A 65,676-nucleotide genomic window follows, 5' to 3' on the forward strand; every position below is an offset into this window, starting at 1 on the left:
TCAGAATGCTCTCCTCTCTCCCCCATACCAGACAGTGACGCAGCCTGTCAGAATGCTCTCCACCCACCCCCCCACATCAGACAGTGATGCAGCCTGTGCAGTAGTCCGTCCCCCCCCCATACCAGACAGTTACATGATCCCCATGTTACATCTATAGAAGTTTTTGAGTACCCGCTGGAACTCAGAGGAATGAGGGCAGATCTTATAGAAACATGTAAAATTATGAAAGGGATAGATAAGATAGAGGCAGGAAAGTTGTTTCCACGGTAGGTGAGACTAGAACTAGAGGACATAGCTTCAAGATTCAGGGGAGTAAATTTAGGATGGAGATGAGGAGGAACTTCCCCAAAGAGCGGCAAAATCTGTGGAATTCTCTGCCAAATGCAGTGGAGGCTACCTCAGTAGATATATTTAAGACAAAGTTGGATGGATTTTTGCATAGTAGGAGAGTTAAGGGTTATGGTAGGTAGGTGGAGATGAGTCCATGGGCAGATCAGCCATGATCTTATTGAGTGGCAGAGCAGGCTCGATAGGCCAGATGGTTGACTCCTGCCCCTATTTCTTATGTTCTTATGAATGTTTTAGGTAACAAACCAAATCTCCCCAAACTCCAAAGGAAATATAGCTGCTGTCTTGCCTTCTTTATAGCTGCATCAATATGTTGGGTCCAGGTTAGTTCCTCAGAGATATTGATACCCAGGAACTTGAAACTGCTCATCCTCTCCACTTCTGATCCCTCTATGAGGATTGGTTCATGTTCCCTTATCTTACCCTTCCTGATGTCCACATTCAGATCTTTTCTTACTTCATTAAGTGCAAGGTTGGTGCTGCGACACCACTCAGCCAGCTGGTATATCTCACTCCTGTACGCCCTCTCATTACCATTGGAGATTCTACCAACAATGGTTGTATCATCAGCAAATTTATAGATAGTATTTGAGCTATGCCTAGCCACACAGTCATGGGTATAGAGAGAGTAGATATAACCACCTCCTCATATGAGCATGCAGACATGGTCAAGAAGTTCAGTTGTTGATCAGACCAAACATCAGAATGTCGAAGTAATGTGATCTAAATGTTTTTGACTGTGGAATGATGGTTGGTGCCAGACAGGGTGGTTTGAGTATCTCAGAAACTGCTGATCTCCTGGGATTTTCACACACAGCAGTCTCTCAAATTTATAGAGACTGGTGTGAAAAACAAGAACCATCCATTGAATAAAAACACAAAATGCTGGCAGAACTCAGCAGGCCAGACAGCATCTATGGGAGGAGGTAGTGAAGGGTTTCAGCCCGAAATGTCGTCACTACCTCCTCCCATAGATGCTGTCTGGCCTGCTGAGTTCTGCCAGCATTTTGTGTTTTTATTTATTTCCAGAATCTGCAGATTCACTCGTGGTGCCTTTGAAAACATCCATTGAACAGTAGTTTAAATGGTTCAATTTTATATCAGAGAATGTATACAGTATACAACCTGAAATTCTTACTCTTCACAGACATCCACGAAACAAGAAACCCCAAAGAATGGCTGATGGTAACATCAGAACCCCATGGCTGAGAACGCCTTGTTAATGAGAGAGGTCAGAGGAGAATGGCCAGACTGGTTCAAGCTGACAGGAAGGTGACAACAGTGGTGTGCAGAAGGGCATCTCTGAACGCACAACACATTGAATCTTGAAGTGGATGTGCTCCAGCCCCAGAAGACCACGAACATTCACTCAGTGACCTCTGAGGAGGTACCGAATTTAGTGGCCACTGAGTTGGACGATAAATTTACTTTGAACTTTAAAAAAAAACACAGTACATGTTAGTGCAAAGTGATGAAAGTGGTAATAGTGTTGCTAAATGTACTGTTTAGTGTTGGGTGGTCAAAGAACTGAATCGTTGAGAGGAAGTAGCAGTTCCTGAAATCAGTGGTGTGTACTTCAGGCTTCCTGCATGGTTGGGGTCTTTGATAATAGATACTGTTAGGAGCGTTGTGCCTGTGAAGTATTGGGCCACGTCCACGATTCCCAGCAGCGTTTTATGTCGCTGTGCATTCCAGTTGCCGTACAAGACTCTGATACAACCAGTCAGGATACCTTCAACAGTACATCTGTAGAAGTTTGCTAGAGGTGTCCAATGACAAGGGAAGCCTCCTTAATCTCATAAAGAAAGTAAAATGCACCTTCCTTGTGATTGTCTCTGTCTGCTGGGTCCAGGACATAGATTTCTCCCCTAACCTGTTCTAAGAATCAGAATCATGATCCTAATGGAGGTTCTCAGCCCGAAAAGCAGACTGTTTATTCCCTGCCTGACCTGCTGAGTTCCTCCAGCATCTTGTATGCTGATCAAAGTCAGAATCACCGTGTGTTTGGCAGCCGCGGCAGTGCAGGGTGATACATAAAACAGAAGTTACAAGCAGAAATACAAGTCGATGAGTAAGGCGTGCAAAAAGAGAGCAAAAGTAGTGAGGTGGTGTTCATGGACTGTTGAGAAATCTGATGGTGAGAGAGAGAATCTGTTCCTAGAACGCTGAGTGCGCACCTCCTCCCCGATGGTAGCAATGAGAAGAGGACATGTCCTGGGTGCTGCTTTCTTGAGGCATCTCCTTTTGAAGATGTCCTGGATGGTGGGAGGCTGGTGCAGGCTGGGTTTACAACCCTCTGCAGCTTTTTTCGATCCTGTGCAGTGGCCCCTCCGTCCCAGACGGTGATGGAGCCATTCAGAATGCTCTCCAACTGTAGAAATTTCTGAGAGTGATGTCGTGTTCAAACTCCTAATGAAATATTGCCAACTGGCATGACTGATTTGAGCCAGGAACTTGAAAATGTTCTCCTTGTCCTCAGTGAGAACTGGTGTGTGTTCGCTTGGCTTCCCCTTCCTGAGGTCCCCAGATAATTTCTTGACTCAAAGCATTTCTCTCCACAGCTGCTGCCTGTCCCTTTGAGTCTCTGACCAAGTCCTCCTTATGCTACACGCCTGGAGGGAAATGAAATGTCCCCCAATGCAGGGGGCGGCGAGGTGTGACCCTTGAGGCAAATAACGTTGGGTTGGGAGGGGCCTCTTACTTGAGAAGCTTTCAATTTTCCGATTGGTTGGTGCAGGCGAAAGTTTCGTTTCCTGAAGTCGACGAGCAGAGAGAGAGAGAGAGCAGACTCACGGTTCTCTCATTTGGTTGTCGAGTACACGCAGTGAGATCTCCACCCTCAGCGGAAAATGTCTCTCTGCGTCCTCTCCCTGCTAATCGCCTCTGTCTCCCTGGGTGAGTTTGTAGCTCGAATAACCAAATCGGGTCCTCTTCGGGGAAGAGTGTATTTCAACAATCTGTGCCTAAACCTTGCACGCTACTCTGTGCAGGTTGTAGTGGCAACTCGAGTTTCCTGGTCCCGGAGAGGGGTCGCGGGGTGGGGCTTGCGGCTGGTTCAGCCGATTCATTGTTTGGAACCGAATGGATTGAGAATAAACTGCTGGGAAAGGTCAGCGGGCAGGCGGGGACTGGGGGAGGGGGTTGGTGGGGGGTTCGTCAGACAGAGAGAGGGTGTGTCAAGTTACAGAGGGCGGAGGGTGGGGGAAGGGGAGACAGAGGTAGATAGGGGAGGGGAGAGGGAGAGACAGGAGGAAGGGTGGGTGGGGGGTGTTGGCTGGTTAGGGGGAATGTGTAGGGGGTGTCAGTCCTGAGGGGGAGGTTTTTGGAGAGGACAGTGGGGTGTCTGCAAGAGAGGGAGGTGGAGAAGGATGGGGTGGTGGTGGGGAACGATAGACACAGTGCTGAGCAAAGTTACAGTTTCAATTATTTAAATACTTTTATCTAAGCCTTGGAGTTTCTGAACCACATTTACTGCTTCTCAATTCAGGAGGTAACCACTTGGCCTTATGGAGCCTGTGTGCATAAAGTCTGTAATGTCCACTGTCTCCCATTAGACCCTTGCGGTATCCTCATTATGTCAGGATGTGCAAACGTTAGGGATGGTGCGGATGAAAAATCAAAATCAGAATCAGGTTTAACGTTACTGGCATATGTCATGAGATTTGTTGTTTGCTGGTCGTCTTATGAGGAAGCATTGAGTGAGCTAGTGTTCTCTAGAGTGGAGGAAGATGAGAGGGGTACAAGATGATAAACTACGGTAGATTAAATGTATAAAGGCGTTCTTCTAGGTCAAATGGCTAACATGAGGGGGGCATAATTTTAAGGTAAGTGGAGTAAAGTATCGGGGCTAGGAGTTGTGTGGAACACCTTCCATTGGGGGAGATATGTTAGGGATTTGAAGAAACTCTTCAATTGGCACATAGATATGGAAAAATTGAGGCTACGTAGGAGAGAAGAGAGATTGACCTTGGAGTAGGTTAAAGGTCAGCACAATATAATGGGCTGAAAGGCCACACTTTAATGTTCTGGGTTCTATGTAACTCTGACCTGGGGGGGGGGGGGGGTTGCAGACAGGCAGGTCAGAGTGAGAATGGGGTGAAGAACAGGATGTTCCAGGCTTCACCACAAAATGGTCACCCTGGTTTCCTCACAGTACACAGCATGAAGGTGTTAAAGGCAATGCACAGAACCACATCCTCTTAGTACTGACAGCACCACCCCCCTGACTCTGAGTGTCTTGACAGGATCACCGCTGTATCTACCTCAGTCACCCTTTGCTTAACAGTTTCTAAACCATCCTGTGGACCTAGTGTTGCCAGCTGCCTGAGACATAGTGGAACACTCCCCAGTGTGAAGATGACTGTGTTCAGTGATTGCACTTGCTCTTGATAGAACATAAAACAGTACAGGCCCTTTGGCCCATAATACTGTGCCAAAATTGAATACCTGCTTCAAGGTCAATCTAACCCTTCCCTTCCACACAACCCTCCATTTTTCTATCATCCATGTACTCTAAGAGTCCCTTAAATGTCTTTAATCCTCTACCACCCGCCCTGGCACCACTCTGTGTGTGAAACACCTCGCTCTGACACTTTCCTCCAATCACCTTCAAATTATGCTCCCTGGTGTTGACCATTTCTGCCCTGGGGAAAACCCTTTGGCAAGCCACTCCATCTACCATCATGCACATTTCTTGTTTACAAGATTAGTTTTAGCTTTATTTGTCATGAATACATGGTATGTAAAGTGAAATGGTGATCTCGAGCAAACACGAGGAAATCTGCAGATGCTGGAAATTCAAACAACACACACAAAATGCTGGTGGAACACAGCAGGCCAGGCAGCATCTATAAGGAGAAGCGCTGTCGACGTTTCGGGCCAAGACCCTTCATCAGGACTAACTGAAAGGAGAGATACTAAGAGATTTGAAAGTAGTGGGGGGAGGGGGAATTGTGAAATGATAGGAGTAGACCGGAGGGGGTGGGATGAAGCTAAGAGCTGGAAAGGTGATTGTGAAAGTGATACAGAGGCGGAGAAGGGAAAGGATCATGGGATGAGAGGCCTCGGGAGAAAGAAAGGGGGAGGGGGAAAGCACCAGAGGGAGATGGAGAACCGGCAGAGTGATGGGCAGAGAGAGAGAAAAAAACAAACAACTAAATATATCAGGGATGGGGTAAGAAGGGGAGGAGGGGCATTAACGGAAGTTAGAGAAGTCAATGTTCATGCCATCAGTTTGGAGGCTACCCAGCCGGTATATAAGGTGTTGTTACCCCAACCTGAGTGTGGCTTCATCTTGACAGTAGAGGAGGCCATGGATAGACAAATCAGAATGGGAATGGGACGTGGAATTAAAATGTGTGGCCACTGGGAGATTAATTCCACGTCCCATTCCCATTCTGATATGTCTATCCATGGCCTCCTCTACTGTCAAGATGAAGCCACACTCAGGTTGGAGGAACAACACCTTATATACCGCCTGGGTAGCCTCCAACCTGATGGCATGAACATTGACTTCTCTAACTTCCGTTAATGCCCCTCCTCCCCTTCTTACCCCATCCCTGATATATTTAGTTGTTTGTTTTTTTCTCTCTCTCTGTCCATCACCCCACCTGTTCTCCATCTCCCTCTGGTGCTCCCCCCACTTTCTTTCTCCCGAGGCCTCTCGTCCCATGATACTTTCCCTTCTCCAACTCTGTATCACTTTAGCTAATCACCTTTCCAGCTCTTAGCTTCATCCCACCCCCTCCGGTCTTCTATCATTTCGCATTTCCCCCTCCCCCCACTACTTTCAAATCTCTTAGTATCTTTCCTTTCAGTTAGTCCTGAGGAAGGGTCTTGGCCCGAAACGTCGACAGTGCTTCTCCTTATAGATGCTGCCTGGCCTGCTGCGTTCCACCAGCATTTTGTGTGTGATGGTGATCTTGAGTTTGTATTAATAACCAACACAGTCGGAGGGTTGTGCTGGGCGCAGCTCACAGGTGTCGTTATAAATCATAGTTCACTTCCCACCGCTCTCTCCGTGACTGCAGGGTTCCCTCCCACAGTCTGGTCAGTCACTGTAAATCGTCCTATGGGTTAAACAGGGGGATTGCAGGGTGACATGGCTGGAAGGGCTGGTAGGGTCTATACCGCACTGTATCTAAATAAATAAATAATCCTAACCATATATCTTTGGGCTGTGGGAGGAAATTGGAGCACCCAGAGGAAACCCACATGGTTACGGAAAAAAACGTCCAAACTCCTTACAGACAGCAGCAGGAAATGAATCTCAATAATCTGGTCATTAGCGCTGACTGCTGTGCTACTATGCCGCACACGCATGTGACAGGGGCACTAACTGCTTGGTCTTGGCCATGTGACCCGACCAGGCCCAACTCCGATACTCTAAATGGCTCCCAAATTACAAACAACAGAGCCCGTGAACTTGCACTTCACACATCCCGCTCAGAACACTGCAGCCAATGATGTGCTGAACCACTCTTGCAATGTGGGAAACACCACACTGCTTGCTTTTTGCAAAGTGAGATCCCATCATTGCACCTTAGAAAAGGTGGTAAACATCGTCTGGGGCACTGGGGCGAGCTATTGCTCTTTTCTGAATAGAGCTGGAGAAGGTACTGTCGTGGCAGCATTGCCCCTCTGCATTCTCCTTCGGTGTCAGTGAGCCTGGACTAGTCCTGAAACAAAAGCCCTTTGAGACATGGTTCACAGTCGATGCAGGGGCAAACACGCTATGTGAAATTGTGAGATTAAATTGGTTCACTCAGTAACTTGTGGGCTGCATATCAGAATCAGGGTTATTATCACTAACCAATGTTGTGAAATTTGTTTTGCAACAGAAATACAGTGCAATACATTTTTTTAAATCCTGTAAGTTAAGAAAATAAATATTTTTAACAAGTATTGCAAAAAGAGAGCAGAAATAGTGAGGTAGTGTCCATGGACCATTCAGAAATCTGATGGTGGAAGGGTAGAAATGTTCCTAAAACATTGAGCATGCGTCTCCAGCCTCCGGTACTTCCTTTGATGGCAGTAATGAGAAAAGGGCATTGTCTGGTGGTGAGGGCCCTTGATGATTGCACTTGAGAAAGAGCAGAAGAGATTAATTGGGAGATTCATAAATAGGGTCCATGTCCATAGATCTGTCAACATTGCCACACGTTGTTGGTCTTCATTAGTCAGGAGCTTGAGTCAAGAGCTGTAGGGTAATGTTGCATCTCTATAAAACTCCGCTTAAACCGCACTTGGAATATTGTGTTCAGCTCTGGTCGCCTCATTATAGGAAGGATGTGGAAGCTTTAGAGAGGGTGCAGAGGAGATTCACAGCGTCTTGTTGGGAATGGAGAGCATGGCTTATGAGGATAGGTTGAGTGAGCTAGGGCAAAGGAGGATGTTCAAGATGCTAAGAGGCTATGTAGGGAAGCGTTAGATTGATTTTAGAGTACGTTAAAATGTCGACATGATATTGTGTGCCAAAGGGCCTGTACTATTCTATATTTTCTGTTTGAACAGCCCTCTTGACTGACACCCAGTCCACTCTCTCCCTCCACCACCAAAGCATATGGCCACAGCATGCACTATCTACGGACACTCCGCGGTTACTCCCAACAGCCCCTCCACAGGTGATGAATGTTGTCCCTGGCTGTGAGAACTGATTGCCTCTGCCAATCCTCCTTAGCATCTCCCCCACACCCTGTAGACATCCCACCCTCTCCCTGACTGTGCTTGCAACACGCTCAGAGCTCAGCACTATTACCTTCCACTCACTCTGGCCCATTTCCACTCCCTTTGGCTGATCTACTGGAGTTCTTCGAGGATGCATTCAACAGAATAGACAAGGGGGCCCCTTTACTGGGTTTTTCTTTGGACATTGTGTCACAGAGGATGCTGGAGGTGAGAAACTGGTAAATGTTTGGGAGTAATTCAGGCTGTGACTGATCGTTAACTCCTAGAACCCAGGACATGGCCTATTCTCATGGCATCAGCACTGGACTTCGGGGCGAGAGGTCCTGAGTTCGATTCTGGCCGGCTCCCTTGCACGCTCTCCATCTGTGCCTGGGTTGAGTGTCGAGCTAGCAACTCAACCTCGTGAATAAAAACCTGGAGAGGGATGGACTCCGCCAGGTTTCAGATGCCCAAGACACACCATACGATGAGCAATCTCCAAAAAGATTGGTGCAAAAAGCTTGTTATGACGGTGCCCTGACGACCGACTCCACCAGGAGTTAAGGGCAGGCGCACGCACGCACGCATGCTTGCACACATGCACACACGCGCACACACACACACACACTTACACTTCTTATTGTAATTTTTTAAATATGTGTTGGACTGTAATAGTGTTGCCAAACAACATGCATATGTTGTTTAGTGATAGTAAACCTGGTTCTGATCCTAACACAACCTGTATGGATTATATTTTCCATAATCGATGAATACAGATCCAATTGTCAACTTTATTCACCATGTACACTCAGTGAGAACTCGATCAGGTACACCTACTCTTTAATGCAAATATCTTAACAGCCAGTCATGTGGCTGCAACTCGGTGCATGAAAGCATGCAGATATACTGGTCAGTTCTTGTTCAGACCAAACACCAGAATGGGGAAGGAATGTGATGTAAGTGACTTTGGCCATGGAACGATTGTTGGTGCCAGACAGGGTGGTTTGAGTATCTCAGAAACTGCTGCTCCTCTGGGATTTTCACACACAACAGTCTCTGGAGCTTACAGAGAACGGTGTGAGAAACGAAGACAATCCAGTGAGTGACGGTGAAAATGAGAGAGGTCAGAGGAGAATGGCCAGACTGATATTTTATTGTACAAGAGGTGGGTCGAAGCTGTCCTTGAACCTGATGGTGTTTAATTTCAGTCTTTTGTATCTTCTGCCCAATGGGAGGGGAGAACAGAGAATATCTGGGGTGGTGGAGTCTGGTTTACTAAAGGGGCAAGATGTGTAAACAAGAGTCCACGGAGGGGAGGCTGGTTTCTGAGCTGTGTCCACAACTCTGCAGTTTCCTGTGGTCCCAGGCAGAGCAGTTGCCGTACCAAGCTGTGATGTGTTCAGATAGGATGCATCAATAAACACTGGATAGGGTCAAAGAGGACAGACCAAATTTTTCTAGCATAGTGAGGAAGTTGGTGAACTAACAAAGACAGTTATGTACAAGGTGCAATAAAAAGTGAACAAATCTACTTTGAAACCCTCAACAGAGTCCTGATTAAGGATGTTGGCCTGAAACGTCGACTGTTTACTCTTTTCCATCGATGCTGCCTGGCCTGCTGAACTCCTGCAGCATTTTGCGTGATTAGCAAAGTCAGTTTTTAAGGTGGTCACAGACTTAGTACTGTTAATGTTGGAAAGAAGGTGGGTGTATTTGAAAGAGAGAGACAGGCAGATAAAGAGAAAGAGAGGCGGAAAGGAAAAGGGAGGCAGTGGAGAGAGAACAGGGGTATGGAGAAGAGAGTTGTGGGGACAGACACCGGGGTAGAAAAAACAGAGGGGGAGTGGATAGGAGAGAATAATTGAGTGGGAGGGAAGAGAAACAGTGAGAGAGGGAGGATTTTGGAAGAGAGAGAGGGAATGAACAGGAGAGGATTGGACTAGATGGACATGGAAAACCTATTACCTCCGAGGACCAGAAGGGATTAGAGCGAAGGCCGGTCAGGGGCTGAGGAAAGATTTCTTTCCTCAAAGAAAGGTGATGCCTTGGAATCCTCCTCCCTGAGGGCTGTGAGGTCACAAAGTTTACTTGAATTGGATGGATGGATTACTGAGCATTCAGTGAATAGGAGGGATATGGGGGTGAGTGGAAGCACAGTGGGTCATGGTGAATGTGGGTAGGCTAAAGGCCTAGTCCTCAGCTACCCCCAACCCCTCTCCCTCTCCACTTCCACTACCCTCCAACTCCAATTCCCATCCTACCCCTCCCTCCCTCTCCCTCTCTACTCCTCTCCAACTCCCTCCCCCACTCACCCCTTCCCTCTCCACCTCCCCTCCCTCCATCTCCCTCTCCACATCCCTCCCCTTCCCTCATTTGTTGCCCCTCTCTATCCTCTCTACCCATTCTCCCCTCTGTGTCCTTCTTCTGCCTCTTACTCCACCTCTTTATCCCATCTACCTCCCTCCTCTCTCTCTCTCCATCTCCCTCCTCTCTCTCTCCATCTCCCTCCTCTCTCTCTCCATCTCCCTCCACTCTCTCTCCATCTCCCTCCTCTCTCACTCCATCTCCCTCCCTCCTCTCTCTCCATCTTCCTCTCTATCTACCTCCTCTCTCTCTCTCCATCTCCCTCCTCTCTCGCCATCTCCCTCCTCTCTCTCTCTCTCTCTCGCCATCTCCCTCCTCTCTCTCTCTCTCTCGCCATCTCCCTTCTCTCTCGCCATCTCCGCCCTGTCTCGCCATCTCCCTCCTGTCTCGCCATCTCCCTCCTGTCTCGCCATCTCCCTCCTGTCTCGCCATCTCCCTCCTGTCTCGCCATCTCCCTGCTCGCTCTCGCCATCTCCCTCCTCTCTCTCTCCATCTTCCTCTCTATCTCCTCTCTCTCTCCATCCTCCTCTCTCTCTCTCCATCTCCCTCCTCTCTCTCCATCTCCCTCCTCTCTCTCCATCTCCCTCCTCTCTCTCCATCTCCCTCCTCTCTCTCTCTCCATCTCCCTCCTCTCTCTCTCGCCATCTCCTCTCTCGCCATCTCCCTCCTCTCTCTCCATCTTCCTCTCTATCTCCCTCCTCTCTCTCTCCATCTCCCCCCTCTCTCTCCATCTCCCCCCTCTCTCTCCATCTCCCCCCTCTCACCATCTCCCTCCTCTCTCACCATCTCCCTCCTCTCTCACCATCTCCCTCCTCTCTCACCATCTCCCTCCTCTCTCACCATCTCCCTCTCTCTCTCCCCCTCCTCTCTCTCTCCATCTCCCTCCTCTCTCTCTCCATCTTCCTCTCTATCTCCCTCCTCTCTCTCCATCTCCCTCCTCTCTCTCTCCATCTCCCTCCTCTCTATCTCCCTCCTCTCTCTCTCCATCTCCCTCCTCTCTCTTTCCATCTCCCTCCTCTCTCTCTCCATCTTCCTCTCTATCTCCCTCCTCTCTCTCTCCATCTTCCTTTCTATCTCCCTCCTCTCTCTCTCCATCTCCCTCCTCTCTCTCTCCATCTTCCTCTCTATCTCCCTCCTCTCTCACCATCTCCCTCCTCTCTCTCTCCATCTCCCTCCTCTCTCTCTCCATCTTCCTCTCTATCTCCCTCCTCTCTCTCTCCATCTCCCTCCTCTCTCTCTCCATCTCCCTCCTCTCTCTCTCCATCTTCCTCTCTATCTCCCTCCTCTCTCTCCATCTCCCTCCTCTCTCGCTCCATCTCCCTCCTCTCTCGCTCCATCTCCCTCCTCTCTCGCTCCATCTCCCTCCTCTCTCGCTCCATCTCCCTCCTCTCTCGCTCCATCTCACTCCTCTCTCGCCATCTCCCTCCTCTCTCGCCATCTCCCTCCTCTCTCTCTCTCTCTCGCCATCTCCCTCATCTCTCGCCATCTCCGCCCTGTCTCGCCATCTCCCTCCTCTCTCGCCATCTCCCTCCTCTCTCACCATCTCCCTCTCTCTCGCCATCTCCCTCTCTCTCGCCATCTCCCTCCTCTCTCACCATCTCCCTCCTCTCTCGCCATCTCCCTCCTCTCTCGCCATCTCCCTCCTCTCTCACTCCATCTCCCTCCTCTCTCGCCATCTCCCTCTCTCTCTCTCTCTCCATCTCCCTCCTCTCTCGCCATCTCCTCTTTCTCTCTCTCTCTCGCCATCTCCCTCCTCTCTCGCCATCTCCGCCCTGTCTCGCCATCTCCCTCCTCTCTCGCCATCTCCCTCCTCTCTCGCCATCTCCCTCTCTCTCGCCATCTCCCTCCTCTCTTGCCATCTCCCTCCTCTCTCGCCATCTCCCTCCTCTCTCGCCATCTCCCTCCTCTCTCGCCATCTCCCTCTCTCTCGCCATCTCCCTCCTCTCTCGCCATCTCCCTCTCTCTCTCTCTCGCCATCTCCCTCCTCTCTCGCCATCTCTGCCCTCTCTCGCCATCTCCCTCCTCTCTCGCCATCTCCCTCCTCTCTCGCCATCTCCCTCCTCTCTCGCTCCATCTCCCTCCTCTCTCGCCATCTCCCTCTCTCTCTCTCTCTCCATCTCCCTCCTCTCTCTCTCTCTCTCGCCATCTCCGCCCTCTCTCGCCATCTCCCTCCTGTCTCGCCATCTCCCTCCTGTCTCGCCATCTCCCTCCTGTCTCGCCATCTCCCTCCTCTCTCTCTCCACCATCCTCTCTATCTCCCTCCTCTCTCTCTCTCCATCTCCATCTCTCTCGCCATCTCCTTCTCTCTCGCCATCTCCTTCCCTCTCGCCATCTCCTTCCCTCTCGCCATCTCCTTCCATCTCGCCATCTCCCTCCTCTCTCGCCATCTCCCTCCTCTCTCGCCATCTCCCTCCTCTCTCTCTCTCTCTCTCGCCATCTCCCTCCTCTCTCTCTCTCTCTCTCGCCATCTCCCTCCTCTCTCGCCATCTCCGCCCTGTCTCGCCATCTCCCTCCTCTCTCGCCATCTCCCTCCTCTCTCGCCATCTCCCTCCTCTCTCGCCATCTCCCTCTCTCTCGCCATCTCCCTCTCTCTCGCCATCTCCCTCTCTCTCGCCATCTCCCTCTCTCTCGCCATCTCCCTCCTCTCTCGCCATCTCCCTCCTCTCTCGCCATCTCCCTCCTCTCTCGCCATCTCTCTCCTCTCTCGCCATCTCTCTCCTCTCTCGCCATCTCTGCCCTGTCTCGCCATCTCCCTCCTCTCTCGCCATCTCCCTCCTCTCTCGCCATCTCCCTCCTCTCTCGCCATCTCCCTGCTCTCTCGCCATCTCCCTCTCTCGCCATCTCCCTCTCTCGCCATCTCCCTCCTCTCTCGCCATCTCCCTCTCTCGCCATCTCCCTCCTCTCTCGCCATCTCCCTCCTCTCTCGCCATCTCCCTCCTCTCTCGCCATCTCCCTCCTCTCGCCATCTCCCTCCTCTCGCCATCTCCCTCTCTCTCGCCATCTCCCTCCTCTCTCGCCATCTCCCTCCTCTCTCGCCATCTCCCTCTCTCTCTCTCCATCTCCCTCTCTCTCTCTCCATCTCCCTCCTCTCTCGCCATCTCCCTCCTCTCTCTCTCTCTCTCTCGCCATCTCCCTCCTCTCTCGCCATCTCCGCCCTGTCTCGCCATCTCCCTCCTCTCTCGCCATCTCCCTCCTCTCTCGCCATCTCCCTCCTCTCTGGCTCCATCTCCCTCCTCTCTCACCATCTCCCTCCTCTCTCGCCATCTCCCTCTCTCTCTGTCTCCATCTCCCTCCTCTCTCGCCATCTCCCTCCTCTCTCTCTCTCTCTCGCCATCTCCCTCCTCTCTCGCCATCTCCCTCCTCTCTCGCCATCTCCCTCCTCTCTCGCCATCTCCCTCTCTCTCGCCATCTCCCTCCTCTCTCGCCATCTCCCTCCTCTCTCGCTCCATCTCCCTCCTCTCTCGCCATCTCCCTCTCACTCTCTCCATCTCCCTCCTCTCTCGCCATCTCCCTCCTCTCTCTCTCTCTATCTCCCTCCTCTCTCGCCATATCCGCCCTGTCTCGCCATCTCCCTCCTCTCTCGCCATCTCCCTCCTCTCTCGCCATCTCCCTCCTCTCTCGCCATCTCCCTCTCTCTCTCTCTCTCCATCTCCCTCCTCTCTCGCCATCTCCCTCCTCTCTCTCTCTCTCTCGCCATCTCCCTCCTCTCTCGCCATCTCCGCCCTGTCTCGCCATCTCCCTCCTGTCTCGCCATCTCCCTCCTCTCTCTCTCTCGCCATCTCCGCCCTCTCTCGCAATCTCCGCCCTGTCTCGCCATCTCCCTCCTGTCTCGCCATCTCCCTCCTGTCTCGCCATCTCCCTCCTGTCTCGCCATCTCCCTCCTCTCTCTCTCCACCATCCTCTCTATCTCCCTCCTCTCTCTCTCCACCATCCTCTCTATCTCCCTCCTCTCTCTCTCTCCATCTCCATCTCTCTCGCCATCTCCTTCTCTCTCGCCATCTCCTTCCCTCTCGCCATCTCCTTCCCTCTCGCCATCTCCTTCCCTCTCGCCATCTCCCTCCTCTCTCGCCATCTCCCTCCTCTCTCGCCATCTCCCTCCTCTCTCGCCATCTCCCTCCTCTCTCGCCATCTCCCTCTCTCTCGCCATCTCCCTACTCTCTCGCCATCTCCCTACTCTCTCGCCATCTCCCTCCTCTCTCTCTCGCCATCTCCCTCCTCTCTCTCTCGCCATCTCCCTCCTCTCTCTCTCGCCATCTCCCTCCTCTCTCTCTCGCCATCTCCCACTCTCTCGCCATCTCCCTCCCTCTCGCCATCTCCTTCCCTCTCGCCATCTCCCTCCTCTCTCGCCATCTCCCTCCTCTCTCGCCATCTCCCTCCTCTCTCGCCATCTCCCTCTCTCTCGCCATCTCCCACCTCTCTCGCCATCTCCCTCTCTCTCGCCATCTCCCTCCTCTCTCGCCATCTCCCTCCTCTCTCGCTCCATCTCCCTCCTCTCTCGCTCCATCTCCCTCCTCTCTCGCTCCATCTCCCTCCTCTCTCGCCATCTCCCTCCTCTCTCTCTCTCTCGCCATCTCCGCCCTGTCTCGCCATCTCCGCCCTGTCTCGCCATCTCCCTCCTGTCTCGCCATCTCCCTCCTCTCTCGCCATCTCCCTCCTCTCTCGCCATCTCCCTCCTCTCTCGCCATCTCCCTCCTCTCTCTCGCCATCTCCCTCCTCTCTCGCCATCTCCCTCCTCTCTCGCCATCTCCCTCCTCTCTCGCCATCTCCCTCCTCTCTCGCCATCTCCCTCCTCTCTCTTGCCATCTCCTCTCTCTATCCACCATCCTCTCTATCTCCCTCCTCTCTCTCTCTCCATCTCCCTCCTCTCTCTCCATCTCCCTCTCTCTCGCCATCTCCCTCTCTCTCGCCATCTCCCTCCTCTCTCGCCATCTCCCTCCTCTCTCTGTCCACCATCCTCTCTATCTCCCTCCTCTCTCTCTCTCCATCTCCCTCCTCTCTCGCCATCTCCCTCCTCTCTCGCCATCTCCCTCTCTCTCGCCATCGCCCTCTCTCTCGCCATCTCCCTCTCTCTCGCCATCTCCCTCCTCTCTCGCCATCTCCGCCCTGTCTCGCCATCTCCCTCCTCTCTCGCCATCTCCCTCCTCTCTCGCCATCTCCCTCCTCTCTCTCGCCATCTCCCTCCTCTCTCTCTCCACCATCCTCTCTATCTCCCTCCTCTCTCTCTCCATCTCCCTCCTCTCTCGCCATCTCCCTCCTCTCTCGCCATCTCCCTCCTCTCTCGCCATCTCCCTCCTCTCTCGCCCCGTCTCCCTCCTCTCTCGCCCCGTCTCCCTCCTCTCTCGCCCCGTCTCCCTCCTCTCTCGCCCCGTCTCCCTCCTCTCTCGCGCCGTCTCCCTCCTCTCTCGCCCCGTCTCCCTCCTCTCTCGCCCCGTCTCCCTCCTCTCTCGCCCCGTCTCCCTCCTCTCTCGCTCCGTCTCCCTCCTCTCTCGCTCCGTCTCCCTCCTCTCTCGCCATCTCCCTCTCTCTCTCTATCTCTCCATCTCCCTCCTCTCTCGCCATCTCCCTCCTCTCTCTCTCTCTCTCACCAACTCCCTCCTCTCTCGCCATCTCCGCCCTGTCTCGCCATCTCCGCCCTGTCTCGCCATCTCCCCCTCTCTCGCCATCTCCCCCCTCTCTCGCCATCTCCCTCCTGTCTCGCCATCTCCCTCCTGTCTCGCCATCTCCGTCCTGTCTCGCAATCTCCCTCCTGTCTCGCCATCTCCCTCCTGTCTCGCCATCTCCGTCCTGTCTCGCCATCTCCGTCCTGTCTCGCCATCTCCCTCCTGTCTCGCCATCTCCCTCCTGTCTCGCCATCTCCCTCCTGTCTCGCCATCTCCGTCCTCTCTCGCCATCTCCGTCCTGTCTCGCCATCTCCGTCCTGTCTCGCCATCTCCGTCCTGTCTCGCCATCTCCGTCCTGTCACGCCATCTCCCTCTCTCTCGCCATCTCCCTCCCTCTCGCCATCTCCCTCCCTCTCGCCATCTCCCTCCTGTCTCGCCATCTCCCTCCTGTCTCGCCATCTCACTCCTGTCTCGCCATCTCCCTCTCTCTCGCCATCTCCCTCTCTCTCGCCATCTCCCTCTCTCGCCATCTGCCTCCTCTCTCGCCATCTCCCTCCTCTCTCGCCATCTCCCTCCTCTCTCGCCATCTCCCTCCTCTCTCGCCATCTCCGTCCTGTCTCGCCATCTCCCACTCTCTCGCCATCTCCCACTCTCTCGCCATCTCCCTCCTCTCTCGCCATCTCCCTCCTCTCTCGCCATCTCCCTCCTCTCTCGCCATCTCCCTCCTGTCTCGCCATCTCCGCCCTGTCTCGCCATCTCCCTCCCTCCTCTCTTTCGCCATCTCCCTCTCTCTCTCCATCTGCCTCCCTCCTCTCTCTCTCCATCTCCCTCCTCTCTCTCTCCATCTCCTTCTCTCTCTCTCCATCTTCCCTCCTCTCTCTCCCTCCCTCCTCTCTCTCTCCCTCCCTCCTCTCTCCATCTCCATCTCCCTCCCTCCTCTCTCTCCCTCCCTCCTCTCTCTCCCTCCCTCCTCTCTCTCTCTCCCTCCCTCCCCTCTCTCTCCCTCCCTCCTCTCTCTCTCCCTCCCTCCTCTCTCTCTCCCTCCCTCCTCTCTCTCTCCCTCCCTCCTCTCTCTCTCCCTCCCTCCTCTCTCTCTCCCTCCTCTCTCCCTCCTCTCTCTCTCCCTCCCTCCTCTCTCTCCCTCCTCTCTCTCTCCCTTCCTCCTCTCTCTCCCTCCTCTCTCCATCTCCCTCCCTCCTCTCTCTCTCCATCTCCCTCCCTCCTCTCTCTCTCCATCTCCCTCCCTCCTCTCTCTCTCCATCTCCCTCCTCTCTCTCTCCATCTCCCTCCTCTCTCTCTCCATCTCCCTCTCTCTCTCTCCATCTCCCTCTCTCTCTCTCCATCTCCCTCTCTCTCTCTCCATCTCCCTCTCTCTCTCTCCATCTCCCTCTCTCTCTCTCCATCTCCTTCCCTCCTCTCTCTCCATCTCCTTCCCTCCTCTCTCTCCATCTCCTTCCCTCCTCTCTCTCCATCTCCTTCCCTCCTCTCTCACTCCATCTCTCTCTCCATCTCCCTCCCTCCTCTCTCTCCATCCTCCCTCCTCTCTCTCTCCATCTCCCTCCCTCCTCTCTCTCTCCATCTCCCTCCCTCCTCTCTCTCCATCTCCCTCCCTCCTCTCTCTCTCCATCTCCCTCCCTCCTCTCTCTCTCTCCATCTCCCTCCCTCCTCTCTCTCTCTCCAGCTCCCTCCCTCCTCTCTCTCCATCTCTTTCCCTCCTCTCTCTCCCTCCCTCCTAACTCCATCTCCCTCCCGCCTCTCTCTCTCCATCTCCTTCCCTCCTCTCTCTCTCCCTCCCTCCTCTCTCCATCTCCCTCCCTCTCTCTCTACTCCCTCCCTCCTCTCTCTCTCCATCTCCCTCCCTCCTCTCTCTCTCCATCTCCCTCCCTCCTCTCTCTCTCCATCTCCCTCCCTCCTCTCTCTCTCCATCTCCCTCCTCTCTCGCCATCTCCCTCCTCTCTCGCTCCATCTCCGCCCTGTCTCGCCATCTCCCTCCTGTCTCGCCATCTCCGTCCTGTCTCGCCATCTCCGTCCTGTCTCGCCATCTCCCTCCTGTCTCGCCATCTCCCTCCTGTCTCGCCATCTCCGTCCTCTCTCGCCATCTCCGTCCTCTCTCGCCATCTCCCTCCTGTCTCGCCATCTCCCTCCTGTCTCGCCATCTCCCTCCTGTCTCGCCATCTCCCTCCTCTCTCGCCATCTCCCTCTCTCTCGCCATCTCCCTCCTCTCTCGCCATCTCCCTCCTCTCTCGCCATCTCCCTCCTCTCTCGCCATCTCCCTCCTCTCTCGGCATCTCCATCCTGTCTCGCCATCTCCCTCCTGTCTCGCCATCTCCCTCTCTCTCGCCATCTCCCTCTCTCTCGCCATCTCCCTCTCTCTCGCCATCTCCCTCCTGTCTCGCCATCTCCCTCTCTCTCGCCATCTCCCTCTCTCTCGCCATCTCCCTCTCTCTCGCCATCTCCCTCCTGTCTCGCCATCTCCCTCTCTCTCGCCATCTCCCTCCTGTCTCGCCATCTCCCTCCTCTCTCGCTCCATCTCCCTCCTCTCTCGCTCCATCTCCCTCCTCTCTCGCTCCATCTCCCTCCTCTCTCGCTCCATCTCCCTCCTCTCTCGCCATCTCCCTCCTCTCTCGCCATCTCCGTCCTGTCTCGCCATCTCCGTCCTGTCTCGCCATCTCCCTCCTCTCTCGCCATCTCCCTCCATCTCCCTCTCTCTCTCCATCTCCTTCCCTCCTCTCTCTCTCCATCACCTTCCCTCCTCTCTCTCCATCTCCCTCCCTCCTCTCTCTCTCCATCTCCCTCCTCTCTCTCTCCATCTCCCTCCCTCCTCTCTCTCTCCATCTCCCTCCCACCTCTCTCTCTCTCCATCTCCCTCCCTCCTCTCTCTCTCCATCTCCCTCCCTCCTCTCTCTCTCCATCTCCCTCCCTCCTCTCTCTCTCTCCATCTCCCTCCCTCTCTCTCTCCATCCTCCCTCTCTCTCTCCATCTCCCTCCTCTCTCCATCTCCCTCCCTCCTCTCTCTCTCCATCTCCTTCCCTCCTCTCTCTCCATCTCCTTCCCTCCTCTCTCTCTCCCTCCCTCCTCTCTCCCTCCCTCCTCTCTCCCTCCCTCCTCTCTCCATCTCCCTCCCTCCTCTCTCTCTCCATCTCCCTCCCTCCTCTCTCTCTCCATCTCCCTCCCTCCTCTCTCTCTACATCTCCCTCCCTCCTCTCTCTCTCCATCTCCCTCCCTCCTCTCTCTCTCCATCTCCCTCCTCTCTCGCCATCTCCCTCCTCTCTCGCCATCTCCCTCCTCTCTCGCTCCATCTCCGCCCTGTCTCGCCATCTCCCTCCTGTCTCGCCATCTCCGTCCTGTCTCGCCATCTCCGTCCTGTCTCGCCATCTCCGTCCTGTCTCGCCATCTCCCTCCTGTCTCGCCATCTCCCTCCTGTCTCGCCATCTCCCTCCTGTCTCGCCATCTCCCTCCTGTCTCGCCATCTCCCTCCTGTCTCGCCATCTCCGTCCTCTCTCGCCATCTCCCGCTCTCTCGCCATCTCCCTCCTCTCTCGCCATCTCCGTCCTGTCTCGCCATCTCCGTCCTGTCTCTCCATCTCCCTCCTGTCTCGCCATCTCCGTCCTGTCTCGCCATCTCCGTCCTGTCTCGCCATCTCCGTCCTGTCTCGCCATCTCCGTCCTGTCTCGCCATCTTCCTCTCTCTCGCCATCTCCCTCCTCTCTCGCCATCTCCCTCCTCTCTCGCCATCTCCCTCCTCTCTCGCCATCTCCTCTCTCGCCATCTCCTCTCTCGCCATCTCCCTCCTCTCTCGCCATCTCCCTCCTCTCTCGCCATCTCCCTCCTGTCTCGCCATCTCCCTCCTGTCTCGCCATCTTCCTCCTGTCTCGCCATCTCCCTCTCTCTCGCCATCTCCCTCTCTCTCGCCATCTCCCTCCTGTCTCGCCATCTCCCTCCTGTCTCGCCATCTCCCTCCTGTCTCGCCATCTCCCTCCTGTCTCGCCATCTCCCTCTCTCTCGCCATCTCCCTTCTGTCTCGCCATCTCCCTCCTCTCTCGCCCTCTCCGTCCTGTCTCGCCATCTCCGTCCTGTCTCGCCATCTCCGTCCTGTCTCGCCATCTCCGTCCTGTCTCGCCATCTCCCTCTCTCTCGCCATCTCCCTCCTCTCTCGCCATCTCCCTCCTCTCTCGCCATCTCCCTCCTCTCTCGCTCCATCTCCCTCCTCTCTCGCCATCTCCCTCCTCTCTCGCCATCTCCGTCATGTCGCCATCTCCCTCCTCTCTCGCCATCTCCCTCCATCTCCCTCTGTCTCTCCATCTCCTTCCCTCCTCTCTCTCTCCATCTTCCCTCCTCTCTCTCTCCATCTCCCTCCCTCCTCTCTCTCTCCATCTCCCTCCCTCCTCTCTCTCTCCATCTCCCTCCCTCCTCTCTCTCTCCATCTCCCTCCCACCTCTCTCTCTCTCCATCTCCCTCCCTCCTCTCTCTCTCCATCTCCCTCCCTCCTCTCTCTCTCCATCTCCCTCCCTCCTCTCTCTCTCTCCATCTCCCTCCCTCTCTCTCTCCATCTCCCTCCCTCTCTCTCTCCATCTCCCTCCTCTCTCCATCTCCCTCCCTCCTCTCTCTCTCCATTTCCTTCCCTCCTCTCTCTCCCTCCTTCCCTCCTCTCTCTCTCCCTCCCTCCTCTCTCCATCTCCCTCCCTCCTCTCTCTCTCCATCTCCCTCCCTCCTCTCTCTCTCCATCTCCCTCCTCTCTCTCTCCATCTCCCTCCTCTCTCTCTCCATCTCCCTCCTCTCTCTCTCCATCTCCCTCCTCTCTCTCCTCTCTCTCCCCCTCCCTCCCTCCTCTCTCCATCTCCCTCCCTCCTCTCTCTCTCCATCTCCCTCCCTCCTCTCTCTCTCCATCTCCCTCCCTCCTCTCTCTCTCCATCTCCCTCCCTCCTCTCTCTCTCCATCTCCCTCCCTCCTCTCTCTCTCCATCTCCCTCCTCTCTCTCTCCATCTCCCTCCTCTCTCTCTCCATCTCCCTCCCTCCTCTCTCTCTCCCTGCCTCCCTCCTCTCTCTCTCCATCTCCCTCACTCCTCTCTCTCTCTCCATCTTCCCCCTCCCCTCTCTCCATTTCCCCCCTCCCCTCTGTCTCTCCATCTCCCCCCTCCTCTCTCTCTATCTCCCTCCCTCCTCTCTCTCCATCTCCCTACCTGCTCTTTCTCTCCATCTACTCCCACCTTTCATTCATACCCTCCCTCGCTCTGTCCCTCTTTCTCTCCCACATCTATTTTATTGTTCCTGCCTGCTTATCTCACCGCTTTGCTGCCTCTCCCTCGTTGTCCTTTACCACTGCTGCTCCTCCCCTTTCCCTGACTCCGCAAGTTTTGCACTCTCCTCCTCCGAGGGAGCAAACACTTCCCTCCTGGCTGCCCAGAGATGAAAGGAGAAGTGGCCCAGGCGAGCAGCAGCCGAAACTCAACTGCTGACAGCAAAATACTCTGCAGTTTTACAGCCTCCTCTGCTGAACTCTGGAACCCTCCCATCTTCCTGATCTGAAGGATTTCCTGGTGGAGTAAGAGGGCAGAGAGCGAAAGAGAGAGAGAGGAGAGAGAAGGGAGAGAGGGAGAATCAGATATTTGAGTGCACTGGGTCTCAGTGAACTGCATAGGGTATGAGGACATTCCTTACATCAGTACTGTACACAGTGCACCCAGAACTACTCTCCTCCTCCTCTACAGTCTCTCTCATCTCCACCATTGTGCCTTTTCAATGAAACACATGTGCAACTGTCTGCAAACTACTCTCCACCTCTGCCCTCCACCTCCCCTCTCCCTCCTCTGTCTTCCACCTCCCCACCCCCCTCCTCTGTCTTCCACCTCCCCACCCCCCTCTGTCCTCCACTTCCCCTCTTCCTCCTGTCCTCCTCCTCTCCCCCTTCTCTGCACCTCCCCCTCCCCTGCCCCCCTACCTCCCCTCTTCCTCCTCTGCACCCCATCTCCCCCTCCCCTGAACACTCTAGTATCAGGCTGTGAAGTAAGTTCTGGTTACCCGTCTTTTTTACTGCAGTCCTGCTGAATGGTTTCGGCCCGAAACATCGACTGTACTCTTCCACAGATGTTGCCTGCCCTGCTGAGTTCCTCCAGCATTTTGTGTGTGTTGCGAGGTTTATAAAATGATTAGAGGCATAGATAGGCTGGACAGTCAAAATTGTTCACAAAGGGTGAAAAAGGCAAATACTAGAGATCATGAATTTGAGACAAGGAGGAAGATGAAAGGAATGTGGTCGACAAGTTTTCAGTAGAATGGTGGGTGCCTGGGGCAGGCTGCCAGAGGAGATGGTCATATACGGTCATGCACCTTGGTAGAAGGAATGTAGAGCAGTTTGTAAATGGGCATGGTTCCCTAAAGGTTACCTTGCAGCTTGAAAGCAAATGCAATGTTAGCATGCATTTTGAGAGGACGAGCACTGGGGCTTAACAAGGTGTTGGCCAGACCACATCTGGAACATTGTGAGCAATTTGGGACCCACATCTGAGAAAGGATATGCTGGCATTGGAGAGGGTCCAGAGGAGGTTCACGAAAATGATTCCAGGAATGAGGACTTATTGAAATTTTTTTTGTGTGTGCTTGCTGGAGATGAGAAGAATGAGGGAGATCTCATTGAAACCTAATGAATATTGAAACACCTAGGTAGAGTGAATGTGGAGAGGATGTTTCCTGTTTTGTAGAGTCTAGAATCAGAGGAAACAGTCTCAGAATAGAAGGATGTCCCTTTAGAACAGAGGTGAGGAGGAATTACTTTAGCCTGAGGGTGGTGAATCTAGATTTGTTGCCACAGATGGCTAAAGAGGCTAAGTCATTGGGTATATTAATGCAGTAGTGGGTAGACGCTTGATAAGGTTATGGAGGAAAGGCAGGAGGTTGGGGTTGAGAGGGATATCAGCCATGTTGCAGGTGGAGCAGGCTTGATGGGCCTATGTCTTATGGTCTAATGGAGATGGAAGCAGATAGACGGTGGCATTCAAAGGCTCTGTCAGGTAGACAGGAAATTGCTGGCAGTAGAAGGTTAGACTTCAGGCACAGCCCAGATGAGATTTAGAATCAGCAATATAGTGCAATTCATAGAAAGTACTATAAGCTACAAAAAGGGAAACATTAAAGAAGTGTAGGTAGTGCAAAAAGAGAGCAAAAAGGCGAGTAAGTGTTCATGGATTCATGGACCGTTCAGAAAACTGATGGCTAAGGGGACCAAGCTTTTGCCGAAACATTTGAGTGTGTGTCTTCAGGCTCCAGTACCTCCTCCCTGATGGTAGTAATAAGAAGAGGACACGTCCTGAGTGGTGAGGGTCCCTCATGACGGATGCCTCACTCGTGAGGCATTGTCTTTTGAAGATGTTCTGGATGTTGTAGAGGCTTGAGCCCATGATGGAGCTGGCTGAGTTTACAACCTTCTGAAGCTTTTTCCAAGCCTGAGAATTAGCCCCTCCATACCAGACAGTGAGGATGTTCTCCACGGTACATCTGCTAGAGTTTGATGACATACCAAATCTCCTTAAACTCACTCAATGTGAGCAGGAACCCTGACGATGATCCAAAAACATCTCCTCCCCCCAGATAGAATGACACATTTGGTCAGTTCACTCTGCGTCTCTGCTGCCACACACTGCAGAGCCACCCTGACCTCAGCTTCTTTCAGAACTCTGACTAACGGTCTCTGAAGGTGAGAACCACAATGGATGATGTTACTCCAGATCTCATCTGATTGAGGAAAACTTCTGTTCTAGAAACTCAACTCTCCCAGAGCTGGATCAGCAAGGTCAGACACAGAGTGAAGCTCCCTCCCCACCGTCCCATCACACACTCCCGGGATCAGACACAGAGTGAAGCTCCCTCCCCACCGTCCCATCACACACTCCCGGGATCAGACACAGAGTGAAGCTCCCTCCATACTGTCCCATCACACACTCCCGGGATCAGACACAGAGTGCATCTCCCTCCACACCGTCCCATCACACACTCCCGGGGTCAGACACAGAGTGAAGCTCCCTCCCCACCGTCCCATCACACACTCCCGGGATCAGACACAGAGTGAAGCTCCCTCCATACTGTCCCATCACACACTCCCGGGATCAGACACAGAGTGCATCTCCCTCCACACCGTCCCATCACACACTCCCGGGATCAGACACAGAGTGCATCTCCCTCCACACCGTCCCATCACACACTCCCGGGATCAGACACAGAGTGAAGCTCCCTCCCCACCGTCCCATCACACACTCCCGGGATCAGACACAGAGTGAAGCTCCCTCCATACTGTCCCATCACACACTCCCGGGATCAGACACAGAGTGCATCTCCCTCCACACCGTCCCATCACACACTCCCGGGGTCAGACACAGAGTGAAGCTCCCTCCACACTGTCCCATCACACACTCCCGGGATCAGACACAGAGTGCATCTCCCTCCACACCGTCCCATCACACACTCCCGGGGTCAGACACAGAGTGAAGCTCCCTCCACACTGTCCCATCACACATTTCCCGGGTCAGACACAGAGTGAATCTCCCTCCATACCGTCCCATCACACACTCCCGGGGTCAGACTCAGAGTGAAGCTCCCTCCACACTGTCCCATCACACATTTCCCGGGTCAGACACAGAGTGAATCTCCCTCCATACCGTCCCATCACACACTCCCGGGGTCAGACACAGAGTGAAGCTCCCTCCATACCGTCCCATCACACACTCCCGGGGTCAGACACAGAGTGAAGCTCCCTCCACACCGTCCCATCACACACTCCCGGGGTCAGACACAGAGTGAAGCTCCCTCCACACCGTCCCATCACACACTCCCAGGGTCAGACACAGAGTGAAGCTCCCTCCACACCGTCCCATCACACACTCCCCGGGTCAGACACAGAGTGAAACTCCCTCCACACCGTCCCATCACACACTCCCGGGGTCAGACACAGAGTGAAGCTCCCTCCACACCGTCCCATCACACACTCCCGGGGTCAGACACAGAGTGAAGCTCCCTCCACACCGTCCCATCACACACTCCCCGGATCAGACACAGAGTGAAGCTCCCTCTACACCGTCCCATCACACACTCCCGGGGTCAGACACAGAGTGAAGCTCCCTCCACACCGTCCCATCACACACTCCCGGGGTCAGACACAGAGTGAAGCTCCCTCCACACCGTCCCATCACACACTCCCCGGATCAGACACAGAGTGAAGCTCCCTCCCCACTGTCCTATCACACACTCCCGGGGTCAGACTCAGAGTGAATCTCCCTCCACACCGTCCCATCACACACTCCCGGGGTCAGACACAGAGTGAAGCTCCCTCCCCACTGTCCTATCACACACTCCCGGGGTCAGACTCAGAGTGAATCTCCCTCCACACCGTCCCATCACACACTCCCGGGGTCAGACACAGAGTGAATCTCCCTCCACCCCGTCCCATCACACACTCCCCAGGTCAGACACAGAGTGAAGCTCCCTCCCCACTGTCCTATCACACACTCCCGGGGTCAGACTCAGAGTGAAGCTCCCTCCACACCGTCCCATCACACATCCCGGGGTCAAACACAGAGTGAAGCTCCCTCCACACCGTCCCATCACACACTCCCGGGGTCAGACACAGAGTGAAGCTCCCTCCACACCATCCCATCACACACTCCCCGGGTCAGACACAGAGTGAAGCTCCCTCCCCACTGTCCTATCACACACTCCCGGGGTCAGACTCAGAGTGAATCTCCCTCCACACTGTCCCATCACACACTCCCGGGGTCAGACACAGAGTGAATCTCCCTCCACACCGTCCTATCACACACTCCTGGGGTCAGACACAGAGTGAAGCTCCCTCCCCACTGTCCTATCACACACTCCCGGGGTCAGACACAGAGTGAAGCTCCCTCCCCACTGTCCTATCACACACTCCCGGGGTCAGACTCAGAGTGAATCTCCCTCCACACTGTCCCATCACACACTCCCGGGGTCAGACACAGAGTGAATCTCCCTCCACACCGTCCCATCACACACTCCCGGGGTCAGACACAGAGTGAAGCTCCCTCCACACCGTCCTATCACACACTCCTGGGGTCAGACACAGAGTGAAGCTCCCTCCCCACTGTCCTATCACACACTCCCGGGGTCAGACACAGAGTGAAGCTCCCTCCACACTGTCCCATCACACACTCCCGGGATCAGACACAGAGTGCATCTCCCTCCACACCGTCCCATCACACACTCCCGGGGTCAGACACAGAGTGAAGCTCCCTCCACACTGTCCCATCACACATTTCCCGGGTCAGACACAGAGTGAATCTCCCTCCATACCGTCCCATCACACACTCCCGGGGTCAGACTCAGAGTGAAGCTCCCTCCACACTGTCCCATCACACATTTCCCGGGTCAGACACAGAGTGAATCTCCCTCCATACCGTCCCATCACACACTCCCGGGGTCAGACACAGAGTGAAGCTCCCTCCATACCGTCCCATCACACACTCCCGGGGTCAGACACAGAGTGAAGCTCCCTCCACACCGTCCCATCACACACTCCCGGGGTCAGACACAGAGTGAAGCTCCCTCCACACCGTCCCATCACACACTCCCAGGGTCAGACACAGAGTGAAGCTCCCTCCACACCGTCCCATCACACACTCCCCGGGTCAGACACAGAGTGAAACTCCCTCCACACCGTCCCATCACACACTCCCGGGGTCAGACACAGAGTGAAGCTCCCTCCACACCGTCCCATCACACACTCCCGGGGTCAGACACAGAGTGAAGCTCCCTCCACACCGTCCCATCACACACTCCCCGGATCAGACACAGAGTGAAGCTCCCTCTACACCGTCCCATCACACACTCCCGGGGTCAGACACAGAGTGAAGCTCCCTCCACACCGTCCCATCACACACTCCCGGGGTCAGACACAGAGTGAAGCTCCCTCCACACCGTCCCATCACACACTCCCCGGATCAGACACAGAGTGAAGCTCCCTCCCCACTGTCCTATCACACACTCCCGGGGTCAGACTCAGAGTGAATCTCCCTCCACACCGTCCCATCACACACTCCCGGGGTCAGACACAGAGTGAAGCTCCCTCCCCACTGTCCTATCACACACTCCCGGGGTCAGACTCAGAGTGAATCTCCCTCCACACCGTCCCATCACACACTCCCGGGGTCAGACACAGAGTGAATCTCCCTCCACCCCGTCCCATCACACACTCCCCAGGTCAGACACAGAGTGAAGCTCCCTCCCCACTGTCCTATCACACACTCCCGGGGTCAGACTCAGAGTGAAGCTCCCTCCACACCGTCCCATCACACATCCCGGGGTCAAACACAGAGTGAAGCTCCCTCCACACCGTCCCATCACACACTCCCGGGGTCAGACACAGAGTGAAGCTCCCTCCACACCATCCCATCACACACTCCCCGGGTCAGACACAGAGTGAAGCTCCCTCCCCACTGTCCTATCACACACTCCCGGGGTCAGACTCAGAGTGAATCTCCCTCCACACTGTCCCATCACACACTCCCGGGGTCAAACACAGAGTGAAGCTCCCTCCACACCGTCCCATCACACACTCCCGGGGTCAGACACAGAGTGAAGCTCCCTCCACACCATCCCATCACACACTCCCCGGGTCAGACACAGAGTGAAGCTCCCTCCCCACTGTCCTATCACACACTCCCGGGGTCAGACTCAGAGTGAATCTCCCTCCACACTGTCCCATCACACACTCCCGGGGTCAGACACAGAGTGAATCTCCCTCCACACCGTCCTATCACACACTCCTGGGGTCAGACACAGAGTGAAGCTCCCTCCCCACTGTCCTATCACACACTCCCGGGGTCAGACACAGAGTGAAGCTCCCTCCCCACTGTCCTATCACACACTCCCGGGGTCAGACTCAGAGTGAATCTCCCTCCACACCGTCCCATCACACACTCCCGGGGTCAGACACAGAGTGAATCTCCCTCCACACCGTCCCATCACACACTCCCGGGGTCAGACACAGAGTGAAGCTCCCTCCACACCGTCCTATCACACACTCCTGGGGTCAGACACAGAGTGAAGCTCCCTCCCCACTGTCCTATCACACACTCCCGGGGTCAGACACAGAGTGAAGCTCCCTCCCCACTGTCCTATCACACACTCCCGGGGTCAGACTCAGAGTGAATCTCCCTCCACACTGTCCCATCACACACTCCCGGGGTCAGACACAGAGTGAATCTCCCTCCACACCGTCCCATCACACACTCCCGGGGTCAGACACAGAGTGAAGCTCCCTCCACACCGTCCTATCACACACTCCTGGGGTCAGACACAGAGTGAAGCTCCCTCCACACCGTCCTATCACACACTCCCGGGGTCAGACACAGAGTGAAGCTCCCTCCCCACTGTCCTATCACACACTCCCGGGGTCAGACTCAGAGTGAATCTCCCTCCACACTGTCCCATCACACACTCCCGGGGTCAGACACAGAGTGAATCTCCCTCCACACCGTCCCATCACACACTCCCGGGGTCAGACACAGAGTGAAGCTCCCTCCACACCGTCCTATCACACACTCCTGGGGTCAGACACAGAGTGAAGCTCCCTCCCCACTGTCCCATCACACACTCCCGGGGTCAGACACAGAGTGAAGCTCCCTCCACACCGTCCCATCACACTCTCCCATGACACACTCCTGGGGTCAGACACAGAGTGAAGCTCCCTCCACACCGTCCTATCACACACTCCTGGGGTCAGACACAGAGTGAAGCTCCCTCCCCACTGTCCTATCACACACTCCCGGGGTCAGACTCAGAGTGAAGCTCCCTCCACACCGTCCCAACACACACTCCCCGGGGTCAGACACAGAATGAATCTCCCTCCACACCGTCCCATCACACACTCCCGGGGTCAGACACAGAGTGAATCTCCCTCCATACCGTCCCATCACACACTCCCGGGGTCAGACACAGAGTGAAGCTCCCTCCACACCGTCCCAACACACACTCCCGGGGTCAGACACAGAGTGAAGCTCCCTCCACACCGTCCCATCACACACTCCCGGGGTCAGACACAGAGTGAAGCTCCCTCCACACCGTCCCATCACACACTCCCCGGATCAGACACAGAGTGAAGCTCCCTCCCCACTGTCCTATCACACACTCCCGGGGTCAGACTCAGAGTGAATCTCCCTCCACACCGTCCCATCACACACTCCCGGGGTCAGACACAGAGTGAAGCTCCCTCCCCACTGTCCTATCACACACTCCCGGGGTCAGACTCAGAGTGAATCTCCCTCCACACCGTCCCATCACACACTCCCGGGGTCAGACACAGAGTGAATCTCCCTCCACCCTGTCCCATCACACACTCCCCAGGTCAGACACAGAGTGAAGCTCCCTCCCCACTGTCCTATCACACACTCCCGGGGTCAGACTCAGAGTGAAGCTCCCTCCACACCGTCCCATCACACATCCCGGGGTCAAACACAGAGTGAAGCTCCCTCCACACCGTCCCATCACACACTCCCGGGGTCAGACACAGAGTGAAGCTCCCTCCACACCATCCCATCACACACTCCCCGGGTCAGACACAGAGTGAAGCTCCCTCCCCACTGTCCTATCACACACTCCCGGGGTCAGACTCAGAGTGAATCTCCCTCCACACTGTCCCATCACACACTCCCGGGGTCAGACACAGAGTGAATCTCCCTCCACACCGTCCCATCACACACTCCCGGGGTCAGACACAGAGTGAAGCTCCCTCCACACCGTCCTATCACACACTCCTGGGGTCAGACACAGAGTGAAGCTCCCTCCCCACTGTCCTATCACACACTCCTGGGGTCAGACACAGAGTGAAGCTCCCTCCACACCGTCCTATCACACACTCCTGGGGTCAGACACAGAGTGAAGCTCCCTCCCCACTGTCCTATCACACACTCCCGGGGTCAGACACAGAGTGAATCTCCCTCCACACCGTCCCATCACACACTCCCGGGGTCAGACACAGAGTGAAGCTCCCTCCACACCGTCCTATCACACACTCCTGGGGTCAGACACAGAGTGAAGCTCCCTCCCCACTGTCCTATCACACACTCCCGGGGTCAGACACAGAGTGAAGCTCCCTCCCCACTGTCCTATCACACACTCCCGGGGTCAGACTCAGAGTGAATCTCCCTCCACACTGTCCCATCACACACTCCCGGGGTCAGACACAGAGTGAATCTCCCTCCACACCGTCCCATCACACACTCCCGGGGTCAGACACAGAGTGAAGCTCCCTCCACACCGTCCTATCACACACTCCTGGGGTCAGACACAGAGTGAAGCTCCCTCCCCACTGTCCTATCACACACTCCCGGGGTCAGACACAGAGTGAAGCTCCCTCCCCACTGTCCTATCACACACTCCCGGGATCAGACTCAGAGTGAATCTCCCTCCACACTGTCCCATCACACACTCCCGGGGTCAGACACAGAGTGAATCTCCCTCCACACCGTCCCATCACACACTCCCGGGGTCAGACACAGAGTGAAGCTCCCTCCACACCGTCCTATCACACACTCCTGGGGTCAGACACAGAGTGAAGCTCCCTCCACACCGTCCTATCACACACTCCCGGGGTCAGACACAGAGTGAAGCTCCCTCCCCACTGTCCTATCACACACTCCCGGGGTCAGACTCAGAGTGAATCTCCCTCCACACTGTCCCATCACACACTCCCGGGGTCAGACACAGAGTGAATCTCCCTCCACACCGTCCCATCACACACTCCCGGGGTCAGACACAGAGTGAAGCTCCCTCCACACCGTCCTATCACACACTCCTGGGGTCAGACACAGAGTGAAGCTCCCTCCCCACTGTCCCATGACACACTCCCAGGGTCAGACACAGAGTGAAGCTCCCTCCACACCGTCCCAACACACACTCCCGGGGTCAGACACAGAGTGAAGCTCCCTCCACACCGTCCCATCACACACTCCCGGGGTCAGACACAGAGTGAAGCTCCCTCCACACCGTCCCATCACACACTCCCGGGGTCAGACACAGAGTGAAGCTCCCTCCACACCGTCCCATCACACACTCCCGGGGTCAGACACAGAGTGAAGCTCCCTCCACACCGTCCCATCACACACTCCCCGGATCAGACACAGAGTGAAGCTCCCTCCACACCGTCCCAACACACACTTCCGGGGTCAGACACAGAGTGAAGCTCCCTCCACACCGTCCCATCACACACTCCCGGGGTCGGACACAGAGTGAAGCTCCCTCCACACCGTCCCATCACACACTCCCGGGGTCAGACACAGAGTGAAGCTCCCTCCACACCGTCCCATCACACACTCCCCGGATCAGACACAGAGTGAAGCTCCCTCCCCACTGTCCTATCACACACTCCCGGGGTCAGACTCAGAGTGAATCTCCCTCCACACCGTCCCATCACACACTCCCGGGGTTAGACACAGAGTGAAGCTCCCTACCCACTGTCCTATCACACACTCCCGGGGTCAGACTCAGAGTGAATCTCCCTCCACACCGTCCCATCACACACTCCCGGGGTCAGACACAGATTGAATCTCCCTCCACCCCGTCCCATCACACACTCCCCAGGTCAGACACAGAGTGAAGCTCCCTCCCCACTGTCCTATCACACACTCCCGGGGTCAGACTCAGAGTGAAGCTCCCTCCACACCGTCCCATCACACATCCCGGGGTTAAACACAGAGTGAAGCTCCCTCCACACCGTCCCATCACACACTCCCAGGGTCAGACACAGAGTGAAGCTCCCTCCACACCATCCCATCACACACTCCCCGGGTCAGACACAGAGTGAAGCTCCCTCCCCACTGTCCTATCACACACTCCCGGGGTCAGACTCAGAGTGAATCTCCCTCCACACTGTCCCATCACACACTCCCGGGGTCAGATACAGAGTGAATCTCCCTCCACACCGTCCCATCACACACTCCCGGGGTCAGACACAGAGTGAAGCTCCCTCCACACCGTCCTATCACACACTCCTGGGGTCAGACACAGAGTGAAGCTCCCTCCCCACTGTCCTATCACACACTCCCGGGGTCAGACACAGAGTGAAGCTCCCTCCACACCGTCCCATCACACACTCCCAGGGTCAGACACAGAGTGAAGCTCCCTCCACACCATCCCATCACACACTCCCCGGGTCAGACACAGAGTGAAGCTCCCTCCCCACTGTCCTATCACACACTCCCGGGGTCAGACTCAGAGTGAATCTCCCTCCACACTGTCCCATCACACACTCCCGGGGTCAGACACAGAGTGAATCTCCCTCCACACCGTCCCATCACACACTCCCGGGGTCAGACACAGAGTGAAGCTCCCTCCACACCGTCCTATCACACACTCCTGGGGTCAGACACAGAGTGAAGCTCCCTCCCCACTGTCCTATCACACACTCCCGGGGTCAGACACAGAGTGAAGCTCCCTCCACACCGTCCCATCACACACTCCCGGGGTCAGACACAGAGTGAATCTCCCTCCCCACTGTCCCATGACACACTCCCAGGGTCAGACACAGAGTGAAGCTCCCTCTACACTGTCCCATCACACATTCCCGGGGTCAGACACAGAGTGAATCTCCCTCCACACCGTCCCATCACACACTCCCGGGGTCAGACACAGAGTGAAGCTCCCTCCCCACTGTCCCATCTTACAAACCCAGGGTCAGACACAGAGTGAATCTCCCTCCACACTGTCCCATCACACACTCCTGGGGTCAGACACAGAGTGAAGCTCCCTCCACACCGTCCCATCACACACTGCCTGGGTCAGTCACAGAGTGAAGCTCCCTCCACTCTGTCCCATCACACACTGCCTGGGTCAGTCACAGAGTGAAGCTCCCTCCACACCGTCCCATCACACACTCCCCGGGTCAGACACAGAGTGAAGCTCCCTCCACTCTGTCCCATCACACACTCCCGGGGTCAGACACAGAGTGAAGCTCCCTCCCCACTGTCCTATCACACACTCCCGGGGTCAGACTCAGAGTGAATCTCCCTCCACACCGTCCCATCACACACTCCCGGGGTCAGACACAGAGTGAATCTCCCTCCACCCCGTCCCATCACACACTCCCCAGGTCAGACACAGAGTGAAGCTCCCTCCCCACTGTCCTATCACACACTCCCGGGGTCAGACTCAGAGTGAAGCTCCCTCCACACCGTCCCATCACACATCCCGGGGTCAAACACAGAGTGAAGCTCCCTCCACACCGTCCCATCACACACTCCCGGGGTCAGACACAGAGTGAAGCTCCCTCCACACCATCCCATCACACACTCCCCGGGTCAGACACAGAGTGAAACTCCCTCCACACCGTCCCATCACACACTCCCGGGGTCAGACACAGAGTGGATCTCCCTCCACACCGTCCCATCACACACTCCCGGGGTCAGACACAGAGTGAAGCTCCCTCCCACTGTCCTATCACACACTCCCGGGGTCAGACACAGAGTGAAGCTCCCTCCACACCGTCCCATCACACACTCCCGGGGTCAGACACAGAGTGAAGCTCCCTCCCACTGTCCTATCACACACTCCCGGGGTCAGACACAGAGTGAAGCTCCCTCCACACTGTCCTATCACACACTCCCGGGGTCAGACACAGAGTGAAGCTCCCTCTACACCGTCCCATCACACACTCCCGGGGTCAGACACAGAGTGAAGCTCCCTCCCACTGTCCTATCACACACTCCCGGGGTCAGACACAGAGTGAAGCTCCCTCCACACCGTCCCATCACACACTCCCGGGGTCAGACACAGAGTGAAGCTCCCTCCACACCGTCCCATCATACAAACCCAGGGTCAGACACAGAGTGAAGCTCCCTCTACACTCTCCCATCACACACTCCCGGGGTCAGACACAGAGTGAAGCTCCCTCCACACTGTCCCATCACACACTCCCGGGGTCAGACTCAGAGTGAATCTCCCTCCACACCGTCCCATCACACACTGCCTGGGTCAGTCACAGAGTGAATCTCCCTCCACACCGTCCCATCACACACCCCCAGGGTCAGTCACAGAGTGAAGCTCCCTCCACACTGTCCCATCACACACTCCCGGGGTCAGACACAGAGTGAAGCTCCCTCCACACTGTCCCATCACACACTCCCGGGGTCAGACACAGAGTGAATCTCCCTCCACACCGTCCCATCACACACTCCCGGGGTCAGACACAGAGTGAATCTCCCTCCACACCGTCCCATCACACACTCCCGGGGTCAGACACAGAGTGAATCTCCCTCCACACCGTCCCATCACACACTCCCGGGGTCAGACACAGCGTGAATCTCCCTCCACACCGTCCCATCACACACTCCCGGGGTCAGACACAAGGTGAAGCTCCCTCCACACCGTCCCATCACACACTCCCGGGGTCAGACACAGAGTGAAGCTCTCTCCACACCGTCCCATCATACAAACCCAGGGTCAGACACAGAGTGAATCTCCCTCCACACCGTCCCATCACACACTCCCGGGGTCAGACACAGAGTGAAGCTCCCTCCACACCGTCCCATCATACAAACCCAGGGTCAGACACAGAGTGAAGCTCCCTCCCCACTGTCCTATCACACACTCCCGGGGTCAGACTCAGAGTGAATCTCCCTCCACACTGTCCCATCACACACTCCCGGGGTCAGACACAGAGTGAATCTCCCTCCACACCGTCCCATCACACACTCCCGGGGTCAGACACAGAGTGAAGCTCCCTCCACACCGTCCTATCACACACTCCTGGGGTCAGACACAGAGTGAAGCTCCCTCCCCACTGTCCTATCACACACTCCCGGGGTCAGACTCAGAGTGAAGCTCCCTCCACACCGTCCCATCACACACTCCCGGGGTCAGACACAGTGTGAAGCTCCCTCTACACCGTCCCATCACACACTCCCGGGGTCAGACACAGAGTGAAGCTCCCTCCCCACTGTCCTATCACACACTCCCGGGGTCAGACACAGAGTGAAGCTCCCTCCACACCGTCCCATCATACAAACCCAGGGTCAGACACAGAGTGAATCTCCCTCCACACCGTCCCATCACACACTCCGGGGGTCAGACACAGAGTGAAGCTCCCTCCACACCGTCCCATCATACAAACCCAGGGTCAGACACAGAGTGAATCTCCCTCCACACCGTCCCATCACACACTCCCGGGGTCAGACACAGAGTGAATCTCCCTCCACACTGTCCCATCACACACTCCCGGGGTCAGACACAGAGTGAATCTCCCTCCACACCGTCCCATCATACAAACCCAGGGTCAGACACAGAGTGAATCTCCCTCCACACTGTCCCATCACACACTCCCAGGGTCAGACACAGAGTGAATCTCCCTCCGCACCGTCCTATCACACATTTCCCGGGTCAGACACAGAGTGAATCTCCCTCCACACCGTCCCATCACACACTCCCGGGGTCAGACACAGAGTGAATCTCCCTCCACACCGTCCCATCACACACTCCCGGGGTCAGACACAGAGTGAAGCTCCCTCCACACCGTCCCATCACTCACTCCCGGGGTCAGACACAGAGTGAAGCTCCCTCCACACCGTCCCATCGTACAAACCCAGGGTCAGACACAGAGTTAATCTCCCTCCACACCGTCCCATCACACACTCCCGGGGTCAGACACAGAGTGAAGCTCCCTCCACACCGTCCCATCATACAAACCCAGGGTCAGACACAGAGTGAATCTCCCTCCACACCGTCCCATCACACACTCCCGGGGTCAGACACAGAGTGAATCTCCCTCCACACCGTCCCATCATACAAACCCAGGGTCAGACACAGAGTGAATCTCCCTCCACACTGTCCCATCACACACTCCCGGGGTCAGACACAGAGTGAATCTCCCTCCACACTGTCCCATCACACACTCCCGGGGTCAGACACAGAGTGAAGCTCCCTCCACACTGTCCCATCACACACTACCGGGGTCAGACACAGAGTGAATCTCCCTCCACACCGTCCGATCACACACTCCCGGGGTCAGACACAGGGTGAATCTCCCTCCGCACCGTCCCATCACACACTCCCGGGGTCAGACACAGAGTGAAGCTCCCTCCCCACTGTCCTATCACACACTCCCGGGGTCAGACTCAGAGTGAAGCTCCCTCTACACCGTCCCATCACACACTCCCGGGGTCAGACACAGAGTGAAGCTCCCTCCCCACTGTCCCATGACACACTCCCAGGGTCAGACACAGAGTGAAGCTCCCTCTACACCGTCCCATCACACACTCCCGGGGTCAGACACAGAGTGAAGCTCCCTCCCCACTGTCCTATCACACACTCCCGGGGTCAGACACAGAGTGAAGCTCCCTCCACACCGTCCCATCATACAAACCCAGGGTCAGACACAGAGTGAATCTCCCTCCACACTGTCCCATCACACACTCCCGGGGTCAGACACAGAGTGAAGCTCCCTCCACACCGTCCCATCACACACTCCCAGGGTCAGACACAGAGTGAAGCTCCCTCCACACCGTCCCATCACACACTCCTGGGTCAGTCACAGAGTGAAGCTCCCTCCACTCTGTCCCATCACATACTCCCGGGGTCAGACACAGAGTGAAGCTCCCTCCCCACTGTCCTATCACACACTCCCGGGGTCAGACTCAGAGTGAATCTCCCTCCACACCGTCCCATCACACACTCCCGGGGTCAGACACAGAGTGAAGCTCCCTCCACACCGTCCCATCACACACTCCTGGGTCAGTCACAGAGTGAAGCTCCCTCCACTCTGTCCCATCACACACTCCCGGGGTCAGACACAGAGTGAAGCTCCCTCCCCACTGTCCTATCACACACTCCCGGGGTCAGACACAGAGTGAATCTCCCTCCACCCCGTACCATCCCACACTCCCCAGGTCAGACACAGAGTGAAGCTCCCTCCCCACTGTCCTATCCCACACTCCAGGGGTCAGACTCATAGTGAAGCTCCCTCCACACCGTCCCATCACACATCCCGGGGTCAAACACAGAGTGAAGCTCCCTCCACACCGTCCCATCACACACTCCCGGGGTCAGACACAGAGTGAAGCTCCCTCCACACCATCCCATCACACACTCCCCGGGTCAGACACAGAGTGAAGCTCCCTCCCCACTGTCCTATCACACACTCCCGGGGTCAGACTCAGAGTGAATCTCCCTCCACACTGTCCCATCACACACTCCCGGGGTCAGACACAGAGTGAATCTCCCTCCACACCGTCCCATCACACACTCCCGGGGTCAGACACAGAGTGAAGCTCCCTCCACACCGTCCTATCACACACTCCTGGGGTCAGACACAGAGTGAAGCTCCCTCCCCACTGTCCTATCACACACTCCCGGGGTCAGACTCAGAGTGAAGCTCCCTCCACACCGTCCCATCACACACTCCCGGGGTCAGACACAGAGTGAAGCTCCCTCTACACCGTCCCATCACACACTCCCGGGGTCAGACACAGAGTGAAGCTCCCTCCCCACTGTCCTATCACACACTCCCGGGGTCAGACACAGAGTGAAGCTCCCTCCACACCGTCCCATCATACAAACCCAGGGTCAGATACAGAGTGAATCTCCCTCCACACCGTCCCATCACACACTCCCGGGGTCAGACACAGAGTGAAGCTCCCTCCACACCGTCCCATCATACAAACCCAGGGTCAGACACAGAGTGAATCTCCCTCCACACCGTCCCATCACACACTCCCGGGGTCAGACACAGAGTGAATCTCCCTCCACACTGTCCCATCACACACTCCCGGGGTCAGACACAGAGTGAATCTCCCTCCACACCGTCCCATCATACAAACCCAGGGTCAGACACAGAGTGAATCTCCCTCCACACTGTCCCATCACACACTCCCAGGGTCAGACACAGAGTGAATCTCCCTCCGCACCGTCCTATCACACATTTCCCGGGTCAGACACAGAGTGAATCTCCCTCCACACCGTCCCATCACACACTCCCGGGGTCAGACACAGAGTGAATCTCCCTCCACACCGTCCCATCACACACTCCCGGGGTCAGACACAGAGTGAAGCTCCCTCCACACCGTCCCATCACTCACTCCCGGGGTCAGACACAGAGTGAAGCTCCCTCCACACCGTCCCATCGTACAAACCCAGGGTCAGACACAGAGTGAATCTCCCTCCACACCGTCCCATCACACACTCCCGGGGTCAGACACAGAGTGAAGCTCCCTCCACACCGTCCCATCATACAAACCCAGGGTCAGACACAGAGTGAATCTCCCTCCACACCGTCCCATCACACACTCCCGGGGTCAGACACAGAGTGAATCTCCCTCCACACCGTCCCATCATACAAACCCAGGGTCAGACACAGAGTGAATCTCCCTCCACACTGTCCCATCACACACTCCCGGGGTCAGACACAGAGTGAATCTCCCTCCACACTGTCCCATCACACACTCCCGGGGTCAGACACAGAGTGAAGCTCCCTCCACACTGTCCCATCACACACTCCCGGGGTCAGACACAGAGTGAAGCTCCCTCATCACTGTCCCATCACACACTCCCGGGGTCAGACACAGAGTGAATCTCCCTCCACACCGTTCCATCACACACTCCCGGGGTCAGACACAGAGTGAATCTCCCTCCGCACCATTCCATCACACACTCCCGGTGTCAGACACAGAGTGAAGCTCCCTCCCCACTGTCCTATCACACACTCCCGGGGTCAGACACAGAGTGAAGCTCCCTCATCACTGTCCCATCACACACTCCCGGGGTCAGACACAGAGTGAATCTCCCTCCACACCGTTCCATCACACACTCCCGGGGTCAGACACAGAGTGAATCTCCCTCCGCACCATTCCATCACACACTCCCGGTGTCAGACACAGAGTGAATCTCCCTCCACATCGTCCCATCACACACTCCCGGGGTCAGACACAGAGTGAAGCTCCCTCTACACCGTCCCATCACACACTCCCGGGGTCAGACACAGAGTGAAGCTCCCTCCACACCGTCCCATCATACAAACCCAGGGTCAGACACAGAGTGAATCTCCCTCCACACTGTCCCATCACACACTCCCGGGGTCAGACACAGAGTGAAGCTCCCTCCACACCGTCCCATCATACAAACCCAGGGTCAGACACAGAGTGAAGCTCCCTCCACACCGTCCCATCATACAACCCCAGGGTCAGTCACAGAGTGAATCTCCCTCTACACCGTCCCATCACACACTCCTGGGTCAGTCACAGAGTGAAGCTCCCTCCACACCGTCCCATCATACAACCCCAGGGTCAGTCACAGAGTGAATCTCCCTCTACACCGTCCCATCACACACTCCCGGGGTCAGACACAGAGTGAATCTCCCTCCACACCGTTCCATCACACACTCCCGGGGTCAGACACAGAGTGAATCTCCCTCCGCACCATTCCATCACACACTCCCGGTGTCAGACACAGAGTGAAGCTCCCTCCCCACTGTCCTATCACACACTCCCGGGGTCAGACACAGAGTGAAGCTCCCTCCACACTGTCCTATCACACACTCCCGGGGTCAGACACAGAGTGAATCTCCCTCCACATCGTCCCATCACACACTCCCGGGGTCAGACACAGAGTGAAGCTCCCTCTACACCGTCCCATCACACACTCCCGGGGTCAGACACAGAGTGAAGCTCCCTCCACACCGTCCCATCATACAAACCCAGGGTCAGACACAGAGTGAAGCTCCCTCCACACCGTCCCATCATACAACCCCAGGGTCAGTCACAGAGTGAATCTCCCTCTACACCGTCCCATCACACACTCCTGGGTCAGTCACAGAGTGAAGCTCCCTCCACACCGTCCCATCATACAACCCCAGGGTCAGTCACAGAGTGAATCTCCCTCTACACCGTCCCATCACACACTCCTGGGTCAGTCACAGAGTGAAGCTCCCTCCACACCGTCCCATCATACAACCCCAGGGTCAGTCACAGAGTGAATCTCCCTCTACACCGTCCCATCACACACTCCTGGGTCAGTCACAGAGTGAAGCTCCCTCCACACCGTCCCATCATACAACCCCAGGGTCAGTCACAGAGTGAATCTCCCTCTACACCGTCCCATCACACACTCCCGGGGTCAGACACAGAGTGAAGCTCCCTCTACACCGTCCCATCACACACTCCCGGGGTCAGACACAGAGTGAAGCTCCCTCCACACCGTCCCATCATACAAACCCAGGGTCAGACACAGAGTGAATCTCCCTCCACACTGTCCCATCACACACTCCCGGGGTCAGACACAGAGTGAAGCTCCCTCCACACCGTCCCATCATACAAACCCAGGGTCAGACACAGAGTGAAGCTCCCTCCACACCGTCCCATCATACAACCCCAGGGTCAGTCACAGAGTGAATCTCCCTCTACACCGTCCCATCACACACTCCTGGGTCAGTCACAGAGTGAAGCTCCCTCCACTCTGTCCCATCACACACTCCCAGGGTCAGACACAGAGTGAAGCTCCCTCTACACCATCCCATCACACACTCCCAGGGTCAGACACAGAGTGAAGCTCCCTCCACACCGTCCCATCACACACTCCCCGGGTCAGACACAGAGTGAAGCTCCCTCCACACCGTCCCATCATACAAACCCAGGGTCAGACACAGAGTGAATCTCCCTCCACACCGTCCCATCACTCACTCCCAGGGTCAGATACAGAGTGAATCTCCCTCCACACCGTCCCATCACACACTCCCGGGGTCAGACACAGAGTGAAGCTCCCTCCACACCGTCCCATCACACACTCCTGGGATCAGACACAGAGTGAAGCTCCCTCCACACCGTCCCATCACACACTCCCGGGGTCAGACACAGAGTGAAGCTCTCTCCACACCGTCCCATCACACACCCCCAGGGTCAGTCACAGAGTGAAGCTCCCTCCACACTGTCCCATCACACACTCCCGGGGTCAGACACAGAGTGAAGCTCCCTCCACACTGTCCCATCACACACTCCCGGGGTCAGACACAGAGTGAAGCTCCCTCCACACCGTCCCATCACACACTCCCGGGGTCAGACACAGAGTGAAGCTCCCTCCACACCGTCCCATCACACACTCCTGGGTCAGTCACAGAGTGAAGCTCCCTCCACTCTGTCCCATCACACACTCCCGGGGTCAGACACAGAGTGAAGCTCCCTCCCCACTGTCCTATCACACACTCCCGGGGTCAGACACAGAGTGAATCTCCCTCCACCCCGTACCATCCCACACTCCCCAGGTCAGACACAGAGTGAATCTCCCTCCACACCGTCCCATCACACACTCCCGGGGTCAGACACAGAGTGAAGCTCCCTCCACACCGTCCCATCACACACTCCTGGGATCAGACACAGAGTGAATCTCCCTCCACACTGTCCCATCACACACTCCCAGGGTCAGACACAGAGTGAATCTCCCTCCGCACCGTCCTATCACACATTTCCCGGGTCAGACACAGAGTGAATCTCCCTCCACACCGTCCCATCACACACTCCCGGGGTCAGACACAGAGTGAATCTCCCTCCACACCGTCCCATCACACACTCCCGGGGTCAGACACAGAGTGAAGCTCCCTCCACACCGTCCCATCACTCACTCCCGGGGTCAGACACAGAGTGAAGCTCCCTCCACACCGTCCCATCGTACAAACCCAGGGTCAGACACAGAGTGAATCTCCCTCCACACCGTCCCATCACACACTCCCGGGGTCAGACACAGAGTGAAGCTCCCTCCACACCGTCCCATCATACAAACCCAGGGTCAGACACAGAGTGAATCTCCCTCCACACCGTCCCATCACACACTCCCGGGGTCAGACACAGAGTGAATCTCCCTCCACACCGTCCCATCATACAAACCCAGGGTCAGACACAGAGTGAATCTCCCTCCACACTGTCCCATCACACACTCCCGGGGTCAGACACAGAGTGAATCTCCCTCCACACTGTCCCATCACACACTCCCGGGGTCAGACACAGAGTGAAGCTCCCTCCACACTGTCCCATCACACACTCCCGGGGTCAGACACAGAGTGAAGCTCCCTCATCACTGTCCCATCACACACTCCCGGGGTCAGACACAGAGTGAATCTCCCTCCACACCGTTCCATCACACACTCCCGGGGTCAGACACAGAGTGAATCTCCCTCCGCACCATTCCATCACACACTCCCGGTGTCAGACACAGAGTGAAGCTCCCTCCCCACTGTCCTATCACACACTCCCGGGGTCAGACACAGAGTGAAGCTCCCTCATCACTGTCCCATCACACACTCCCGGGGTCAGACACAGAGTGAATCTCCCTCCACACCGTTCCATCACACACTCCCGGGGTCAGACACAGAGTGAATCTCCCTCCGCACCATTCCATCACACACTCCCGGTGTCAGACACAGAGTGAATCTCCCTCCACATCGTCCCATCACACACTCCCGGGGTCAGACACAGAGTGAAGCTCCCTCTACACCGTCCCATCACACACTCCCGGGGTCAGACACAGAGTGAAGCTCCCTCCACACCGTCCCATCATACAAACCCAGGGTCAGACACAGAGTGAATCTCCCTCCACACTGTCCCATCACACACTCCCGGGGTCAGACACAGAGTGAAGCTCCCTCCACACCGTCCCATCATACAAACCCAGGGTCAGACACAGAGTGAAGCTCCCTCCACACCGTCCCATCATACAACCCCAGGGTCAGTCACAGAGTGAATCTCCCTCTACACCGTCCCATCACACACTCCTGGGTCAGTCACAGAGTGAAGCTCCCTCCACACCGTCCCATCATACAACCCCAGGGTCAGTCACAGAGTGAATCTCCCTCTACACCGTCCCATCACACACTCCCGGGGTCAGACACAGAGTGAATCTCCCTCCACACCGTTCCATCACACACTCCCGGGGTCAGACACAGAGTGAATCTCCCTCCGCACCATTCCATCACACACTCCCGGTGTCAGACACAGAGTGAAGCTCCCTCCCCACTGTCCTATCACACACTCCCGGGGTCAGACACAGAGTGAAGCTCCCTCCACACTGTCCTATCACACACTCCCGGGGTCAGACACAGAGTGAATCTCCCTCCACATCGTCCCATCACACACTCCCGGGGTCAGACACAGAGTGAAGCTCCCTCTACACCGTCCCATCACACACTCCCGGGGTCAGACACAGAGTGAAGCTCCCTCCACACCGTCCCATCATACAAACCCAGGGTCAGACACAGAGTGAAGCTCCCTCCACACCGTCCCATCATACAACCCCAGGGTCAGTCACAGAGTGAATCTCCCTCTACACCGTCCCATCACACACTCCTGGGTCAGTCACAGAGTGAAGCTCCCTCCACACCGTCCCATCATACAACCCCAGGGTCAGTCACAGAGTGAATCTCCCTCTACACCGTCCCATCACACACTCCTGGGTCAGTCACAGAGTGAAGCTCCCTCCACACCGTCCCATCATACAACCCCAGGGTCAGTCACAGAGTGAATCTCCCTCTACACCGTCCCATCACACACTCCTGGGTCAGTCACAGAGTGAAGCTCCCTCCACACCGTCCCATCATACAACCCCAGGGTCAGTCACAGAGTGAATCTCCCTCTACACCGTCCCATCACACACTCCCGGGGTCAGACACAGAGTGAAGCTCCCTCTACACCGTCCCATCACACACTCCCGGGGTCAGACACAGAGTGAAGCTCCCTCCACACCGTCCCATCATACAAACCCAGGGTCAGACACAGAGTGAATCTCCCTCCACACTGTCCCATCACACACTCCCGGGGTCAGACACAGAGTGAAGCTCCCTCCACACCGTCCCATCATACAAACCCAGGGTCAGACACAGAGTGAAGCTCCCTCCACACCGTCCCATCATACAACCCCAGGGTCAGTCACAGAGTGAATCTCCCTCTACACCGTCCCATCACACACTCCTGGGTCAGTCACAGAGTGAAGCTCCCTCCACTCTGTCCCATCACACACTCCCAGGGTCAGACACAGAGTGAAGCTCCCTCTACACCATCCCATCACACACTCCCAGGGTCAGACACAGAGTGAAGCTCCCTCCACACCGTCCCATCACACACTCCCCGGGTCAGACACAGAGTGAAGCTCCCTCCACACCGTCCCATCATACAAACCCAGGGTCAGACACAGAGTGAATCTCCCTCCACACCGTCCCATCACTCACTCCCAGGGTCAGACACAGAGTGAATCTCCCTCCACACCGTCCCATCACACACTCCCGGGGTCAGACACAGAGTGAAGCTCCCTCCACACCGTCCCATCACACACTCCTGGGATCAGACACAGAGTGAAGCTCCCTCCACACCGTCCCATCACACACTCCCGGGGTCAGACACAGAGTGAAGCTCTCTCCACACCGTCCCATCACACACCCCCAGGGTCAGTCACAGAGTGAAGCTCCCTCCACACTGTCCCATCACACACTCCCGGGGTCAGACACAGAGTGAAGCTCCCTCCACACTGTCCCATCACACACTCCCGGGGTCAGACACAGAGTGAAGCTCCCTCCACACCGTCCCATCACACACTCCCGGGGTCAGACACAGAGTGAAGCTCCCTCCACACCGTCCCATCACACACTCCTGGGATCAGACACAGAGTGAAGCTCCCTCCACACCGTCCCATCACACACTCCCGGGGTCAGACACAGAGTGAAGCTCTCTCCACACCGTCCCATCACACACCCCCAGGGTCAGTCACAGAGTGAAGCTCCCTCCACACTGTCCCATCACACACTCCCGGGGTCAGACACAGAGTGAAGCTCCCTCCACACTGTCCCATCACACACTCCCGGGGTCAGACGCAGAGTGAATCTCCCTCCACACCGTCCCATCACACACTCCCGGGGTCAGACACAGAGTGAATCTCCCTCCACACCGTCCCATCACACACTCCCGGGGTCAGACACAGAGTGAAGCTCCCTCCACACCGTCCCATCACTCACTCCCGGGGTCAGACACACAGTGAAGCTCCCTCCACACCGTCCCATCATACAAACCCAGGGTCAGACACAGAGTGAATCTCCCTCCACACCGTCCCATCACACACTCCCGGGGTCAGACACAGAGTGAAGCTCCCTCCACACCGTCCCATCATACAAACCCAGGGTCAGACACAGAGTGAATCTCCCTCCACACTGTCCCATCACACACTCCCGGGGTCAGACACAGAGTGAATCTCCCTCCACACCGTCCCATCATACAAACCCAGGGTCAGACACAGAGTGAATCTCCCTCCACACTGTCCCATCACACACTCCCGGGGTCAGACACAGAGTGAATCTCCCTCCACACTGTCCCATCACACACTCCCGGGGTCAGACACAGAGTGAATCTCCCTCCACACCGTCCCATCATACAAACCCAGGGTCAGACACAGAGTGAATCTCCCTCCGCACCGTCCTATCACACATTTCCCGGGTCAGACACAGAGTGAATCTCCCTCCACACCGTCCCATCACACACTCCCGGGGTCAGACACAGAGTGAAGCTCCCTCCACACTGTCCCATCACACACTCCCGGGGTCAGACACAGAGTGAAGCTCCCTCCACACTGTCCCATCACACACTCCCGGGGTCAGACACAGAGTGAATCTCCCTCCACACCGTTCCATCACACACTCCCGGGGTCAGACACAGAGTGAATCTCCCTCCGCACCATTCCATCACACACTCCCGGGGTCAGACACAGAGTGAAGCTCCCTCCCCACTGTCCTATCAGACACTCCCGGGGTCAGACACAGAGTGAAGCTCCCTCCACACTGTCCTATCACACACTCCCGGGGTCAGACACAGAGTGAATCTCCCTCCACATCGTCCCATCACACACTCCCGGGGTCAGACACAGAGTGAAGCTCCCTCTACACCGTCCCATCACACACTCCCGGGGTCAGACACAGAGTGAAGCTCCCTCCACACCGTCCCATCATACAAACCCAGGGTCAGACACAGAGTGAATCTCCCTCCACACTGTCCCATCACACACTCCCGGGGTCAGACACAGAGTGAAGCTCCCTCCACACCGTCCCATCATACAAACCCAGGGTCAGACACAGAGTGAAGCTCCCTCCACACCGTCCCATCATACAACCCCAGGGTCAGTCACAGAGTGAATCTCCCTCTACACCGTCCCATCACACACTCCTGGGTCAGTCACAGAGTGAAGCTCCCTCCACACCGTCCCATCATACAACCCCAGGGTCAGTCACAGAGTGAATCTCCCTCTACACCGTCCCATCACACACTCCTGGGTCAGTCACAGAGTGAAGCTCCCTCCACACCGTCCCATCATACAACCCCAGGGTCAGTCACAGAGTGAATCTCCCTCTACACCGTCCCATCACACACTCCTGGGTCAGTCACAGAGTGAAGCTCCCTCCACACCGTCCCATCATACAACCCCAGGGTCAGTCACAGAGTGAATCTCCCTCTACACCGTCCCATCACACACTCCCGGGGTCAGACACAGAGTGAAGCTCCCTCTACACCGTCCCATCACACACTCCCGGGGTCAGACACAGAGTGAAGCTCCCTCCACACCGTCCCATCATACAAACCCAGGGTCAGACACAGAGTGAATCTCCCTCCACACTGTCCCATCACACACTCCCGGGGTCAGACACAGAGTGAAGCTCCCTCCACACCGTCCCATCATACAAACCCAGGGTCAGACACAGAGTGAAGCTCCCTCCACACCGTCCCATCATACAACCCCAGGGTCAGTCACAGAGTGAATCTCCCTCCACACCGTCCCATCATACAAACCCAGGGTCAGACACAGAGTGAATCTCCCTCCACACTGTCCCATCACACACTCCCGGGGTCAGACACAGAGTGAATCTCCCTCCACACTGTCCCATCACACACTCCCGGGGTCAGACACAGAGTGAATCTCCCTCCACACCGTCCCATCATACAAACCCAGGGTCAGACACAGAGTGAATCTCCCTCCGCACCGTCCTATCACACATTTCCCGGGTCAGACACAGAGTGAATCTCCCTCCACACCGTCCCATCACACACTCCCGGGGTCAGACACAGAGTGAAGCTCCCTCCACACTGTCCCATCACACACTCCCGGGGTCAGACACAGAGTGAAGCTCCCTCCACACTGTCCCATCACACACTCCCGGGGTCAGACACAGAGTGAATCTCCCTCCACACCGTTCCATCACACACTCCCGGGGTCAGACACAGAGTGAATCTCCCTCCGCACCATTCCATCACACACTCCCGGGGTCAGACACAGAGTGAAGCTCCCTCCCCACTGTCCTATCAGACACTCCCGGGGTCAGACACAGAGTGAAGCTCCCTCCACACTGTCCTATCACACACTCCCGGGGTCAGACACAGAGTGAATCTCCCTCCACATCGTCCCATCACACACTCCCGGGGTCAGACACAGAGTGAAGCTCCCTCTACACCGTCCCATCACACACTCCCGGGGTCAGACACAGAGTGAAGCTCCCTCCACACCGTCCCATCATACAAACCCAGGGTCAGACACAGAGTGAATCTCCCTCCACACTGTCCCATCACACACTCCCGGGGTCAGACACAGAGTGAAGCTCCCTCCACACCGTCCCATCATACAAACCCAGGGTCAGACACAGAGTGAAGCTCCCTCCACACCGTCCCATCATACAACCCCAGGGTCAGTCACAGAGTGAATCTCCCTCTACACCGTCCCATCACACACTCCTGGGTCAGTCACAGAGTGAAGCTCCCTCCACACCGTCCCATCATACAACCCCAGGGTCAGTCACAGAGTGAATCTCCCTCTACACCGTCCCATCACACACTCCTGGGTCAGTCACAGAGTGAAGCTCCGTCCACACCGTCCCATCATACAACCCCAGGGTCAGTCACAGAGTGAATCTCCCTCTACACCGTCCCATCACACACTCCTGGGTCAGTCACAGAGTGAAGCTCCCTCCACACCGTCCCATCATACAACCCCAGGGTCAGTCACAGAGTGAATCTCCCTCTACACCGTCCCATCACACACTCCCGGGGTCAGACACAGAGTGAAGCTCCCTCTACACCGTCCCATCACACACTCCCGGGGTCAGACACAGAGTGAAGCTCCCTCCACACCGTCCCATCATACAAACCCAGGGTCAGACACAGAGTGAATCTCCCTCCACACTGTCCCATCACACACTCCCGGGGTCAGACACAGAGTGAAGCTCCCTCCACACCGTCCCATCATACAAACCCAGGGTCAGACACAGAGTGAAGCTCCCTCCACACCGTCCCATCATACAACCCCAGGGTCAGTCACAGAGTGAATCTCCCTCTACACCGTCCCATCACACACTCCTGGGTCAGTCACAGAGTGAAGCTCCCTCCACTCTGTCCCATCACACACTCCCAGGGTCAGACACAGAGTGAAGCTCCCTCTACACCGTCCCATCACACACTCCCAGGGTCAGACACAGAGTGAAGCTCCCTCCACACCGTCCCATCACACACTCCCCGGGTCAGACACAGAGTGAAGCTCCCTCCACACCGTCCCATCATACAAACCCAGGGTCAGACACAGAGTGAATCTCCCTCCACACCGTCCCATCACTCACTCCCAGGGTCAGACACAGAGTGAATCTCCCTCCACACCGTCCCATCACACACTCCCGGGGTCAGACACAGAGTGAAGCTCCCTCCACACCGTCCCATCACACACTCCTGGGATCAGACACAGAGTGAAGCTCCCTCCACACCGTCCCATCACACACTCCCGGGGTCAGACACAGAGTGAAGCTCTCTCCACACCGTCCCATCACACACCCCCAGGGTCAGTCACAGAGTGAAGCTCCCTCCACACTGTCCCATCACACACTCCCGGGGTCAGACACAGAGTGAAGCTCCCTCCACACTGTCCCATCACACACTCCCGGGGTCAGACACAGAGTGAAGCTCCCTCCACACCGTCCCATCACACACCCCCAGGGTCAGTCACAGAGTGAAGCTCCCTCCACACCGTCCCATCACACACTCCCGGGGTCAGACACAGAGTGAAGCTCCCTCCACACTGTCCCATCACACACTCCCGGGGTCAGACACAGAGTGAATCTCCCTCCACACCGTCCCATCACACACTCCCGGGGTCAGACACAGAGTGAATCTCCCTCCACACCGTCCCATCACACACTCCCGGGGTCAGACACAGAGTGAAGCTCCCTCCACACCGTCCCATCACTCACTCCCGGGGTCAGACACAGAGTGAAGCTCCCTCCACACCGTCCCATCATACAAACCCAGGGTCAGACACAGAGTGAATCTCCCTCCACACCGTCCCATCACACACTCCCGGGGTCAGACACAGAGTGAAGCTCCCTCCACACCGTCCCATCATACAAACCCAGGGTCAGACACAGAGTGAATCTCCCTCCACACTGTCCCATCACACACTCCCGGGGTCAGACACAGAGTGAATCTCCCTCCACACTGTCCCATCACACACTCCCGGGGTCAGACACAGAGTGAATCTCCCTCCACACCGTCCCATCATACAAACCCAGGGTCAGACACAGAGTGAATCTCCCTCCGCACCGTCCTATCACACATTTCCCGGGTCAGACACAGAGTGAATCTCCCTCCACACCGTCCCATCACACACTCCCGGGGTCAGACACAGAGTGAAGCTCCCTCCACACTGTCCCATCACACACTCCCGGGGTCAGACACAGAGTGAAGCTCCCTCCACACTGTCCCATCACACACTCCCGGGGTCAGACACAGAGTGAATCTCCCTCCACACCGTTCCATCACACACTCCCGGGGTCAGACACAGAGTGAATCTCCCTCCGCACCATTCCATCACACACTCCCGGGGTCAGACACAGAGTGAATCTCCCTCCGCACCGTTCCATCACACACTCCCGGGGTCAGACACAGAGTGAATCTCCCTCCACACCGTTCCATCACACACTCCCGGGGTCAGACACAGAGTGAATCTCCCTCCACTCTGTCCCATCACACACTCCCGGGGTCAGACACAGAGTGAATCTCCCTCCACACCGTCCCATCATACAAACCCAGGGTCAGACACAGAGTGAATCTCCCTCCACACTGTCCCATCACACACTCCCGGGGTCAGACACAGAGTGAATCTCCCTCCACACTGTCCCATCACACACTCCCGGGGTCAGACACAGAGTGAATCTCCCTCCACACCGTCGCATCATACAAACCCAGGGTCAGACACAGAGTGAATCTCCCTCCGCACCGTCCTATCACACATTTCCCGGGTCAGACACAGAGTGAATCTCCCTCCACACCGTCCCATCACACACTCCCGGGGTCAGACACAGAGTGAAGCTCCCTCCACACTGTCCCATCACACACTCCCGGGGTCAGACACAGAGTGAAGCTCCCTCCACACTGTCCCATCACACACTCCCGGGGTCAGACACAGAGTGAATCTCCCTCCACACCGTTCCATCACACACTCCCGGGGTCAGACACAGAGTGAATCTCCCTCCGCACCGTTCCATCACACACTCCCGGGGTCAGACACAGAGTGAAGCTCCCTCCACACCGTCCCATCACTCACTCCCGGGGTCAGACACAGAGTGAATCTCCCTCCACACCGTCCCATCACACACTCCCGGGGTCAGACACAGAGTGAATCTCCCTCCACACCGTCCCATCATACAAACCCAGGGTCAGACACAGAGTGAATCTCCCTCCACACCGTCCCATCACACACTCCCGGGGTCAGACACAGAGTGAATCTCCCTCCACACCGTCCCATCACACACTCCTGGGATCAGCTGGGCGAAATGTTCCGGACTCTTAGTGGGTCAGTGGCAGGTGGACTCCCTGCTGATGGAGATGAGAGCTTTTGAGTGGAGGACTAGACATCTCCTCTATCTGGGAGTCTACCTGATTCCTTCTGGTTGCCTCAGGCCGGGAATCCCCTCCTTTGGCAGAGGGCGGAGACCTGGCCGACCCTTGTCCTACCTCAGCGGATGTCGGTGTGGCTGAGGTGCGTGGACCGTCTCAGGCTGAGCTGCTTGTTGGTCCCGGTCCCCGCAATCTTATCTGAGAGCCAAGTCCACACAACTTGAGCCATCTCCCCTCGACACCCACAATCCCATTCAGGGATGCAAGTAGGAGGTATCTGTATGGGCTGCTGCTTCACACCCTCCACTTCCTTGCCCTTGCCCTTGTTCACCGTCCTGATACGCCATGGCGTTCAGTCTTTCCACCTGCAGGTGAGGAGGGTCCCCACTGGAAGTCCCTTTACGAGGGGGTTCTTCCCATGCACCTGGGGGATCTCGGCTGGAGGGTGCTGCATAGAGCGGTGCCCTGCAATAAGTTCTTCAGTTTGTACACAGATCTCCCACCCGCATGTCACTTCTGTGGGCTGGAGGAGACCGTGTACTGCATGTACCTGTAGTGTGCGAGGCTGCAGCCCCTTTTTGCGTATTTGTGTGGGCTGCTTCTCGCCTTCTGGCTGCATTTTAGCCCCACCCTATTTATATATGGTCATCCAGTAAGGAGGGGGGCATGGAGGGATGAGGATGTCCTTGTTAACTTGCTCCTGGGGCTGGTGAAAACAGCCATCCATGGGTCTTGGAAACGGGTGGTGGGAGGAGCTGCCCGGGCAGACTGCCTGGCAATGTTTAGGGGGTATGTTTGTGCTCGGGTGAATATTGAACACGCAGTCCATGGTGACCTTAGAGGAGTGTCGAGACCATTGGGCTCCGCAGGGTGTAAATGCCATCACTGATAGAGATGGAAACATTTTGGTTTAGTGAAGTAATTGTGTTAGTCACTGTTTTGTATATATTTTTAGCTCCGATTTTTGTAATAAAGGAATTTTGTATTAAGCAAAAAGGGTCAGACACAGAGTGAAGCTCCCTCCAACCTGTCCCATCACACACTCCCAGAGACAAACACAATTCCTTCTGAGAATTGTTTCAATACAGAGTCCTGCTTCAGCCCAAAGTTATCTCCACACAGTGCTGCAGACTTCAGTTTTGGGAGGGTGTTAAATCTCAATATCTTTGATTGATCTTACAAACATAGAAAACCTACAGCACAATACAGGCCCTTTGGCCCACAAAGTTGTGCTGAACGTGTCCCTACCTTAGAAATTACTAGGCTTACCTATAGCCCTCTAGTTTTCTAAGCTCCATGTACCTATCCAGAAGTCTCTTTTTAAGATCTTATTGTATCTGCCTCCACCACCGTTCCTGGCAGCCCATTCCACGCACTCACAACTCTCTGTGTTAAAAAAAACACGTACCCCTGACATCTCCTCTGTATCTACTCCCAGCACCTTAAACCTGTGCCCTCTTGTGGCAACCATTTCAGCCCTGGGAAAAAGCCTCTGACTATCCACACGATCAATGCCTCTCATCATCTTATACACCTCTATCAGGTCACCTCTCATCCTCCGTCGCTCCAAGGAGAAAAGGCCGAGTTCACTCAACCTATTCTCATAAGGCATGCTCCCCAATCCAGGCAACATCCTTGTAAATCTCCTCTGCATCCTTTCTATGGTTTCCACATCCTTCCTGTAGTGAGGTGACCAGAACTGAGCACAGTACCTCAAGTGGGGTCTGACAAGGGCCCTGAGGAACAAGTGACTGCTGGTCTCTTGACCAGTCAGATTGCTGGGGTTTGATCTGGTGTGCTGGTGACACTGACTGTGCCTTGGTCATGTGCTCTCTCGGCTGGCTCACACATTGCACGTGAGCGGTAGGACACTGACTAGTGTGGCAAAACAGAAGGATCCGGGAATACAGATCCATAATTCTTTGAAAGTTGTGTCACAGGTCGACAGGTTTGTAAAGAGAGCTTTTGGCACATTGACCTTCATACATCAGAGTGCTGAGTACAGGAAATTGGATGTATGTTGAAGTTGTACAAGATGATGTTGAGGCCAAATTTGGAGTATTGTGCACAGTTTTGGTCATCTACCTACAGGAAAGATACCAATATGATTGAAGGAGTACAGAGAAAACTTACAAGGATGTTGCTGGGACTTGAGGACCTGAGTTATAGGGAAAATTGAATAGATTACGACTTTATTCGCTGGAGCAGAGGAGAATGAGGGGAAATTTGATAGAAGTTTTCAGAATTATGAGGGGGAAAGATAGGGTAAATGCAAGCAGGCTTTTTCGACTGAGGTTAAGTGAGACATGAACTAGAGGTCATAGGTTAAAGGTGAAAAGGGGAACATCACTCAGGGTGGCATGAGTGTGGAATGAGCTGACAGCTGAAGTGGTAAAATGCAGGATACTTTTCTGAAGTGCAAATCTTTCACTTCAAGAGATGTTTGGATGAGTACATGGATGCAAGTGGTATTGAGAGTGTGATCTCAGTGCAGGTCGATGGGACGAGGCAAAGTAACAGTTCGGCATGGACCAGATAGGCTGAAGGGCCTGTTTTTGTGCTGTGGTGCTCCATTACTATTGGTGAGACATAATGCTTCTGTTTGTATTCTCTTTGCAGGAAGATCTGACCCTCTGTGTGAGGGGAGCAACTGTCGGCCGACATTAGGCACACTCATTCCTGCCACCTCGGTTTTGCCTCCAACTCCTGGGTCATTGATTCCAGGCACTACACCCCACCAAACAACTCCCACTCCAACACCAACCAAACACACCACCCATTCCCCAACACCAACCAAACACACCACCCATTCCCCAACACCAACCAAACACACCACTCACACCCCAACACCAGCCAATCACACCACTCACACCCCAACACCAGCCAATCACACCACTCACACCCCAACACCAGCCAATCACACCACTCACACCCCAACACCAGCCAATCACACTACCCATACTCCAACACCAGCCAATCATACATCACCAACCAATCACACCACCCATTCAGTCCCAACTCCCACAGGCCCTCCAGTGCTGACAAAGGGAACATACAAGGTGTCCAATGACAAAATGATCTGTGCCTTGGCAACACTGAAGATCGAGCTGCGTGTCGAGTACAAGACCGGCAGGGTGAGCAGGGGTTGGGCCACAGAGACAGAGCTCCCTCCACAATCAGGTTTATTAATACTGGCAAATGTCATAACATTTGTTGGTTTTACACCAGTAGTACAGAGCAAGACATCACAATGAGGCACTTCCTGGGTGATGGTGCTTTATAATAATGGGTGTTGCCTATGATGGGGGCAGCTTGTGCCTGTGATTGAGCTGGTTGAGTTTACAACCCTCTGCAGCTTTTTCCAATCCCGTGCAGTGGCCCCTCATAGAGAAAGGTGATGCAAACTTGTCAAAATGCTTTCCTGGTACATCTGCAGAAATTTGTAAAAGTCTTTAATGACACTCCCGGGATCAGACACAGAGTGAAGCTCCCTCCACACCGTCCCATCACACGCTCCCAAGGTCAGACACAGAGTGAAGCTCCCTCCACACCGTCCCATCATACACTCCCGGGGTCAGACACAGAGTGAATCTCCCTCCACACCGTCCCATCACACACTCCCGGGGTCAGACACAGAGTGAATCTCCCTCCACACCGTCCCATCACACATTCCCGGGGTCAGACACAGAGTGAATCTCCCTCCACACCGTCCCATCACACACTCCCGGGGTCAGACACAGAGTGAATCTCCCTCCACACCGTCCCATCACACACTCCCGGGGTCAGACACAGAGTGAATCTCCCTCCACACCGTCCCATCACACACTCCCGGGGTCAGACACAGAGTGAATCTCCCTCCACACCGTCCCATCACACACTCCCGGGGTCAGACACAGAGTGACCCTCCCTCCACACCTTCCCATCACACACTCCCGGGGTCAGACACAGGGTGAATCTCCCTCCGCACCGTCCCATCACACACTCCTAGGACAGGGTTAGACACAAAGGGAGAGATCCATGTCTGTTTGGCAACCTCTTTCCTGCCAATCCCAGATCCTTCTGTGTGTGACCTTAAGTGGGAAGGTTTTAGGCTCACCCCTGAACTTGATTGCACTGCCATCAGTCCAGTTGCAGGGACCAAGAACTATCATTGAGAGAGTAGTGGGGGTGGGCATTGGGGTTTAAATATTGGTGACTACAGTGCACTCTTTTTGCAGTGGGGAACATTTTTCATCCAACCCAACCACACCAAGGCATCGGGAGCCTGTGAGAAAAACACCGTGAACATGACCCTGACCTTCCCGCAAGGGTTCCTGACTTTCGGCTTTCAAAAGGTGAGTATGAATTCGGAGGGTGTACCTATAGACTGGGATGGGGAACAGGAACCCTCTCTGACCCCGGGGGGCGGGGAGCAGGAGTCATCAGGAGGCTGTGTGCAGTGAGGCAACGGGAAAGGGTTACAGAGATATACTGGTCACCTCTGTGGGGCTTACCTTGAGCACTTGGGTATGGGTTATTGGTGATTATTGTTTATTCAGTGATTCTGTCTCAACAGGACAAGAAGGACAGGAGTTATCACCTTCACCAGATCAAGACCCAGCTCACCTATAAATTCCCGGGTTCTGCCAGTGAGTTCCCACATCCCCGAACCACCTAGAGCAGCAGGAGACAAGCAGTGTTTGTTCAATCCCTTGGGGTACAGAGATAGGTTGGGGTGTAGAGGCTAGAGGATTGACAGAGACAGAGATGGATGTAGGGGACAGAAGGGGTTACAGAGACAGGGAGGGGTGTAGAGGCTAGAGGATTGACAGAGACAGAGATGGATGTAGGGGACAGAAGGGGTTACAGAGACAGGGAGGGGTGTAGCGGCTGGAGAGGGTTACAGAGACAGGGAGGAGTGTAGGGGATGGAGGGGGTTACAGAGACAGGGAGGGGTGTAGCGGCTGGAGAGGCTTACAGAGATGGTCAGGGATGTGAGGCCAGAGGGGGTTACAGAGATGAGGAGGGGTGTAGCGGCTAGAGGAGATTACAGAGACAGGGAGGGGTGTATGGACTGGTGGGGGTTACAGAGATGGGGAGGGGTGTAGGGGCGGGTGGGGATTACAGAGATGGGGAGGGGTGTATGGACTGGTGGGGGTTACAGAGATGGGGAGGGGGTGTAGGGGCTGGTGGGGATTACAGAGATGGGGAGGGGTGTAGGGGCTGGAGGGGTTTACAGAGATGGGGAGGGGAGTAGGGGCTCAAGGGGTTTACAGAGATGGGGAGGGGTGTAGGGGCTGGAGGGGTTTACAGAGATGGGGAGGGGTGTAGGGGCTGGAGGGGTTTACAGAGATGGGGAGGGGTGTAGGGGCTGGTGGGGGTTACAGAGATGGGGAGGGGGGAGGGGCTGGTGGGGGTTACAGAGATGGGGTGTAGGGGCTGGAGGGGTTTACAGAGATGGGGAGGGGTGTAGGGGCTGGTGGGGATAACAGAGATGGGGAAGGATGTAGTAGCTGGAGGAGGTTACAGAGATGGGGAGGGGTGTAGGGACTGGAGGAGTTTACAGAGATGGGGTGTAGGGGCTGGAGGGGTTTACAGAGATGGGGAGGGGTGTAGGGGCCGGAGGGGTTTACAGAGACAGGGAGGGGTGTAGCGGCTGGAGGGGTATACAGAGATGGGGAGGGGTGTAGGGGCTGGTGGGGGTTACAGAGATGGGGTGTAGGGGCTGGGGGGTTTACAGAGATGGGGAGGAGTGTAGGGGCTGGAGGGGTTTACAGAGGGGGAGGGGTGTAGGGACTGGTGGGATTTACAGAGATGGGGAGGGATGTAGGGGACAGAAGGGGTTACAGATACAGGGAGGGGTGTAGAGGCTATAGGGATTGACAGAGACAGAGATGGATGTAGGGGACAGAAGGGGTTACAGAGACAGGGAGGGGTGTAGGGGCTGGAGGGGGTTACAGAGATGGGGAGGGGTGTAGTGGCTGGAGGGGGTTACAGAGATGGGGAGGGGTGTAGCGGCTGGAGAGGGTTACAGAGATGGTCAGGGATGTGAGGCCAGAGGGGGTTACAGAGATGAGGAGGGGTGTAGCGGCTAGAGGAGATTACAGAGACAGGGAGGGGTGTATGGACTGGTGGGGGTTACAGAGATGGGGAGGGGTGTAGGGGCGGGTGGGGATTACAGAGATGGGGAGGGGTGTATGGACTGGTGGGGGTTACAGAGATGGGGAGGGGTGTAGGGGCTGGTGGGGATTACAGAGATGGGGAGGGGTGTAGGGGCTGGAGGGGTTTACAGAGATGGGGAGGGGAGTAGGGGCTCAAGGGGTTTACAGAGATGGGGAGGGGTGTAGGGGCTGGAGGGGTTTACAGAGATGGGGAGGGGTGTAGGGGCTGGAGGGGTTTACAGAGATGGGGAGGGGTGTAGGGGCTGGTGGGGGTTACAGAGATGGGGAGGGGTGTAGGGGCTGGTGGGGGTTACAGAGATGGGGTGTAGGGGCTGGAGGGGTTTACAGAGATGGGGAGGGGTGTAGGGGCTGGTGGGGATAACAGAGATGGGGAAGGATGTAGTAGCTGGAGGAGGTTACAGAGATGGGGAGGGGTGTAGGGACTGGAGGAGTTTACAGAGATGGGGTGTAGGGGCTGGAGGGGTTTACAGAGATGGGGAGGGGTGTAGGGGCCGGAGGGGTTTACAGAGATGGGGTGGGGTGTAGCGGCTGGAGGGGTATACAGAGATGGGGAGGGGTGTAGGGGCTGGTGGGGGTTACAGAGATGGGGTGTAGGGGCTGGGGGGTTTACAGAGATGGGGAGGAGTGTAGGGGCTGGAGGGGTTTACAGAGGGGGAGGGGTGTAGGGACTGGTGGGATTTACAGAGATGGGGAGGGATGTAGGGGACAGAAGGGGTTACAGAGACAGGGAGGGGTGTAGAGGCTATAGGGATTGACAGAGACAGAGATGGATGTAGGGGACAGAAGGGGTTACAGAGACAGGGAGGGGTGTAGGGGCTGGAGGGGGTTACAGAGATGGGGAGGGGTGTAGTGGCTGGAGGGGGTTACAGAGATGGGGAGGGGTGTAGGGATGGTGGGATTTACAGAGATGGGGAACGGTGTAGGGGCTGGAGGGGGTTACAGAGATGGGGAGGGGTGTAGGGGCTGGAGGGGTTTACAGAGATGGAGAGGGGTGTAGGGGCTGGTGGGGGTTACAGAGATGGGATGTAGGGGCTGGTGGGGGTTACAGAGATGGGGTGTAGGGGCTGGAGGGGTTTACAGAGAAGGGGAGGGGTGTAGGGGCTGGAGGGGGTTACAGAGTCAGGGAGGGGTGTAGGGGCTGGTGGGGGTTACAGAGATGGGGAGGGGTGTAGGGACTGGTGGGATTTACAGAGATGGGGAGGGGTGTATTCACTGGGGGGGTTACAGAGATGGGGAGAGGTGTAGGGGCTGGAGGGGTTTAAAGAGATAGGGAGGGGTGTAGGGGCTGGTGGGGGTTACAGAGATAGGGAGGGGTGTAGGGGCTGGTGGGGGTTACAGAGATGGGGAGGGGTGTAGGGGCTGGAGGGGTTTACAGAGATGGGGTGTAGGGACTGGAGGGGTTTACAGAGATGGGGAGGGGTGTAGGGGCTGGAGGGGTTTACAGAGATGGGGAGGGCTGTATTCACTGGAGGGGGTTACAGAGATGGGGAGGGGTGTAGGGGCTGGAGGGGTTTACAGAGATGGGGAGGAATGTAGTGGCTGGAGGGGTTTACAGAGATGGGGAGGGGTGTTTTCACTGGAGGGGGTTTCAGAGATGGGGATGGGTGTAGGGACTGGTGGGATTTACAGAGATGGGGAGGGGTGTAGGGGCTGGAGGGGGTTACAGAGATGGGGAGGGGTGTAGGGATGGTGGGATTTACAGAGATGGGGAAGGGTGCAGGGGCTGGAGGGGTTTACAGAGATGGGGAGGGGTGTAGTGGCTGGAGGGGGTTACAGAGATGGGGAGGGGTGTAGGGATGGTGGGGTTTACAGAGATGGGGAGGGGTGTAGGGGCTGGTGGGGGTTACAGAGATGGGGAGGGGTGCAGGGGCTGGAGGGGTTTACAGAGATGGGGAGGGGTGTAGGGGCTGGAGGGGGTTACAGAGATGGGGAGGGGTGTAGGGGCTGGAGGGGTTTACAGAGATGGAGAGGGGTGTAGGGGCTGGTGGGGGTTACAGAGATGGGGTGTAGGGGCTGGTGGGGGTTACAGAGATGGGGTGTAGGGGCTGGAGGGGTTTACAGAGAAGGGGAGGGGTGTAGGGGCTGGAGGGGGTTACAGAGTCAGGGAGGGGTGTAGGGGCTGGTGGGGGTTACAGAGATGGGGAGGGGTGTAGGGACTGGTGGGATTTACAGAGATGGAGAGGGGTGTATTCACTGGGGGGGTTTACAGAGATGGGGAGAGGTGTAGGGACTGATGGGATTTACAGAGATGGGGAGGGGTGTATTCACTGGGGGGGGGGTTACAGAGATGGGGAGGGGTGTAGGGGCTGGAGGCGTTTACAGAGATAGGGAGGGGTGTAGGGGCTGGTGGGGGTTACAGAGATGGGGTGTAGGGGCTGGAGGGGTTTACAGAGATGGAGAGGGGTGTAGGGGCTGGTGGGGTTTACAGAGATGGGGAGGGGTGTAGGGGCTGTTGGGGTTTACAGAGATGGGGAGGGGTGTAGGGGCTGGTGGGGGTTACAGAGATGGGGAGGGGTGTAGGGGCTGGAGGGGTTTACAGAGATGGGGTGTAGGGGCTGGAGGGGATTACAGAGATGGGGAGGGGTGTAGGGGCTGGAGGCGTTTACAGAGATAGGGAGGGGTGTAGGGGCTGGTGGGGGTTACAGAGATGGGGTGTAGGGGCTGGAGGGGTTTACAGAGATGGGGAGGGGTGTAGGGGCTGGTGGGGTTTACAGAGATGGGGAGGGGTGTAGGGGCTGGTGGGGTTTACAGAGATGGGGAGGGGTGTAGGGGCTGGTGGGGGTTACAGAGATGGGGAGGGGTGTAGGGGCTGGAGGGGTATACAGAGATGGGGTGTAGGGGCTGGAGGGGTTTACAGAGATGGGGAAGGATGTAGTGGCTGGAGGGGGTTACAGAGATGGGAAGGAGTGTATTCACTGGAGGGGGTTACAGAGATGGGGAGGGGTGTAGGGGCTGGAGGGGTTTACAGAGATAGGGAGGGGTGTAGGGGCTGGTGGGGGTTACAGAGATAGGGAGGGGTGTAGGGGCTGGTGGGGGTTACAGAGATGGGGAGGGGTGTAGGGGCTGGAGGGGTTTACAGAGATGGGGTGTAGGGACTGGAGGGGTTTACAGAGATGGGGAGGGGTGTAGGGGCTGGAGGGGTTTACAGAGATGGGGAGGGCTGTATTCACTGGAGGGGGTTACAGAGGGGGAGGGGTGTAGGGGCTGGAGGGGTTTACAGAGATGGGGAGGAATGTAGTGGCTGGAGGGGTTTACAGAGATGGGGAGGGGTGTTTTCACTGGAGGGGGTTTCAGAGATGGGGAGGGGTGTAGGGACTGGTGGGATTTACAGAGATGGGGAGGGGTGTAGGGGCTGGAGGGGATTACAGAGATGGGGAGTGTGTAGGGGCTGGTGGGATTTACAGAGATGGGGAGGGGTGTAGGGGCTGGTGGGGTTTACAGAGATGGGGAGGGGTGTAGGGGCTGGAGGGGTTTACAGAGATGGGGAGGGGTGTATTCACTGGAGGGGGTTACAGAGATGGGGAGGGTTGTAGGGACTGGAGGGGTTTACAGAGATGGGGAGGGGTGCAGGGGCTGGAGGGGTTTACAGAGATGGGGAGGGGTGTAGGGGCTGGAGGGGGTTACAGAAATCGGGAGGGGTGTAGGGGCTTGAGGGGTTTACAGAGATGGGGAGGGGTGTAGGGGCTGGAGGGGTTTACAGAGATGGGGAGAAGTGTAGGGGCTGGAGGGGTTTACAGAGATTGGGAGGGGTGTAGGGGCTGGAGGGGTTTACAGAGATTGGGAGGGGTGTAGGGGCTGGAGGGGTTTACAGATATGGGGAGGGGTGTATTCACTGGAGGGGGTTTCAGAGATGGGGAGGCGTGTAGGGACTGGTGGGGGTTACAGAGATGGGGAGGGGTGTATTCACTGGAGGGGGTTACAGAGATGGGGAAGGGTGTAGGGGCTGGTGGGGGTTACAGAGATGGGGAGGGGTGTAGGGGCTGGAGGGGTTTACAGAGATGGGGAGGGGTGTAGGGGCTGGTGGGGGTTACAGAGATGGGAGGGGTGTAGGGGCTGGAGGGGTTTACAGAGATGGGGAGGGGTGTAGGGGCTGGAGGGGTTTACAGAGATGGGGAGCGGTGTAGGGGCTGGTGAGGGTTACAGAGATGGGGGGTAGGGGCTGGAGGGGTTTACAGAGATGGGGAGGGGTGTAGGGGCTGGTGGGGATTACAGAGATGGGGAAGGATGTAGTGGCTGGAGGGGGTTACAGAGATGGGGAGGGGTGTAGGGGCTGGAGGAGTTTACAGAGATGGGGTGTAGGGGCTGGAGGGGTTTACAGAGATGGAGAGGGGTGTAGGGGCCGGAGGGGTTTACAGAGGTGGGGAGGGGTGTACGGGCTGGTGGGGGTTACAGAGATGGGGTGTAGGGGCTGGGGGGTTTACAGAGATGGGGAGGGGTGTAGGGACTGGTGGGATTTACAGAGATGGGGAGGGGTGTAGGGGCTGGAGGGGTTTACAGATATGGGGAGGGGTGTATTCACTGGAGGGGGTTTCAGAGATGGGGAGGCGTGTAGGGACTGGTGGGGGTTACAGAGATGGGAGGGGTGTAGGGGCTGGAGGGGTTTACAGAGATGGGGAGGGGTGTAGGGGCTGGAGGGGTTTACAGAGATGGGGAGGGGTGTAGGGGCTGGTGAGGGTTACAGAGATGGGGGGTAGCGGCTGGAGGGGTTTACAGAGATGGGGAGGGGTGTAGGGGCTGGTGGGGATTACAGAGATGGGGAAGGATGTAGTGGCTGGAGGGGGTTACAGAGATGGGGAGGGGTGTAGGGGCTGGAGGAGTTTACAGAGATGGGGTGTAGGGGCTGGAGGGGTTTACAGAGATGGAGAGGGGTGTAGGGGCCGGAGGGGTTTACAGAGGTGGGGAGGGGTGTACGGGCTGGTGGGGGTTACAGAGATGGGGTGTAGGGGCTGGGGGGTTTACAGAGATGGGGAGGGGTGTAGGGACTGGTGGGATTTACAGAGATGGGGAGGGGTGTAGGGGCTGGAGGGGTTTACAGATATGGGGAGGGGTGTATTCACTGGAGGGGGTTACAGAGATGGGGAAGGGTGTAGGGGCTTGTGGGGGTTACAGAGATGGGGAGGGGTGTAGGGTTGGTGGAGATTACAGTAATGGGGAAGGATGTAGTGGCTGGAGGGGGTTACAGAGATGGGGAGGGGTGTAGGGGCTGGAAGAGTTTACAGAGATGGGGTGTAGGGGCTGGAGGGGTTTACAGAGGTGGGGAGGGGTGTAGGGGCTGGAGGGGTTTACAGAGATGGGGCGGGGTGTATTCACTAGAGGGGGTTACAGAGATGGGGAGGGCTGTAGGGACTGGTGGGATTTACAGAGATGGGGAGGGGTGTATTCACTGGAGGGGGTTACAGAGATGGGGAGGGGTGTATTCACTGGAGGGGGTTACAGAGATGGGGAGGGGTGTAGGGGCTGGAGGGGGTTACAGAGATGGGGAGGGGTGTAGTGGCTGGTGGGGGTTACAGAGATGGGGAGGGGTGTAGGGATGGTGGGGTTTACAGAGATGGGGAGGGGTGTAGGGGCTGGTGGGGGTTACAGAGATGGGGAGGGGTGCAGGGGCTGGAGGGGTTTACAGAGATGGGGAGGGGTGTAGGGGCTGGAGGGGGTTACAGAGATGGGGAGGAGTGTAGGGGCTGGAGGGGTTTACAGAGATGGAGAGGGGTGTAGGGGCTGGTGGGGGTTACAGAGATGGGGTGTAGGGGCTGGTGGGGGTTACAGAGATGGGGTGTAGGGGCTGGAGGGGTTTACAGAGAAGGGGAGGGGTGTAGGGGCTGGAGGGGGTTACAGAGTCAGGGAGGGGTGTAGGGGCTGGTGGGGGTTACAGAGATGGGGAGGGGTGTAGGGACTGGTGGGATTTACAGAGATGGAGAGGGGTGTATTCACTGGGGGGGTTTACAGAGATGGGGAGAGGTGTAGGGACTGATGGGATTTACAGAGATGGGGAGGGGTGTATTCACTGGGGGGGGGTTACAGAGATGGGGAGGGGTGTAGGGGCTGGAGGCGTTTACAGAGATAGGGAGGGGTGTAGGGGCTGGTGGGGGTTACAGAGATGGGGTGTAGGGGCTGGAGGGGTTTACAGAGATGGGGAGGGGTGTAGGGGCTGGTGGGGTTTACAGAGATGGGGAGGGGTGTAGGGGCTGGTGGGGTTTACAGAGATGGGGAGGGGTGTAGGGGCTGGTGGGGGTTACAGAGATGGGGAGGGGTGTAGGGGCTGGAGGGGTTTACAGAGATGGGGTGTAGGGGCTGGAGGGGATTACAGAGATGGGGAGGGGTGTAGGGGCTGGAGGCGTTTACAGAGATAGGGAGGGGTGTAGGGGCTGGTGGGGGTTACAGAGATGGGGTGTAGGGGCTGGAGGGGTTTACAGAGATGGGGAGGGGTGTAGGGGCTGGTGGGGTTTACAGAGATGGGGAGGGGTGTAGGGGCTGGTGGGGTTTACAGAGATGGGGAGGGGTGTAGGGGCTGGTGGGGTTTACAGAGATGGGGAAGGATGTAGTGGCTGGAGGGGGTTACAGAGATGGGAAGGAGTGTATTCACTGGAGGGGGTTACAGAGATGGGGAGGGGTGTAGGGGCTGGAGGGGTTTACAGAGATAGGGAGGGGTGTAGGGGCTGGTGGGGGTTACAGAGATAGGGAGGGGTGTAGGGGCTGGTGGGGGTTACAGAGATGGGGAGGGGTGTAGGGGCTGGAGGGGTTTACAGAGATGGGGTGTAGGGACTGGAGGGGTTTACAGAGATGGGGAAGGGTGTAGGGGCTGGAGGGGTTTACAGAGATGGGGAGGGCTGTATTCACTGGAGGGGGTTACAGAGATGGGGAGGGGTGTAGGGGCTGGAGGGGTTTACAGAGATGGGGAGGAATGTAGTGGCTGGAGGGGTTTACAGAGATGGGGAGGGGTGTTTTCACTGGAGGGGGTTTCAGAGATGGGGAGGGGTGTAGGGACTGGTGGGATTTACAGAGATGGGGAGGGGTGTAGGGGCTGGTGGGGATTACAGAGATGGGGAGTGTGTAGGGGCTGGTGGGATTTACAGAGATGGGGAGGGGTGTAGGGGCTGGTGGGGTTTACAGAGATGGGGAGGGGTGTAGGGGCTGGAGGGGTTTACAGAGATGGGGAGGGGTGTATTCACTGGAGGGGGTTACAGAGATGGGGAGGGTTGTAGGGACTGGAGGGGTTTACAGAGATGGGGAGGGGTGCAGGGGCTGGAGGGGTTTACAGAGATGGGGAGGGGTGTAGGGGCTGGAGGGGGTTACAGAGATCGGGAGGGGTGTAGGGGCTTGAGGGGTTTACAGAGATGCGGAGGGGTGTAGGGGCTGGAGGGGTTTACAGAGATGGGGAGAGGTGTAGGGGCTGGAGGGGTTTACAGAGATTGGGAGGGGTGTAGGGGCTGGAGGGGTTTACAGAGATTGGGAGGGGTGTAGGGGCTGGAGGGGTTTACAGATATGGGGAGGGGTGTATTCACTGGAGGGGGTTTCAGAGATGGGGAGGCGTGTAGGGACTGGTGGGGGTTACAGAGATGGGGAGGGGTGTATTCACTGGAGGGGGTTACAGAGATGGGGAAGGGTGTAGGGGCTGGTGGGGGTTACAGAGATGGGGAGGGGTGTAGGGGCTGGAGGGGTTTACAGAGATGGGGAGGGGTGTAGGGGCTGGTGGGGGTTACAGAGATGGGAGGGGTGTAGGGGCTGGAGGGGTTTACAGAGATGGGGAGGGGTGTAGGGGCTGGAGGGGTTTACAGAGATGGGGAGGGGTGTAGGGGCTGGTGAGGGTTACAGAGATGGGGGGTAGGGGCTGGAGGGGTTTACAGAGATGGGGAGGGGTGTAGGGGCTGGTGGGGATTACAGAGATGGGGAAGGATGTAGTGGCTGGAGGGGGTTACAGAGATGGGGAGGGGTGTAGGGGCTGGAGGAGTTTACAGAGATGGGGTGTAGGGGCTGGAGGGGTTTACAGAGATGGAGAGGGGTGTAGGGGCCGGAGGGGTTTACAGAGGTGGGGAGGGGTGTACGGGCTGGTGGGGGTTACAGAGATGGGGTGTAGGGGCTGGGGGGTTTACAGAGATGGGGAGGGGTGTAGGGACTGGTGGGATTTACAGAGATGGGGAGGGGTGTAGGGGCTGGAGGGGTTTACAGATATGGGGAGGGGTGTATTCACTGGAGGGGGTTTCAGAGATGGGGAGGCGTGTAGGGACTGGTGGGGGTTACAGAGATGGGAGGGGTGTAGGGGCTGGAGGGGTTTACAGAGATGGGGAGGGGTGTAGGGGCTGGAGGGGTTTACAGAGATGGGGAGGTGTGTAGGGGCTGGTGAGGGTTACAGAGATGGGGGGTAGGGGCTGGAGGGGTTTACAGAGATGGGGAGGGGTGTAGGGGCTGGTGGGGATTACAGAGATGGGGAAGGATGTAGTGGCTGGAGGGGGTTACAGAGATGGGGAGGGGTGTAGGGGCTGGAGGAGTTTACAGAGATGGGGTGTAGGGGCTGGAGGGGTTTACAGAGATGGAGAGGGGTGTAGGGGCCGGAGGGGTTTACAGAGGTGGGGAGGGGTGTACGGGCTGGTGGGGGTTACAGAGATGGGGTGTAGGGGCTGGGGGGTTTACAGAGATGGGGAGGGGTGTAGGGACT

The 65,676-nt window shown here is 56.4% G+C and overlaps 1 protein-coding gene across 1 annotated transcript; it reads left to right on the top strand.

Moving 5' to 3' along the window:
• Nucleotides 1–3,080: 3,080 nt before the first annotated feature.
• Nucleotides 3,081–55,552, top strand: LOC140728748 (uncharacterized). Its single transcript, XM_073047696.1, has 4 exons — nucleotides 3,081–3,243; nucleotides 53,485–53,999; nucleotides 55,083–55,199; nucleotides 55,421–55,552. Exons 1-4 carry the CDS (start codon nucleotides 3,198–3,200, stop codon nucleotides 55,520–55,522), a joined length of 780 nt encoding a protein of 259 aa, XP_072903797.1. The 5' UTR covers nucleotides 3,081–3,197; the 3' UTR covers nucleotides 55,523–55,552.
• Nucleotides 55,553–65,676: the final 10,124 nt, after the last annotated feature.

Source organism: Hemitrygon akajei, chromosome 6, assembly GCF_048418815.1.
Source record: "Hemitrygon akajei chromosome 6, sHemAka1.3, whole genome shotgun sequence".
Lineage (NCBI taxonomy): Eukaryota > Metazoa > Chordata > Chondrichthyes > Myliobatiformes > Dasyatidae > Hemitrygon > Hemitrygon akajei.

Excerpts from the sequence above, each read along its gene's own strand:
- LOC140728748 (XM_073047696.1), top strand. The coding sequence starts at position 3,198 with ATGTCTCTCTGCGTCCTCTCCCTGCTAATCGCCTCTGTCTCCCTGG. Across the intron at positions 3,244-53,484 it reads AATCGCCTCTGTCTCCCTGG|GAAGATCTGACCCTCTGTGT; the intron begins GTGAGTTTGTAG and ends TTCTCTTTGCAG. Across the intron at positions 55,200-55,420 it reads TGACTTTCGGCTTTCAAAAG|GACAAGAAGGACAGGAGTTA; the intron begins GTGAGTATGAAT and ends CTGTCTCAACAG.